This window comes from Bidens hawaiensis, unplaced genomic scaffold, assembly GCF_021521415.1.
Source record: "Bidens hawaiensis isolate Kalapana, Puna unplaced genomic scaffold, B.hawaiensis_p1.1 tig00009196_1, whole genome shotgun sequence".
NCBI classification, from domain to species: domain Eukaryota; kingdom Viridiplantae; phylum Streptophyta; class Magnoliopsida; order Asterales; family Asteraceae; genus Bidens; species Bidens hawaiensis.
This window is the reverse complement of record NW_027491680.1, coordinates 16,311-88,399: the sequence shown is the minus strand read 5'-3', so window position 1 is coordinate 88,399 and position 72,089 is coordinate 16,311. Positions and strand designations below refer to the sequence as shown.

At 38.4% G+C, this 72,089-nt stretch overlaps 3 protein-coding genes and 2 pseudogenes across 5 annotated transcripts; 1 reads left to right on the top strand and 4 right to left on the bottom strand.

The window, feature by feature from the left end:
* Window positions 1-23,930: 23,930 nt before the first annotated feature.
* LOC143531656 (7-deoxyloganetic acid glucosyl transferase-like) lies at window positions 23,931-25,891 on the top strand. 2 transcript variants are annotated; one of them, XM_077026905.1, is made up of 3 exons: window positions 23,931-24,469; window positions 24,551-25,488; window positions 25,659-25,891. In XM_077026905.1, exons 1-3 carry the CDS (start codon window positions 23,959-23,961, stop codon window positions 25,863-25,865), a joined length of 1,656 nt encoding a protein of 551 aa, XP_076883020.1. In that variant the 5' UTR covers window positions 23,931-23,958; the 3' UTR covers window positions 25,866-25,891. The 2 variants fall into 2 exon arrangements, with proteins under 2 accessions (XP_076883020.1, XP_076883021.1); XM_077026906.1 differs by having other exon boundaries at window positions 24,554-25,488; window positions 25,659-25,888.
* Window positions 25,892-26,777: 886 nt separating this feature from the next.
* On the bottom strand, window positions 26,778-28,501 carry LOC143531657 (UDP-glycosyltransferase 76G1-like; annotated as a pseudogene). The gene is made up of 2 exons (XR_013135056.1): window positions 27,815-28,501; window positions 26,778-27,697 (listed from the first exon to the last, which is right to left on the bottom strand). The product of XR_013135056.1 is annotated as a UDP-glycosyltransferase 76G1-like (transcript).
* A 5,756-nt stretch (window positions 28,502-34,257) lies between these two features.
* On the bottom strand, window positions 34,258-36,696 carry LOC143531658 (UDP-glycosyltransferase 76G1-like). The gene is made up of 2 exons (XM_077026907.1): window positions 36,156-36,696; window positions 34,258-35,210 (listed from the first exon to the last, which is right to left on the bottom strand). Exons 1-2 carry the CDS (start codon window positions 36,346-36,348, stop codon window positions 34,336-34,338), a joined length of 1,068 nt encoding a protein of 355 aa, XP_076883022.1. The 5' UTR covers window positions 36,349-36,696; the 3' UTR covers window positions 34,258-34,335.
* Window positions 36,697-37,833: 1,137 nt separating this feature from the next.
* On the bottom strand, window positions 37,834-39,240 carry LOC143531654 (UDP-glycosyltransferase 76B1 pseudogene; annotated as a pseudogene).
* A 5,580-nt stretch (window positions 39,241-44,820) lies between these two features.
* Window positions 44,821-46,611, bottom strand: LOC143531655 (UDP-glycosyltransferase 76G1-like). The gene is made up of 2 exons (XM_077026904.1): window positions 45,955-46,611; window positions 44,821-45,695 (listed from the first exon to the last, which is right to left on the bottom strand). Exons 1-2 carry the CDS (start codon window positions 46,445-46,447, stop codon window positions 44,821-44,823), a joined length of 1,368 nt encoding a protein of 455 aa, XP_076883019.1. The 5' UTR covers window positions 46,448-46,611.
* Window positions 46,612-72,089: the final 25,478 nt, after the last annotated feature.

Here is a 72,089-nt window from a genome sequence, read left to right as displayed (position 1 = left end):
AGAATCCCAAACACCCCCCCTTAATATTGGCGAATAAGCTTAATTGCTTTTGATTTTGGCGAATAACACGTAACCAATGCTATTTGCCATTGATAGTGACGAATAAGCCTAAATATTATTTTATATCGACGAATAAGGGCTAGTTTAACAAATAATTTTTTAGTCGTATGTTACTAGCGACACTTCGAACACTCTAAAGAGAAAATAAATGCATGACGGTTTAAGTGAAGATGTGTGCACCAAGACAATGATAACATTGCTAGGGTCGGTGTGCATGTTTGTCTGATGATGGAAATATTGGTTAAAGATAAGCCCTTGTCGATTCAAAACAATGCTGAAGAGGCGTGTGCTAAGTACCGACGTCGGATGGGTAACGAATTATATAGATGGCATGTTGTTCATGATCGAGTTTTGTGTTAGTCTTAATCGCCAACTATTGATATTTACCGTGTTTTATCCTGCCATGTTTAGATTTTGTTCTACTAAGTATTCGGGTATTTAACTATGCCATGTTTAGATGTTGTTATACTAAATTTTGGGAAACCTTTTAAGTTAATTATGTATGTTAAAAAAATAATTTAACACACGACTAAAAGTTTGTTTAAAGAATAAACTAGCCTTTATTCGCCAATATAAAATGATACGAGGTTTATTCGCCACCATTAATGACAAATTGCATTGGATACATCTTATCTGTCACTATCAAATAAGAGTTTCTGATTTGACATTACTCTTACGTTCTCTAACACACCCAAACCCAAATTACTTATTTGCCAATACTAAAAAGTAAAAACTATTACCCTACTTACGATTGAAAAATAAAGTCAGCCCCAAAAATGATTAGAAATTTCAAATAAACCCTATTTTTTTTAAGAAAATTCCCTTTTATCATACTTAAACCGTATGTAACCAAATGAAACCATTATTCTCAAAGCAAAATTAACCATTATTATCAAAAGCAAAATTAGAAACAAATTGAGGAAAAACAACTTTAAGAATGAACATGGTAAATAAAAGCAATTGTTAAAAACATTATATTCCTGATAATTGAACAAATGAATCTAGGATTTTCTTTAAAGTTCATGGCCCGCAAAACTTGTTCGAAAAGAAAGCTCGGATCCAAACGAGCCAGCTTAGCTCAGCTCGTTAGCTCGACCAGTTTGAATTAAATCCTAAGTTATAACATATAATAATAATTATAGCATAGCAAAATAAGTGAAGGATTAATCTTGAATTGGTAATAAAGTTAAGGGTTTATTTAATTATGTTTTAATTTAGGTATTTGAATTATAATAGGTTTAGGAAAGGTTTGTCTTGGAGAGGAAGATGGGTTGTCTTGGATAAGAAGTTTAGTAGGTCTATAAATAGGGTCTAGTTTATTATTATTATTAGTGAGTTGAGAGAGAGTTAAGAGAGAGTTAGGAGTCTCATCTCCATGTTAGTTTGATAAGTTTGTGAAGTTCGTTTGGTATGTTCGTTTGATTATATGTAAAGAGTCGTGGGTTGTCACCCAATATCGTGTGTTCGTTTATTTGATAAGTTCGTTTTATTCGATTGTTTGATCCGCCTGAGCCAACAATTGGTATCAGAACTTAGGCTCGTTGAACACACGGTTCTTCCACCGAAACGTTTCGCAAAGGTTCGGTTATCCCGTTCGAAGATTGAAGAGGGTTAGAGTTTGGTTTGTTGGTGGTTACTGGTTATAGTCGCCCAGAAGCCGGAAATATTTTTAGAAGCCAAGTTTGGTGTAATATCATAATTCCTTTTTCGACAGTTATTTTTGGAAGATTGTCGTTCGAAAAGGTTTATATAAAGTATTTTGCAAAACTTTATTTTCCTCCACGCACCTCAAAAAGTCAAAACAATTATTTTTTTGTGAATCTTTACGAACCTAACGAATAAAGAACAGAAGTATTTATTTATTATTTTTGTTTTGTTTATTGGGTTGTTGAGGAAAATTAGCAGGCAGCCACAAACCTCTTTTGAGGTGTTATTGTTAATCGATAAACGAGAAGGAATGTTAAACAACTTGGTTACTTGCTTGGGTCAAAAGTGACCGCTTGTTATAAATCAGAAGAAAGAGGTGACGGTAAGATTGTATCAAGTTCAAGAAACTGAGACCAAGATGAAGGAATCAGTTTCATAAGATTGTTTTTGGTAAGTAGGAAATCAAGATTCTTGATGAAATAAGAAAAGGAAAGTTTGTTGTGTTTGGTTATTTATTAGAGATTGGTTTCGGGATCGGGAATCAATTCCAACTGAAATAACAAACCGGAGAAGAAAGTAAAGATAGGAAAGAAACGATGATGATTGGAGGACTTCCAGCAATGACGAAATCGAACTACAAAGTATGGTCGACCAAGATGGAGGGATTTTTGAAAGAGTATGGCTTTTGGGATGTTATTGAACCTACAGTCGGCGTAGCTGTAGATGAAAGGAAGATGTATACAACGTTAGGGTGCATATGTCAAACCCTACCGGAAGACATCTTGATACAAGTTGGCATACTCATGAATGCTAAGGAAGCAATACGTGTTTTGAAGATTCAATTTCTTGGAATTGATTATGTACGAAAAGAAGACGATGAAAAAGCAGCTCAAGAAGCCGCTGAGAAAGAAAGATTGGATAAGATCGTTGAGAAGGAAAGACTGAATGCTATTGTTCAAGAAGAACAAGCACGTAAGAAAGATGCTTTGGAAGCTACAGAGATAGAAGAAGCTTCGCAAGCTGTTTTGAGAAGTGAAGGTAAAGAAATGTTGAATGAAGAAAAAGAAAGAATTTATTCAGAAGAAGAAGAGAAGACGGAGAATTTTAAGGTATGTTTTTATGACTCAAACAACCTTGAAGATGAGAAAATTGATAAGATAAGTGAGCAGAAAGGAAGCAAGAAATCTGCTAGTGATGATGATGAGAGAAAGGTTATGGAATTGAATGAAAGGAATGGTGCAGCTAACAAGTCTGTATATTTAGAAGTGTGTGTGAAAGTCAACAATCGAGCATTTGTTGATGAAAAGTCAGAACCGAATAAAAGGTTGATAAGAATTGTTAGAATGGAAGGCCTAGTAGGGTCTGATAAAGAAGGAATGAATAGCCCATCTGCAAGTTTTGATGAGCAAATAAAGAAAAGAAAAGTGAGAAAGAAGAACGTGGAGAATAAAGTGGTATGTGAGATCAATGTGGATGGTTTGAACGACGAGCGTGAAGAACTTGTTAAACAAGTTTGTTACAAACAACTGAAAAGGTTAAAGATGAATCAATGATTAAAAGTGAAGGGTTGAGAGTGTTATGCGGGATTCAAGACCTTGGTGGTACAAATTCAAGATTAAGGGGGTGAATAAATGATTAATCTTGAATTGGTAATAAAGTTAAGGGTTTATTTAATTATGTTTTAATTTAGGTATTTGAATTATAATAGGTTTAGGAAATGTTTGTCTTGGAGAGGAATTTGAGGTTGTCTTGGATAAAAAGTTTAGTAGGTCTATAAATAGGGTCTAATTTATTAGTTTTATTAGTGAGTTGAGAGAGAGTTAAGAGAGAGTTAGGAGTCTCATCTCCATGTTCGTTTGATAAGTTCGTGAAGTTCGTTTGGTATGTTCGTTTGATTATATGTAAAGAGTCGTGGGTTGTCACCCAATATCGCGTTTTCGTTTATTTGATAAGTTCGTTTGATTCGATTGTTTGATCCGCTTAGGCCAACAATAAGAAAATAAAAATAATACATATATTATACCACTAGATCTTTAAAACACTGTAAAAATCAAAAATAAAATATACAATGTTATAAATTCTCTAGTTTAAATAATTTTATGTAAAATAATGTTAAAAAATATATTAAAAAGTAATGAGCTCAGCTCAAGCTTTAAACTAGCCGAGCTCAAGCTTGAATTTTTAGGTCGATAAAGTAAACGAGCCGTGCTCGCGCCAGCTCGTTTAAGTTCGAGTTTGAGCACAAACAGAAGTAAATTACAGCCCTAGCTGTTGAATCGGCAAATAGACTATGTTGAGTTTATAACATTACATGTTTTATTTTTTCGAACACAAACAGAAGTAAATCAAAGCAAAAGCCAAAAACATAACTAAAACATATGAAAAACAGATTTAATGTTGAGTTTAAGACTTGTGGACTCACCCATGTTTCAGAGTTAAAGATCCACGGCCGCCGACTATCAGGTGTGGCCTTCGATTTGCCGTCCAACATCTGACGTGGCTAGCGGCGCCGCGGTGAACACCGCCCCAGGCGTGTTGGTGCCGCCCGGCGGTAAACTTCTCGTGCAATAGATAGGTGTTAATGTGTTATGTGTAGAGAGAGAGAGTGAGGTGGGTGAGGGGGGGGGGGGGGGGGGGGGGTTGTTGATGGAGAAGATGAGGGTGTTTGGATAAGATGTTAAGATTTGTGGTGTTTGGTAAAATTTGGGGTGGTGGTTTGTTTTTATATGATTAAATATTTAGTACTATTTTATGTTTTATATTAGTTATATTAATATATATTAAAATCTAATGTTGGTATTTTTAGATGCTTACTTTAAATGGCATTTTATAAATGACTCTAAAAAATCTTAGTTGATAATTAGTTGTAATAAAGCTTGGTAGCTTAAGTAAAAGAAAAAAAGTGTAAACGGTTGTTATTGGGTTTGTTTTTTTTGTTTTGCTTTTGTTTTTTTCATTTTCTTTTCTAGTTTGTACGAATAGTTCATATGAAAGTGAAACTTAATATAACTAAGACTAGTATATCACCAAAGACTTTTCTTTTAAAGTGTTATAAGTTTTAACATGAATTTAAACATAAAGTTGTTAACACTAAATAGTAGCATAATAATAATAATTTAACTTATGTTTTTTATTTTACAAGCAGTTTACTCTTTACTTATTTTACTAGCGATTTTACTCTTCACTTAATTAGTTGCAATGACAATTGGGTGATGTAGCAAATGTGATTTAATAACAAATTAGAGGTTAGGTGTTTAAAACTAGACACATGTAAATAATATTTTCCTGTTAAAAATAAAATAAAATTTGGTAACTTAAGACTACTTTCATGGCAAAGCATCATTGGTTTGTCATACTATTTTGAATAAAAAAACAATATTAAAAACCCTTGAAACAATGGCAAACTAGTTTGCTAAAACAAACTAGTTTGCAATCCATATTGGTGTCACATGTCACCATATGAGTTTTATGTCTAATATTGAGTTTTGCTAATAACTTTTAATAATTATGTTTTTAATAAAAATCTAGAAACATAGTATTGTTCAGTTTTTTTTAGTGTACATTTATAAATTTTATTAAAAAATGAGTTATTTCAAAAAAAATATTTTTTAATAAAAAGTTAACATTACTTAAGCAAATACGCATGATTAATATAGTTTTTTTTAATATAAATCTATTATTTTTTATATTTCTAGCCATTTAGAGAAATAATTGTAATTTATATTTATTGAATAAAATATAATAAAGGTTCTGTTGCTAATGAATGTGAAAAGTTAGAATTTAATTGAATTGGATAAGTGGAATAGAGATAAATTAATTTTATAATAAAAATTGAGTTTGGTTAGTTTGTAAATGGGATTAGTCTAGGTAAAAGAAGAAAAATGTAAAAGCTTCTTTCAAGATTCCCTTATTATTTTCAGTTTGTACGAATAGCTCAGGTGAAAGCGAAAGTTAACAACTTAACATGTCTATAGTGTAGGTCTAAGAGTAGTCAATATCATCAAATATGAAGAAGTAGTCAATATCACCAAAGTATTTTCATTTAGAATGTTTTAACTTGAATTCTAAATATAATTTTTTAACTCTAAATAGTATATTATAATAATAAGTTAACTTATGTATTTTATTTTTGAGAAAATTCTCAATATAGGCGTTTATGAATACGTTTTTCAAGTTTTATGTGTCATTTCTAACAAATTCCCAAAATATGTATTATAAACTAGTCGTGACGAATAGTTTATGATTACCCACGAGTAGTTTGTATAACCAATTAAAACTTGCCACGTGTCTATAAACTAACCGTAACGACCAGTTTCACTAATCATCTACTCGTAAAGATTAAATAAGTTTAAAGCCTCGAAATCAACGCCCACGAGTAAATAAGATATCATTTAGTCGCGACGAGCAGATTCTAAAACCTTAAGAGTCACGAGTAGTTTATCAAACTAACCACGACGATGAGTTTGATTACCAAATGCATCTAACTGGTTTGTTTTACAACACACTAACCGGAATGGTTAGTTTGTTTGGTCAACTAGTCGTTACGAGTAGATATTGGTCAACGACTACTTTACTTCATTATACGAGTATTTTATAGGTAATTAACTCGTCTCGATAAGTTTACATGGTAAACATTACGCATACGAGTAGTTCATATGTAGTTAACTCTTCGTGTCTAGTTCATACGAGTAGTTCATACGAGTAGTTCATATGTAGATAACATGGATCATCATAATCATCCATGTTATCATCCTTGCAACAAACAATGAAGCTATTCAAGATCAAGATGCAAGGCTAAACCACTTGTGACCACTTCAGGTGTAGGGTTTTGTGTAATTGACTATGATTAGATTCTTCATACTTAATTGATTATGAACTTGATTGAGTTTTCTTATTTAATCTTGTTTACTTTGCCAATTGATATTTAAACAGTTTGTGTTCTTGATTATTGAATTTTGCATCACTTTTCTGGTTGGGTTCATCAACATTTAGGACCAGGTTCTTGTGTCATTTGTGACATCTGCCCTGATCCGACCCGACCCAGGTACCCGTTTCTCTGATCCGATCTCTTTCTTTTATGATTTAATATTTATTTATACTTATATTTTACTTTTAATAATAATATATATATATTTTCCTTTCCGTCCCTCTCCTTCTCTCTTTCCGCCTTCTTTTCCCTCTTGTCGCCGTCCCGCCCTTACGCCTTGTTTCCCTCTTTTTCTTCTAACTCTTTGCTTGTCCTTTGTTCCTTCCCGCCTAAGGTTGTCTGCGCAGCTCCACACGCCAGACCCCTTACAAGGAATCCTGCGTGAAGACTACCTGTTTCAGCGATTCGCGAGACGAACTCTTCTCGCAGCGCGCTAAGGATTTGTAATTCTTCTCGCAGCGCGCTAAGAATCGTAGTTCTTCCCTCGACGCGCGAAGAATTATAGTTCTTCCCGCGGCGCGCTAGGAATTCTAGTTCCTCCCGCGGCGCGCTAAGGAATGTGATTCTTCCCGCGACGCGCTTAGAAATGTAGTTCTTCCCGCGACGCGTTAAGGTTGTTTCTGTCTGCCTTCGCGCTCGCGCTCTCTTGACCTTCTGTGTCTGCCTTCGCGCCTAAGCCTTCTCGCGCTTAACCCTTTGAGTTTTCTTCTGTTTAATCTAGCCGTTGCTGTTGTGTTGTCTTATCTTTTGAGCTGTTGACCTAATCTGCTTTATGTCTGAAAAGTTGCTTTCGGCGCAGCATGCGCACCAACCCCATTGGTTGGCAGATAAAGTGACTGACATTATCTTTTGAGATCTGCTTTTGCCATGCTTGACCAGTACCTTTATCTGACCTGCCCATGCCTTTTTACTGTTCGCTGTCAGCTTTATCTTGCCCTCTGCAGCTGCCATATCTTTTGATATCTTTACTTTTCAGAACTTTTTACCGTTGATATCTTTTCTTTTACTTTTTGAAATCTTTTCCCCTTTTTCTAGGGTTTATGTCTCCTAGGGTTTTCCTATAAATAATAATAATATTTTCATAACACATCACACACAAACACTTAATCTCTCTTATTATCTCTTCCTCCCTTTTTGCTCTCTGCCGTTGTCCTCCTGCCGTCTCCTCTCTTGCCTCCGTCTTCCTCCCTGTTCTTCCCTGCTTTTCCGGTAATATATATATATTATATAATAATTTACTTATTAATTATGCTAACTTATTATCTAGACTTAAAACAGATCATTAAAACAATAATCTTAATTATAGGTTAACTTTGCTTGTTTAAGAGTTGATTCTTGCATATCTTTCACCGCATCGTTTATCAAGTGAGTTATCTCGTATCTAATCCCTTTTTATTTTAAATGCTTTGGGATGTTCATGTGTTCATACAAAACTTGAGTCTTAAACTGTTTATGAACTTTAGTCGCGCAGTATCCCATGTGTTGAGGACGTAGACTTGGCTGTTTATTTGTATGTGTGGATCATTAACCGTATTGACGGTCTATTCCGCAGTTTTCATGGTACCATTAGATGAACACGGGAGAACTATCGTTTATGATTTTCTCTTTTGTATACACATGCACAGTTAGTCTTGTTTGTGAGCTCAATTGTGAGCACTGGCAGTCTTGTCTCTTAGAGTTGGTCCCGATCAGATTACACCCTTGTTGAAAACCAGACATACACATGTTGCGCGCAGATTTATTGTTATCTATGTATTGTATTAAACTTGATTTCTCACCAACACGCAAGTGTTTGACGTTTATTTTAACACATGTTCAGGTTTGCAGTAGCTGTTTTGGAGCTTGTGGACACGTAGGACGTTTTTACTTTTGGACCTAGAATTAAAATGTATCAAGACAAGTTAATGTTGTTTGAATGTTATAATTTATAATATATTGATTTATGTTTGATTTATGTTCTTTATTTTCCCCGCTGCGCGTGCGCGATAAAATGTGTATTAATAAATATTGACACCAATAGTGTCACGAGTAATGAAACAATATGTGGCGCCCCGATGTATAATCCGCCTTTGGTCGGGGTGTTACAGATTGGTATCAGAGCTCGTTGACTTTAGGATAGGTGGTTAGACGTAACGGCCTAGAATACCTAAGAGTCCCTTCTCGCGCATGAGAGAAATCTCATGTTTGCGCGCTTATTGTTAATTACTCGTTATTTATGAATATGCTCGCGCTTGCGCAGTATATGATTTTATTTCGCGATATTTCGACTTTTGCTGAATTTCGATTTTTATTGATTTTTTCTTGCATATTCGTTTGCTGGGTTTGAAAATCCGAAAAGTCATGGTGATACATGAATAGTTGATTTTCAATTTCCATTTACGATTATGTTCTGAGGTTGGAGACTTGAAAAGTCATGGTGATACATGAATTGTCAACCTCCCATACTCATTTTCTTGTATATTTTATATTGAAGATTGAAAAGTCATGGTGATACATGAATCGTCATTCTCCAATACTTGTTTGCTCGTATATTTTAAATTGGGAATTCGGAAAGTCATGGTGATACATGAATTGTCGATTCTTGATTCGAATTTGTTACCTTTATTAAGTCTGCATTTAGGGTCATTTATTTTACTTTAACTTTGGACAGTAACTGACTCCGTGAAACCAAGCTTTTCGAGGTTATACTTTGCGCTAAAACCAAGATATTAACTAAAATTAAAATTTTTATAGAATGCCTCCGCTATCTCGCCGATTTCAGAGAAGAGAAGCCTCGCGCATGCGTAGACAGCAACGTTCCCAGGAAATGGCCGCCGCAATAGCCCAAGCTTTGAGCCAAAACAATACCAACACCACCAGTTATAACATTAAGTCCTTTAATGCGGGTAACCCTCCGAAGTTCACAGGTCTTGAAGGAGCCACCGTGATGCTCCAATGGCTTGAGAAGATTGAAAACACTTTCCTCCATACCCGATGCCCCTCAGAAAGACGAACCCTATATGCTTCCAGTGTCCTGGAATCCAGAGCGCTTACATGGTGGAATGGAGTAGCTCATGCGCGTGGCGCAGAGGCTGCTTCTAGCATGACATGGGAGGAATTCAAGGAAATTCTTACGCGAGAATTCTGCCCTCCCAACGAAGTTAAGCGCCTGGAGGAAGAATTCTGGAACTTGAAGCAATACAGCGGTGAAGCGCGCGAGTACGCGACGCGCTTCCACGAGCTAAGCTTACTGGTCCCTCACCTTGTTACCCCTTCACGCCGAGCAATCGAGAAATTCCTTGGGGGTCTCCCCATGGAAATTCAAGATTCTGTATGGGCCAGAAACCCAGTTACCCTCTCTGACGCCATTGAGTTGGCCGCTGTGCTCAGCGACAACCATGTCAGAGCAGGAACCCTGTTCCTGCGGGGAACTGAGAAGACCAAAACCACCAAAACTGCCCCTGAACCCGCAGAAACCAAACCTGAACCCTCAAACCGTAACAACCTCAAGCGCAGGCGCAAGGCCTATGCGCTTACCAACCCGCCCATTGTCCAGCAACCCGCATACCAACCCCCAGTTTACGCGCCTAACCCTCTGTCAGCCTACCCAACTCCCCCTGTAGTTCACAACTATGCCCTAACCAATCCAGCACTCCCTGCCCCGCCTCCTAAGAAACCTTACACAGGAAACCATCCCTTTTGCCCAACCTGTAGATTTCACCACCCAACCCAAACCCCGTGTCGACTTTGTAACCGATGTGGCCGTACTGGTCACACTGCTGAGAACTGTAGAGTCCTTCTCGCCAATCCAATTGCGCCAACACCACCAGTCTACCCGCAGAACCCACAATCAACCTACCAAAACCCACGACCCAGATCGTGCTTTAACTGCGGTGATCCCAGTCATTTCCGGAACGCGTGCCCGAGACTGCAAGTGCAAATCACACAAGCGAATCCGGTGAACCAGATTTCGAACCAAGTGACGCGTGGACGAGCTTTTAACATAACCGCGCACCAAGCGCAAGCGAATAATGACGTAGTTAATGGTACATTTTTACTTAACGGATTTTATGCTTCTGTACTTTTTGATACTGGCGCCGATCGAAGTTTTATCTCTCGCGCTTTTGAGCAGAAGCTTGCGCGACCGCGCAGCGATTTAAAAGAAGATTTTTCAGTTGAATTGGCTAACGGTGAAACTGTTTTAATTAACTCGGTGATTAAAGATTGTACGCTTAATCTTAACGAAAACGATTTTCTGATCGACCTCATCCCTATGCCTCTTGGAAGCTTTGATGTTATTATTGGTATGGACTGGCTCTCGAAGAATCGCGCCGAAGTTAATTGCGCCAAGAAGTTGATTCGCATTCCTCGAGAAAATGGTGACCTTCACATCTACGGCGAAAAACCCTCCAGTGGTCTTAAACTTATGTCTTGCGCCGAAGCCCAAAGACTCTTGCGGAAGAAGTGTATTGCATTTCTAGCCCATGTGGTTAATCCTGCTGAAGAAAGGAAGCTTCGCGATATCCCTGTTGTGCGTGATTTCCCTGAAGTTTTTCCTGATGATCTTCCTGGTATCCCTCCCGCTCGTGAAGTCGAGTTTCGTATTGATCTTGTCCCTGGCGCTTCCCCCGTGGCTAAATCTCCTTATCGTCTTGCACCCGCTGAGATGCAAGAATTGGCAAGCCAACTTCAAGAGTTGACTGCTAAAGGATTCATTCGCCCTAGCTCTTCGCCCTGGGGTGCTCCGGTGTTGTTCGTTAAAAAGAAAGATGGTTCGTTTCGCATGTGTATCGATTACCGCGAGTTGAACAAACTCACCATTAAGAACCGGTATCCCTTACCGCGTATTGACGACCTCTTCGATCAACTCCAAGGTGCCTCTTGTTTTTCCAAGATCGATCTCCGCTCTGGCTATCACCAGTTGCGCATCCGCGATGAAGATGTTCCCAAGACTGCTTTTCGAACTCGTTATGGCCATTTTGAATTCTTGGTCATGTCCTTCGGTCTAACCAACGCACCCGCCGTTTTCATGGATCTTATGAATCGGGTGTGTAGGCCTTTCTTGGATAAATTCGTGATCGTGTTTATCGATGATGTTCTGGTGTATTCTAAGACCAAGGCCGAGCACGAGCAACATCTTCGGTTGGTGTTGCAAAAGCTCCGAACCGAGCAGCTCTATGCTAAGCTTTCCAAGTGTGAATTTTGGTCGGATGAAGTACAGTTTCTTGGCCATGTTGTTAACAAGATGGGTATTCATGTTGACCCATCCAAAATTGAAGCAATCAAGAACTGGATTACGCCATCCTCTCCTTCTGAGATCCGTTCCTTTCTGGGCTTAGCTGGTTATTACCGGCGCTTCATTTCGAACTTCTCGAAGATCGCTTTGCCTTTAACAGCTCTGACGCACAAAGGTAAACCGTATATTTGGGGCTCGAAGCAAGAAGAAGCCTTTCTAACGCTCAAGCGTTTGTTGTGTGAAGCTCCTGTTCTTGCACTACCTGAGGGTAATGATGATTTTGTCGTGTACTGCGATGCCTCCAACCAAGGTCTCGGTTGTGTTCTTATGCAACGAGGCAAGGTTATCGCTTACGCATCGAGGCAACTCAAGGTTCACGAGAAGAATTATACAACTCACGACCTCGAACTTGGTGCAGTTGTTTTTGCCTTAAAGATCTGGAGACACTACCTTTATGGTACTAAGTGTATCCTTTACACCGACCATAAAAGCCTTCAGCATATCTTTGATCAGAAGGAACTTAACATGAGGCAACGCCGATGGAACGAACTCATCAGCGATTACGATTGTGAGATCCGGTATCATCCTGGTAAGGCTAATGTGGTAGCCGATGCGCTCAGCCGAAAACCCTGCCAGCTTAACTGTATTTTGCCGCGCACGCAGCTTCACTTCGCGCCGATCCAAAGCAACCTTGAATCGCGCATTCGTGACGCGCAGCGCGCATCCATCAGTAATGGTAACCTTCGCGCCGAGTTAGCGTGTGGCGCGGAAGCACTCTTTGTCCCTAATCTGAGTGGAATTCTCTGCTATCTCAATCGCATCTGGATCCCTTGTGATGAGAATCTTCGCGCTGATATCCTGAGTGAAGCGCACAAATCTCGGTATTCTATTCATCCCGGCGCTGATAAGATGTACAAGGATTTGCGCATAACTTATTGGTGGCCCGGTATGAAAAAGGATATTGCTGTGTTCGTAGCTAAGTGCCTGACTTGTTCTAAAGTTAAAGCTGAACACCAGCGCCCATCTGGTTTGCTCGAACAACCAGAAATTCCTACGTGGAAATGGGAAGGTATAGCGATGGACTTTATTACCAAGTTACCTTTGACAGCAAGCAAACATGATAGCATTTGGGTAATAGTGGATCGATTGACTAAGTCTGCTCATTTTCTGCCCATTCGTGAAAACTACCGTGTTGAGCAGCTCGCGCAGCTTTATGTCAAGGAAATCGTCTGCCGCCATGGTACTCCTTTGAGCATCATATCCGATCGCGATGGCCGTTTTATATCTCGCTTTTGGAAATCTCTCCAATCTGCGCTAGGAACTCGCTTGGACATGAGTACTGCATATCATCCTCAGACTGACGGTCAGTCTGAGCGAACTATTCAAACTCTTGAGGATATGCTCCGATCTTGTGTTCTTGATTTTGGAGGTAATTGGGATTCACACCTGCCTTTGATTGAGTTCTCTTATAATAACAGCTATCATTCCAGTATCGGTATGGCCCCATTTGAAGCACTTTACGGTCGTAAGTGCCGCTCCCCGATCTGTTGGAGCGAAGTGGGTGAAACTCAAATCACAGGACCCGAACTTGTTCAAGAGACAACCGATAAAATCGCCAAGATCCGTGATCATCTGCTGACTGCCCGAAGCCGACAGAAGAGTTACGCAGATCGTAGGCGAAAGCCTCTCGAATTTCAAGTTGGTGATCTTGTTCTCCTCAAGGTGTCGCCTTGGAAAGGTGTTGTCCGCTTTGGGAAGAAGGGTAAGCTTGCTCCTCGTTATGTTGGTCCATTCAAGATTCTCGCGCGTGTGGGAAAAGTTGCCTACAGACTTGACCTGCCGCCCGCGCTCAGTAATGTGCATCCAACGTTCCATGTATCCAATCTCAAGAAGTGTTTAGCTGACGAGAACCTTCACATTCCACTTGATGAAGTTCAAATTGATGAATCTATGCATTTCGTTGAGAAGCCTGTTGAGATTATGGATCGCGAGGTTAAGCAAACCAAGCGCAGTCGTATCCCTATCGTGAAAGTTCGTTGGGAGTCCAAGCGCGGAGCCGAGTTTACATGGGAAAGGGAAGATCAAATGAAGATCAAGTACCCGCACCTGTTCTCTGCGCAACCTACTTCGAGATAAATTTCGGGACGAAATTTCTTAAAGTAGGGGAGACTGTGACATCTGCCCTGATCCGACCCGACCCAGGTACCCGTTTCTCTGATCCGATCTCTTTCTTTTATGATTTAATATTTATTTATACTTATATTTTACTTTTAATAATAATATATATATATTTTCCTTTCCGTCCCTCTCCTTCTCTCTTTCCGCCTTCTTTTCCCTCTTGTCGCCGTCCCGCCCTTACGCCTTGTTTCCCTCTTTTTCTTCTAACTCTTTGCTTGTCCTTTGTTCCTTCCCGCCTAAGGTTGTCTGCGCAGCTCCACACGCCAGACCCCTTACAAGGAATCCTGCGTGAAGACTACCTGTTTCAGCGATTCGCGAGACGAACTCTTCTCGCAGCGCGCTAAGGATTTGTAATTCTTCTCGCAGCGCGCTAAGAATCGTAGTTCTTCCCTCGACGCGCGAAGAATTATAGTTCTTCCCGCGGCGCGCTAGGAATTCTAGTTCCTCCCGCGGCGCGCTAAGGAATGTGATTCTTCCCGCGACGCGCTTAGAAATGTAGTTCTTCCCGCGACGCGTTAAGGTTGTTTCTGTCTGCCTTCGCGCTCGCGCTCTCTTGACCTTCTGTGTCTGCCTTCGCGCCTAAGCCTTCTCGCGCTTAACCCTTTGAGTTTTCTTCTGTTTAATCTAGCCGTTGCTGTTGTGTTGTCTTATCTTTTGAGCTGTTGACCTAATCTGCTTTATGTCTGAAAAGTTGCTTTCGGCGCAGCATGCGCACCAACCCCATTGGTTGGCAGATAAAGTGACTGACATTATCTTTTGAGATCTGCTTTTGCCATGCTTGACCAGTACCTTTATCTGACCTGCCCATGCCTTTTTACTGTTCGCTGTCAGCTTTATCTTGCCCTCTGCAGCTGCCATATCTTTTGATATCTTTACTTTTCAGAACTTTTTACCGTTGATATCTTTTCTTTTACTTTTTGAAATCTTTTCCCCTTTTTCTAGGGTTTATGTCTCCTAGGGTTTTCCTATAAATAATAATAATATTTTCATAACACATCACACACAAACACTTAATCTCTCTTATTATCTCTTCCTCCCTTTTTGCTCTCTGCCGTTGTCCTCCTGCCGTCTCCTCTCTTGCCTCCGTCTTCCTCCCTGTTCTTCCCTGCTTTTCCGGTAATATATATATATTATATAATAATTTACTTATTAATTATGCTAACTTATTATCTAGACTTAAAACAGATCATTAAAACAATAATCTTAATTATAGGTTAACTTTGCTTGTTTAAGAGTTGATTCTTGCATATCTTTCACCGCATCGTTTATCAAGTGAGTTATCTCGTATCTAATCCCTTTTTATTTTAAATGCTTTGGGATGTTCATGTGTTCATACAAAACTTGAGTCTTAAACTGTTTATGAACTTTAGTCGCGCAGTATCCCATGTGTTGAGGACGTAGACTTGGCTGTTTATTTGTATGTGTGGATCATTAACAGTATTGACGGTCTATTCCGCAGTTTTCATGGTACCATTAGATGAACACGGGAGAACTATCGTTTATGATTTTCTCTTTTGTATACACATGCACAGTTAGTCTTGTTTGTGAGCTCAATTGTGAGCACTGGCAGTCTTGTCTCTTAGAGTTGGTCCCGATCAGATTACACCCTTGTTGAAAACCAGACATACACATGTTGCGCGCAGATTTATTGTTATCTATGTATTGTATTAAACTTGATTTCTCACCAACACGCAAGTGTTTGACGTTTATTTTAACACATGTTCAGGTTTGCAGTAGCTGTTTTGGAGCTTGTGGACACGTAGGACGTTTTTACTTTTGGACCTAGAATTAAAATGTATCAAGACAAGTTAATGTTGTTTGAATGTTATAATTTATAATATATTGATTTATGTTTGATTTATGTTCTTTATTTTCCCCGCTGCGCGTGCGCGATAAAATGTGTATTAATAAATATTGACACCAATAGTGTCACGAGTAATGAAACAATATGTGGCGCCCCGATGTATAATCCGCCTTTGGTCGGGGTGTTACATCATTGAACTAATAACCGCTAGTCATTGCAACTTAATTGATTTTCATAATATAAAACTGGTAACTGGGTAGACTGGGTTCAGTTGTGTCAACAATTCGGTTAGGGTATCGTTTGTCATCACAATCCAACTATTAGGTCTAGTAATTACTGCACAATCAATTTATCTGAATCTGTGATTAGTTGGTCATCACATTACCTAAACCTGAAGTGATTCACCTTTTTCATAATTGTTTACAGTCTACTTAAAGTAATCGTGTTTTATTAAATCATCTTTCAAACCGCTTGACATCATTTGTCCACCTTAATATAATAATTATTAGTTATGAACTTTACTTGCACTTTCCACTGATTCTCTGTGGAGACGACCTTACTTACCCGTACTAGTTATAGGTATTTAAGCATTATAAATACTTGTTTTTTGATTAGAGCACGACATCTACATCAAAATGGCGCCGTTGTCGGGGAATCAACGCGCAAAGTGCTAGTTTAGCTTAGTTTTTAATTTTTGTTTTTAATTGTTTCTTCGTTGATTTTACGCGGGGTGTTAGTGTTTGTGTCTGTGCAGGTAACTTCACAAGTTGATGCAGACGAGATATTCCCGAGAAAGAGCCGCTCCAATTTGATCCCGAAATAGAGAAAACAGCAAGACGAAACCGAGCAGCTCATTCACTTCTATTACTGACATTGTTACTCTTCATTCACTTCTATTAGTTTGTTTGTTTATATTAGTTTAAAAAGTATCTCCTTATAAGTTTAACATTAGCTAAAAGAACTATAGTTTTTCGCTAACGGATGTAAGTATATATTATGATTATGACCGTTTAATTAAAGTTTTCTAGTTCTTTCACTGATTTAAAAGTCTAACCCGTGCATATCTTTAAGCGGATATTTTGGTACCCGTTTAATATTATGGTATACACTGGTATTGTTGTTTATAGGTTTTATTTTTGGTTTTGGTATTATAGTTTATTAAATTTCATTAGTGTAATGGTACATGTACCAATTTGGTATCTGTTGTGTATCGGCACCCGACCGATTCAACTTATTTGTTACCCGTATCGGTACCAATTCCAAGTTTGGTATATATTTGAAAAAAAAACAAATTAAAGTGGTACCAAAGCGGGTATCATTCTGATACTTGTACCATAAAATTTGGTACGATACTCGATAAGCCAATTTTACTTTTACTGATTTTTGATATTGGTACAGTACCGATCTCATCTCCACCCATGAATTGCTAATCTGGAAGTTTTGAGACCAATGAATTGCTAAACTGGAAGTTCGCATTTGTTAGTATTCTATCTTTTGTAGAAAAATATGGAACACATTTTTCTACCAGTGTTTCAATGTCCATGTGAGTTTGATATCCAATCACTATTGGAGAAAACCGGGTATTAGGGTTGTTTATGAGTCGAGCTAGGGTGGTTTCGAGCCCGGGTTTGAAATTAAACGAGACAGTTCGGCTAGGCTTGGGCTCGATTTTGAAGTTAAACGAGCCAACGAGCCGAGCCATGCCATGAGTCAAGCCATGGCCGATTTTGGCTCGGTTTCAAAAATTATCCAACTTAGCCCAGATTGTTTTAAATCAAGTTTTTATGACTAGCTTTATTCGAGTTTTTATCGAGCGAGCCACAAACTTTTTTTAACCGCTCTATCGGATTTCAACATGTATTACTTTACAATTAATGTCAATCCTGCTAGAATTTAGTATATAATAATTATTGAATATTGAATTTCGTGGAATTGTTTTTGGCTAATATTACCGTGTTGGGATTTTTCTGAAACAATTGATAGTTACTTATGAAACATTTGATAGTTGAAAAGTGACAATTTCAAACTAAACCCAATTTAATCAACTGAACCAAATTAACAACTTCATTTATGGGTTGCTTTGAACCCAAAACCGTATAATCATATCTGTTTTCGGTTCGGCTGTTGATTATGCAAGTCTTTAATTTGGTTAACCCGAATTAGAGGTGCACAAAATACTCGGTTGTAGACCTGACCAAGATTCAGTTCCTACTTGACCCGGACTCGCAGGTCATGGGTCTCACCAAACCCAGATAACCCTTAAACGAGTTATAACATCTTATTTACTTATGGAATAATTCCTTAATAATGAAAAATATTTCGCGGGTCATGGGACTCACCAAACCCGGATAGTCCTTAAATAAGTTATAACATCTCATTTATTTGTGAAATAATCCCTCAGTCATCAAAAAATCCATTAACAGATAATAACATTTCATTTTTTGTGAAACTCTTTCATCATCAGTCCCTAATTTTATTTCTCTACCCTACTTATTCTCTGCCGCCGGTCTATCTTCTCCACTGCCAGTTAAGTTTCGATTACCACCCACCATCGTCAATCTCCCTTCTCATTGATCAACCACCATCATCACATACATCAACCGCCTATTTTTCATAAGAGAAATATTTGTCTATGTTTGTTCGTTTAAGAAATCAACATGTTCGTGTTTTTTTATGTTTGTTCGTTAAAAATATATTAAAAAAACATGCACATCTCAATTGAAAGAATCAAAACGTTAAAAATATAATATATGTTGCAAACCATTATATACTTATTAAATTAAAACATAACTATGTTAAAAAATAAAACAAACTCCCTTAACATGGGAGCTTAAACCAGTGTCATATATAGGGGATGAGTAGAGAAAACTGAATAACCAAACTAACTGAGTAATCTATGGTTCGTTTTTTTTTCATGCGTCTAATAACATTTACTTTTTACAAACCTTTTTTGGTTTTATAATATTTTTGATATCGTACCATAGTTTTCATTATAAGAAAAACACATACGCATAAAGAAAATGGATCGAAGATCCTGTTTATGAACCACACTTGTAATTTCGTATAAATACATAAACGACAACACGTCTAGTAAATTTGTATTCATTTTAAAAGGAACCTGGCGAGACTACTAAGGGCACCTTAAATATGGGGAATGGTAAGGTTTGAAATTACAACGCAACCTTAAAACAAGAACGAGACCATTTGAGCATGGCATTAGTACCCATTATCAATTTTTATTTTGATAAAAATCCATCATTTTTCACTCTCAACCAACTTTTAATTTTATCTTTATGTTTTCAGTTTTTATATTTAAAAGTATTAATTCATCTTCACAACCCACGTTTACTTTAACATTTATGTTTTTATTTAAGATGTGTTTTTCAAAAGTGTTTTATGCGCAAGAAGATATGTAAGACGATAAGAAAACATCATAGCCTAGTTTAGTTATCATTTAGGTTTAAGTATGTTTTTAGGTGTGTTTTTTAAAAATGTTGTATGAAGAGCCAACCTCGGAACCAGGCCGGCAGGCCCCAAGGTGGTCCATGACCCATTAAGTGAAAAAAGCTGATGAAAGCCCAAGAGGAAAACCCAAAAGCAAGGATAATGACAAGATGACCAGACAAGGAGTGGTCAAATCAGGGGAGTCTCATGGTCACTGTTCCTTGACTAGGTGAGAGGCTCAAGACAAGTATGTCTCCTGAGCCTAGTCAATGTTTGAATGATAAAAGACTGAAAGATGAGGACACGACAAGGGAAGAAACCAGACCAAAAGAATTACTCATATAGGATATTTAACATATAAAAAATGTAAAAGGGACTACCTCCTCCCTTAGACCATCCTCTATGGTGAGGGGCTTCGAAGCTCCTCCCCAATGCCACGTCAGCGCCACGTGGGCACTGGGGCTTCAAAGCCCCACCCCAAAGATGCCCCTCTATGGTACGGGGGTTTCGAGCCCACTCCACGCACTCCACAGGTGTGCGAAGGGTTGTTCCTCGGCGGATGTTCCATCGCGGAACATACACTTCATTGGAATCCAACACTGCAAAAAACAAAAAGCAGTTAGGAAAAGATGATAAAAAAAAAAAAAAAAATAGGCCAAAAGAACCCTACGCACCTGTAGGGTCAATAACAGGCCGATAGCCGCCAAACCCATCACCTGAACCCAAGGGAAATCCGTCCAAGAGGTCAGGTAGATGGGAAGGAGGCAGAGGTTGGCGAGAAGCCCCATGCATACCTGAAGGATCGGCCGTCGTTGCCGATGACGGAGGAGGCATGGTAAAGGCCGCCGCGGCCGCCGCTGCGGAATCCGCAGCAAAAGTAACCGCCGGCTCAGTGAAAGATGCGGTAAAAATGGCACTGACAGCCGGCGGTGATGTCATCACAGCTGGAACAGTTGGCTCAATGGATTGAGCAACTGAACCAGCGGAAGCAGGCGCAGCCGCCTGGGTCGTCGCCTCAGGTAGGCTGACCAAGCCTACCGTCATGGGCGGGGGGGGGGGGGTACTCTTCCCTGCTCCACCCTGGAATGCGTCAACATCCACGCCTGCACAAAGAAGATAAGTATTAAAGATGGAAAACTATGAAGTTAAATAAAGTTTGTACTTACGGGTTTTCTTGAGCCTGAAAGTGCGGACAGGCGGGGATGAACCCGATGGAGCCGGCCTCTTTGCACCGTTCACCGTCGTCATCCGGGGCTCTCCGGAGGTGACAGTCGTCACAGCCTCCGGAGCAGTGGTCTTCTCACCACCGGGGTTCCCCGCCACCTCCTCGCTCTCGGCCTCTGAGTCAGACCGAGGCACCGGATCGGCAGTGGAGGCCACCTTCTCCTTCCCCTTCCCGCCGGCGGCCTTCTTCTTCCGCACCAACGGAGGACCATCTGCGGATTCCTCATCAGAACATAAGATTAGAGGAATTCCAGCAGAGGTTTCAACATTGAGGGGTCGAGGGTTGAATAGCGCCTTACCTGGCCGCCTGGCGCTAAGGATCTCGTGGCCTAGCGGGTAGACCTCCACGAACCGATCCGCCGTTTGTTCTAGGATGGGCAACTCGTTCTCATCTAGAGCACGAGTACCCATCCGAGCGGGACTGTCAGCCTCCCGCGGATACAGGAGCGACTGCAAGTCGTTCCCCTCTGAAATAAACAGGAAAGAAGTTAGAAGAGATTCTAAATCAACAAAAAGAAACAGAGCATACCATAAGGAACAGAGTTCAAACCGTATTCGAGGACGATCGGGATCTTTCGCGCATCCGCATCCTTCCACACCCGGCTCATCCCGAGCATCACCATCCCGGACTCCGCAAACCGGTAAACCGGAGATTGGACTCGGGATATCTTCGAGAACCATTCCGCCTCCTGGTAGTTGGAGGCGTGAAGGCTTGGGAGAGCTTGCCCATTCTTAAATTTCATGGCAAGGGGGATGGCGCGAGCAGAGAGGTAGAAGAACTCCCTCTTCCACGAACGAAGACTGCGCTCGGTTGCGCAAATCTTCAAACCCTTGATTCGGGTTATCAGCGTATACCACCCCTGGATGCACCTCCAAGAGTAGAAGGTCATCAGGCGGTCGACGAAGGGCTCAATGCCCAGAATCCGGCACACCCACTCGAAGTGGCGAATCTTCGCGATCGCCATCGGGTGCACCTCGGTCAGGTGCACACCGTGCCTCTCCAGGACACGGTATACAAACTTTGTCAATGGAAACCTAAGATTCCCATAAACAAAGAATGCAGCATATACCCCGATCTTGCCTCTGGGGGCATCATACACCGTCTGATGGGGTTCAGGAAACTCAGGCTCGAGAGACTCGAGCATGAACTTCCTGACGATGTACTGATACAGATCGACAGGCAGAGCACACTGGCACTCGCCAGCAGTACTCTTGTCATCGGCGAACACCCCAGCCTCCTGGGCTGTAGCTTCGAGATCGTGAGAAGACATCTTGCAGATGAAAGAAGAAAACGATTTCGAGAGAATGCTCGACTGAAAAGTTGAGTATTCGCCGGAAATCGTTTTGAAGATGAAAAGTGAAAGTGTGGATTACAAAGAACCCTCTCCCCCTTTATATACTAATCGCAATTAATGCGATGAATTTAATGCGGAAGAGAGAGAAATCGAAGGTGCAATGAAACTATGACACGTGGCCGAAAGCAAGCTGGCAACAGCTGTTGAAAGGACGCCTACCATTAATTTCGCGGCCACGCGCCCGAAAAATCGCGCCCACGCGCCTGAAAAAGCGTCTGGAATGACCATGTACTGTCACGTCACCATAACTTCCTGCACGTCCTGACACAGTCAGAAGAAACCGTCGCACGACGTTTCAGAGGTTTGGACTGTTCTTATCCTTTCACCAACTCTTCGAATTTCAAAAAAAAAAAAAAAAAATTCAAAAAGATTCAAAAATAAGCGGGAGAATACCCCTTACCTTGGCAACCAAGTAACTGTAAGACAGGTGCGGGTACAGTGTTAAGGCAAAACCTTTCACATACTTAGCACCTGCAGGGAATTGAAGCCAAGAATACCTCGGCAACCAAGTAACTATAAGACGGGTGCGGGTACAGTGTTAAGGCAAAACCCTTCACATACTTAGCACCCGCAGGGAATTGACGCCAGGAATACCTTGGAAGTAAAGTAACCGTAAGACGAGTGCGGGTACAGTGTTAAGGCAAAACCCTTCACATACCTAGCGCCCCGCAGGGAATTGAAACCAAGAAGGATCTTCTGGGCAATGCTTGCGGAAACGGGAATAACATACCCGCATAGCGGGAACGTCGAGAACTACATTGTTTGAAGCTCCAAGATGGAATTGGTGGTTTTAACATAATTGATCACTATGTTCAAAACTACCAAAACCTCATGGAGAATCCACACAAGTGGGACTCAACGCTCCTGACTTGCGAGGAGGTTACAGACCTACCCGCATCATACCCAAAGATCAAGCAGGAAAGTCGGGAATTTCTGCAAGTGACAAGGACTTCCGCGGGAAGAATCCCCATGGAAAACCTTAAAATTAAACCCTTTTCAAAACCCTTTGCTTAAGTCCAAAAGTTCACCTCACTTTATTAAACATTCATGAGAAGAACATTGGACTGGGGGGACTTGAAGATGTAGGTCCCAGCAGAGCCCAGTTGGACCCGCAAGACTCACCTTGAAGAGAGACGTCTGCGCAGAAACCAACTGGATCCGCAGGACCCACCATGCTCAGAGACGTGACGTCCTTACGCGCAGTACGCAAGCTGTTCCCGCAGGAAATGCCTCCCAATGGTGAAGTACTCTGCCTGTTCCCGCAGCTGCGGATACAAGCCATCAGGGAAGGCCACCCGCGCAGCAAGGCTACACGCACAAGGCACTTAGCTCTCAATAATTCAGTTGTCACCTGAAAGAATGAGCAAAGCCGGGAACAATCCCGCACAGAGGCGGGAGGGGGAATACTCCCGCCCAAATAAGCCAGTCCGTACGGTCGGGAAGATCTTCTGTACTGTACCTGACGAGGTATGGGCAAAAGATCTGACCAAAGATACGACAGCTCATTGACAACAGTATGGCGAGCAGCATGCTCTTGTACTGTATGTCACTATTAGCCGCTGCCTACTCACCAACTCCTGTCATACCACGTGCATAGCCGGCAGTTGGTGGAAAAGGAATAGTACACAGTAGGCCTGGTCACTGTCAGCCGCTGCCTACCCACCAACTACCAGCATAGCACGTGCGTAGGCCACAGTTGGTAGAACAGGAATACTATTCAGCCGGCTACACCTTCTTGGAAACCTACCTTCGGCTATAAATACCCCAAATGGTATGATTATCTCATCTTATCATCTTATCATCATATACTATCTCGTATTACATATTATACCTGATATCTGCTCCAGCAATCTTTTAATATACATTTATATTCAAGAGCAATCTAGTCTGATTCTCAAGCCGGAGGGTGGTCACAAGGAGGAACCCCCCCTTCTCAGTGACGAGCTCACGGTGTCTGTTTTGTAGGTTATCAGAAGAACCATCTTTGCCGGGTCTAACCCCTCGTGGGAAACATATATCTAACCCTCAGGTTATCCGTAATCTGCCCGGGGTCCGATTAGTGTTTCTTCAGTGACTTGTGGCATTAACTGAAACAGTTTGAGATATGGATCAACAAACACTCCCACCTCATGTATTAATATTCCCATTACCATTACAAGGCCCTGTTAACTCCATGTTTAAGCTAGCCGAGCTTCTATGCTTATCGGGCCTCGACGTCACATTCCTAGTCACTGACCATATCCACACCCGACTCCTCAAATATTCGAACATCCAATCCCGCTTTGATGCTTACCCTGGCTTCCATGTAGAAACCATATCTGATGGTCTTCCAGAAGACCACCCTCGGTCCGGTGCTCAGCTTATGGACATGTTTGACTCTTTGAAAGTCAAAACCAAGATCTTTCTTAAAGAGTTGTTGACATCCGGGAAACTGAATTCGGAATCACGACGACCTGTAACGTGTATGATTTCGGATGGGATTATGGGGTATACTTGTGATGTTGCTAATGATGTGGGATTACCTATTATTTATGTCCGTACGATCAGTGCTTGTTGCCTTTGGGTTTTCTTTTGTCTTCCGAAGCTTATTGAATCGGGTGAACTACCGTTTTCAGGTTCGTTATTAGTTATCGCTTATCAAACTTATTTAATTTCCTAAACAAAATTATATATTTATTTGGTTAATTACTTTCCAGTAGATGATGATTTGGATACACCAATAAAGAGTATACCGGGTATGGAAGGCTTCTTTAGGCGGCGTGATCTTCCAATGTTTTGTCGTTCGGGTGATTTATCAGACCCAAACTTGAACCTGTACCTACCTGAAATAACAGAAAACCCACGAGCCCATGGGCTTATACTTAACACGTTTGATGACTTAGAAGGCCCGATACTGGCCCAAATACGCGCATACTGTCCAAATCTGTACACAATCGGCCCGCTTCACTCGCATCTTAAGTACAGGCTAGCGGGCCATTCAACATCATCACAGCCTTCTTCAAACAGTTTGTGGAAAGAAGATATGAGTTGCATTACGTGGTTGGACTCGCAACCACCGAAGTCGGTTATTTACGTTAGTTTTGGAAGTCTTGCTGTAATGACAAAGGAGCAATACATGGAGTTTTGGTATGGGTTGGTGAATAGTGGGTCCCGTTTCTTGTGGGTCATACGGCCCGAATCGATTACCAGTGATGGTTCTGAGGTCCCGTTGGAACTGGCTAAAGGGACCGAGGAGAGAGGTTATATAGTCGAGTGGGCTCCACAGGAGGAGGTCTTGGCTCATGGAGCGGTGGGTGGGTTTTTAACACACAGTGGGTGGAACTCGACTCTCGAGTGTGTGATTGAAGGTGTGCCAATGATTTGTTGGCCATATTTTTTGGACCAACAAGTGAATAGTAGGTTTGTGGCGGAAGTATGGAAGTTGGGGTTGGATATGAAGGATACTTGTGACCGAGTGATTGTCGAGAAGACGGTGAGAGAGTTGATGGATACTAGGAAAGACGAGTTTAGGAAATCGGCTGATGACATGGCAAAATCTGCAAAAGACTGCTTGATGGAAGGTGGATCCTCTTATAATAACTTGGAGCGTCTAGTTAACGACATTAAAGCTATGAAAACACACGATCGTCTTATGGTATGACTTTAGCCTTGTGTTAAATGAAGCTTGTATGCAACATGACATTTCAATCTTTATTTTAGTTTTGTAACCGAATCTAAACCTTGTAACGCTTACAGATGTTACTATTAATAAAAATCTGAACCATTGTTTTTGTGCCACATGTTTTACATATTATATGCATATAGTGCAGAGAGCATAACAAAAGTGAAAACCAGCGGCGGCGGTTGCCCTCTCTACCTCCACGGGTCCACAAAAGAGGTCCAGGATTCCAGTCTCCTCTCGGTTCATATCAAAAGAGGTCCTGGATTCCAGTCTCCTCCCGGTTTGTCTCGTTATCCAACATAACTCCTACATTCCAAACATCTGTTACGTATCTTGCATTAATCCGTTGATCATAAGAACAGGTTAGCGCGCAGATCAAACACTCTTCTTTGTGAATGATAATAAGTGACTGAATCAGATGCTGATATCCCATTGAGTTGACATATTATTCGCTAGTATTTTGGTTTGTAAATAGTTACATATCTTGTTGTGATATTAGATACAAACACACTTTTCGACGTTTACAGATAGAACCGGGATCATATACGAAACACTCTTAACATGAGAATCCATTGAAGTCCACTGAATTTCCAACTATGTAGTTAATATCGGCGATATATCGGTGGGATATTGGTGATATATTTGTTATTGGTCCCCAAACAAAATATCGGTTCAAGTATCGGCTAGGAGTAAAAAATTTGTGGTGTTTGTATTAATTGACTTATTTGACAGTTTTTAAATTTCAATGCCCTATTCGGTTTTCGTTATAAATTGTTATTTTCAACCTTTTGAATACAGAGACTTACCTTAAGCAGAATCATAAAAGTCCATCATAATTAGTTCTATAATCTATATTGATCATCACAAAGGTTGATCAAGAGAACGCATTAGCCTAAGTTGTGTTAGTGAGACAACGAGCTATTGGATTCAAGCAATAGGCATAGCTTATATGATATCGTTTAACCGATATTAAAAATTTGGGTTGTTACAGTATGATTGTTTATAGTACAGAGTTTGAGTTAAATTCATTGTTGGTGTTATTACAATCAGTTCGAGTTTTCATCATTATAATAAACTAATGTTCAACCAAGGATTCAGTACAACATCAAGCTTTTATCATTCAGAAATACCAAATACATAAGCACAAATTAAGAACGAAATCACTTGTATTTTTTATATACTTGAAATTAAATTCCACTAGAGATACAATTCTTTCATTCACTACAACTCTCTAGTTACATGAACATAATCATTTATTGTATTTTTGCTATTGGAAATATGGAGCTGCATGTCTGATTTTTTCAAAATCAGAACGATGAAATATAATCGACCAAGTTGTTTAATGACTGAGACGAAGAGCCACCTTCTTCAAGTGAGAGGTTTAACTTCTCCTTAAGACAACTTATTCTCTCACGCATTTCCTCTCCTTCTTTGTCCATCATTACTCGTTTAATCGCCTTCTCAATTCCCACACTTTCAAACCCATCCTCCAACAAAACACCAATCTTCCAAACTTCACTCACATGTCTTGCATTTATTGGTTGGTCACCAAAACACGGAGAACAAATCATGGGAACTTCTTCGCATATACTCTCCATTGTTGAATTCCATCCACTGTGAGTCCAAAAACAACCCGTCGCAGGATGAGCTAGTACTTCTTGTTGGGGAGACCATTTCACTATCCGCCCCCTATCTCCCATTCTTTCTAAGAACTTTTCAGGTAATGCCTCGAGCCATTCTGAACCAATGACGATTCCAGGTCGGACCACCCACAAAAATGGTAAACCGATATTATCCAACCCATGTGCCACCTCTTGAAATTCTGACTCGGTTATATGTGCAACACTTCCAAAGCTAACATATATTACTGACTTGGGAGGTTGTTTGTCTAGTCATGAGAGAATAGTCCGGTCTTGCTCAATCAAACTGCTTGAAGACGCTGGGAAATATTTATGGAATGGACCTAAAGTGAAGCTTGGAACCGGAAAATCTTGGGAGATAGTTTCTAGAGCAGATTCTTCGAGTTCTTTGAAGGTGTTCCATATTATTCCTGATGATGCTTTCATCTGATTAAGCATGTTGGTGAGAAAGTCTCCCATGCTTTGTGGGTAGTTTGACATCTTTACAATGTCTTTGATTCTCAGAAGTGGATATTGTGGTACAGATGCTTCATAATCTGAGTCTGGAAACAATGATCTAACATTTAGAGTGTATCATATAATGTATGTTTTAATTTTAGTATGTAAAATAAAACTAAATTTGGAAGCAACAGTTACATATGCAACGAAATATGACCAACCTTCTTTTGTCAAGTAAAACCAATCTTTTATAGAACTAAAGGGTAAAGCGTCGTAAGCAAGACCGCAACCGAGACTGCTTGTCCTAAGCACTATCCGAGGTAGCTTCAGATCATCAGCAACCGCCTGCGTGAAGTAGAAACCCCCATCCGCAATCAAACAAGCAACTCTTTCTTCACCGGGTTCTGCCAACATCGCAGCCAGACAATCTCTAAAAGGATCCACACAACTTTAATTTAGATACTCCACAAAATAAGCACCGTTTCGGTTTGTAGGCAACTGGTGAGCGATCTCCAAAAACCGGTCCTTGATGGGTTTGAAGGTGAAGTGAGGATAGTTGGAAGGGTTAGGAGAGTTGTATTCGGCGTGTATAATGGTGATCTTGAAACCGCGGGCGTGTAGAATGTTTGCTAACTGAAGCATGGGATTGATATGACCCTGGAAAGGTAGCGGAAACAATATTATTCTCCGAAATTTGTTAACGCTTCTCGGGGTCTCCATGCTCAGTAAGACTCAAAGAGCAAAGATTAATGAATTGTTTTTTGCTAGAATGGTTTGCATTCAGTATTATTATTAGCTCCCTTCTTTGACCAATTAAAAGTCCTTAGTTGTATACAAATTGAATTTGATAACTGACTTAATCTTCAACATTGGTGTTCTTTTTAACAACAAAAATCAAAATAGTCATTTAACTATCTTGCAAAAAAATTAACCAATTACACGTATCCAAAATTAAACACCCAAGTTGGCTATGTGTTCCAGTCTAGATAGGCACGTAAACGAACCAACAGGGGGGCTCGTGAGATAGCGAAAACAAGTCAAGGCTTTAGGCACACACTTAATTAAGGCCCCCCAAGTTCAAAAAAAAATTATATGTAGATTTATTATAATGGGTAAAGTAAACTCAAAGTAATGTATTAGTGTGGTGGTAGGCTTGATTGTTACTAAAGTATATTTTATGACTTCAAAACTTGTAATAAACAATTTTTTTCCTTAACAATTGTCATGAAAAGGCCACAAAATCTTGTTTTGATTTAGGCCTCCACATTCGTTGAGCGAGCCGGCCCTGCGAACCAAACATAGCTTTAGAACCGTTCATGAACCATTAGGCGAAAAGTTCGTTTATTTAATGAACAGGTGAGTATGAACAAAAAGTTTTGTTCAATTAGTTAAACAGAACGGACATGAAATGCTTCTTCACATTACTTTTTATTAGTTCGTTTTTTTACATTCGTTGTCATATTCTTTTTACATTTTTGGCTCATCACAACACTAAATATAATTTTAATAACTTTTTAGGGCCAACAAATGCTTCTTCACATTAATTTTAATTTGTTCTAGCTTAATTATTCTACCTCGTTCAGATATGTGCTTCCGTTTAAATTCGTCAACCATACCCTCAATGAATGAATGAAGTCAGTTATTGTTGATTCAGTTGAGAGAGAGAGAGATTGATTAGAGAATGAAGTAAGTGAATCTTATTATTTTGTTACTGAATACAAACTAATCATTCGCTTATATATACTAACCGACTAACCAACTAACAGAAATAAACTTTACCTACTTATGTACACGTGGCTAAGTCAATAATAGTCAACTAAGATTTTTGATCTTATACATATTGACACATGGGGTCCATATAAAACTGCTACCTACAATGGGTTTAAGTACTTTCTTATAAATGTAGATGACTTTAGTAGGACAACATGGACTCACTTATTGTCTCACAATAGTAATGCTTTTAACATACTTCAAGGGTTCTTAATTATGGTTGAAACCCAATTTGGAACTAAAGTCAAGAGCATTAGATCTGATAATGCTTTTGAACTTGGATCTGGGATTACACAAGCAGAATTTTTTAAGTCCAAAGGTATTTTCCACCAAACCATATGTGTTGGGGTTTCACAACAAAATGGCATCGTGGAACGAAAACATAAACATCTCCTAGAAATAGCTAGAGCATTATTCTTTCAATCAAAATTACCAATCCAATTTTGGGGTGACTGTATTCTCACAGCTACTCATTTAATCAACCTATTTCCTACTACAGTTCTTAAAAATAAATCTCCTTATGAAATTCTTTTTAATAAATCTCCTTCTTATGATCATTTGAGAAGTTTTGGATGCTTATGTTATGCATCTACTTTAAAATCTGGTCGTGACAAGTTTCAACCAAGAGCAAATCCATGTATCTTTATTGGTTATCCAATGGGAAAGAAAGGATACAAGTTATATAACTTGAACTCCCATTCTGTTTTCACTTCCAGGGATGTTGTTCTTAGAACACATTTTCCCTTCTGTTCATAACTCAAAAAATTCACATATTTTTAATGCTTCTGATTCGTTTTCTCAGTTGTTTCAAGATTTTGATTTCACTCCATTCCATCTTTAGACAGTTCTTATTCTCATCATGATTTATCCTCTCATTCTAATCCTCCCGAACCTTCTTCTCATTCTGTTCCTTCTGAATCTTCTATCCGCAGATCATCAAGAACCATTAATCCACCTTCATATTTACAAGATTATGTGTGTAATCATACTTCATCTACTCTAGATAGTGATGATTTTTTACATTGTTGTTTCCACACCATTACTAATAATTGTTCTTTTCCTAATAACACGCATTCCACTTCATTGTCTGATCAAAATAAGAACCTTCTACACTCTATTAATAATGTGTCTGAGCCTTCATCTTTTAAAGAAGCTGCACAACATCCTGCTTGGATAGCAGCTATGCAGAAGGAATTTGATGCCCTTGCTGCAAATAAAACTTGGACAATTATACCCCTGCCTGTTGGTAAAAAGGCTATTAAGTCTAAATGGGTGTATAAAGTGAAGTATCATGCAAATGGAACTGTTGAACGGTGTAAAGCTAGGTTGGTGGTTCGTGGTGACACACAACAAGCTGGAATTGATTATAATGAAACATTTTCACCTGTTGTGAAAATGACTACTATTAGTAGTTTAATTGCTGTAGCTACTAAAAAGTCTTGGCCTTTATATCAACTTGATGTTGATAATGCTTTTTTGCATGGTGATTTGGATGAGGACATTTATATGTGTCCTCCACAAGGTATGGAGTTACCTTCCAATTATGTTTTGAAGCTGCAAAAATCATTATATGGCTTGAAACAAGCTTCTAGACAATGGTATGGCAAGTTATCTCAAGCTTTAAAATCCAAGGGATATGTGAGGTCTCCAAATGATTACTCTTTGTTTTCAAAGGAAATGGGATCTTCCGTTGTCTATGCAGCAGTTTATGTTGATGATATTTTGTTAACAGGAAACAATTCTAAAGAAATTGATGCTCTAAAAGCCTTCTAACACTCTACTTTTCGTATCAAAGATCTTGGATCTTTGAACTATTTCCTGGGCATTGAAGTGTTAAAAGAACCCAATGGAGTTATAATGTCACAAAGAAAGTTTGCCAATGATTTGCTAAAAGAATTTAGTTCTTTTGAGATACATGCTAATCCTTGTCCGTTGCCTCCTAATTGCCAACTTAAAACTAAAGAAGGTTCACCTCTGCTGGATCCCATGCGATATCGTCGGTTGGTAGGCAAATTAAACTACCTTGCTCATACTCGGCCAGATTTAGCTTTTGCTGTTCAGTTCTTAAGTCAGTTTATGCAAGATCCTTGTCTCCCTCATTGGAATGCAGCTTTACACACTCTTGGTTATGTTAAACAAACTGTTTCTCAGGGGTTGTTCTTTAATAACAATCCTAGTCTTGACCTACTAGCCTATTGTGATTCAGATTGGGCTGCATGTCCTAATACTCGAAGATCAGTTAGTGGTTACTATATTACTTTGGGTGGAAGTCCGATTTCATGGAAATCTAAAAAACAACCTACAGTTTCTCTTAGTTCTGCTGAAGCAGAATATCGTTCTCTTAGACGAGTCACAGCTGAGCTTGCATGGTTAACTCGTTTGTTATCTGAGTTTTCGGTTTCGAACATTACTCCAATCCCACTTAAATGTGACAGTCAAGCAGCAATATATATTGCTAAAAACCCTGTATTCCACGAACGTACAAAACATATTGAGCTTGATTGTCGTTTTGTTCGGGAGAAATTACAAGAAGGGTTAATTAATTTGCTTCATACCCGGACTGCTGATCAGCTTGCAGATCTTTTCACAAAGAGTTTATCATCTTCACAACATTCTGTTTTGTTGTCCAAGTTGGGGATTTCCACATCTCCAACTGAGGGGGGATGTTGACTATTATTGACTTAGCCACGTGTACATAAGTAGGTAAAGTTTATTTCTGTCAGTTGGTTAGTCGGTTAGTATATATAAGCGAATGATTAGTTTGTATTCAGTAACAAAATAATAAGATTCACTTACTTCATTCTCTAATCAATCTCTCTCTCTCTCTCTCAACTGAATCAACAGTTATATATGTTAGTTTTAGAAGCCTTGTTGTATTGACAAGGATAAACACATGGAGTTTTGGTATAAGCTGGCGAAAAACGGGCACAGTTTCTTGTGAGTCATATGACCTGACTTAACTAATAATAATCCATATGAGGTTGTAGGAATTGCCAAAAGGGATGGTGGAGAGAGAATATTTATTCAGGTGGGCGTCACAAGAGGAGGTCTTAACTCACCGAGTGGATGAAACTCGACTCTAGAGAGTGTGATTGAAGGAGTGTTAATGATCGGTTGGCCTTATTTTTTAGACCAACAAGTGAATAGTCGGAGATCGGCGGTTGCCATGGCGAGATTTGCAAAAGATTGCTTAATGGAAGGTGGATTGTCTTATTGTAATTTAGAGCGTCTTATTGTAATTTAGACCAACAAGTGAATAGTCGGAGATCCGCGGTTGATTTTAGCCTTGTGTTAATTGAGGCTTGCATGAAACATGACATTTCAATCTTTATTTTAGTTTTGTAAGTGAATTTGAACTTAGTAATTACGGATATATTTGTTAATAAGGCAGCTTGATTGTGGAGCTAGTTAAAGTTGTTAGTTAAAGCGTCACGTCACTGCCAGATAGACATTGGAGTTTTAACTAACAATCCGGCCCCATCGTGTTGTGGTTTAACTAACAATAACTAGCGTTAACATTATATTATTTTTTTATTTCTATTTTTTAAAATTACACAGCACCATAAAATGTAAATCAAAATACAAAACTAGTTAAATTACCATATTAAAATTAAACAAAAGTACTAGCATTAACATTATATTATGTTCATTTATGTTTATGAACTATTCGTTTAGAAGTTAAGCAAACGAACATAATCGAAAGTTTTGAGATGTTCGATTAAGTGTTCGTATTCGTTTGGTTCGTTTACAAGCCTAAATTTATGTGACCTTGTCTGTGTTGTTTGGTGACACTTGAAAGTTTTGAGATGGTCCTATATATTGCTTCACATGTATTACCATCAAGTTTATATATAATTATATAAACAACTGAATCAAATGCTGATATCTCATTGAATATATAATTTATTGATTCCAGGACGAGTGATCCAGGACCTCAATTTATTAAATACATATAGTAATTTATATATATATAAGTGACTGAATCAAATGCTGATATCCAATTGACTTGACAGTTTGACATATTATTCACTATTATTTTGGTTCGCAAAATAGTTACATATTGTGTTGTGATATTAGATACAAACACACTAGCTTTTAGACGTTTACATATAGAACCAGGACCATATACGAAATGCCCTTAACATGAGAATCCAATGAAGTCCACTGAATTCCAACTATGCAGAAATATCGGCGATATATTGGTGGGATATTGGTGATATTTCGGTTATCATTCTCCAAGCAAAATATTGGCCAGGAGTCAAAAATTGATATTTAACTAATAACTAAAATATTGTGGAGTTTATATTAATTAACTCAAATGACATTTTTTAAATGTCAATGCCCTATTCGGTTTTCGTTTCAAAAATTGTTATTTTCAACCTTTTAAAATTCAGAGTGTTAACTTACTATGTAGAATCATAAAACTTTCGTAATTAGTTCTATATTGATCATCACAAAGGTTGATCAAGAGAACGTATTAGCCTAAGTTGCGTTAGGGAGACAAGGAACTATTGGATTTAAGCAACATGCATAGCTTATTTGATACCGTTATCCTTTTAAAGTCGCTTAACAAGAGTAACCCTCAGCTAAGAGGGGGTTTACCTCTATTCTAGCTATATTAAAATTTTGGGTTGTTACAGAATGTTTTTGATACAAAGTTCGAGTTAACTTCATTCTTAGTGAACCAAGGATTTATGTGCAGAATCAAACTTTTATTAATCAAACCAAGGATTTATGTGCAACATCATCTTTATTAAGCGAACGAAGGATTTATGTGCAAGTGCAACATCAAACTTTTATCACGACTAGAAACAACAAAATACAGAATTACAAATTAAGAACGAAATTACTTATAATTTTATTATATTTGAAATTAAATTCAATGAATTGGAGATACAATTCTTACATAGATAATCATTTATTGTGTTTTTGTTCTAGGAAATATGGAGCTGTGTGACTGACTCTCTCAAAGTCAGAACGATGAAATATAATCGACCAAGTTGTTTAATGATTGAGACGAAGAGCCAGCTTCTTCGAGTGAGAGGTTTAACTTCTCCTTAAGATAACTTATTCTCTCACGCATTTCCTCTCCTTCTTTGTCCATCATTACTCGTTTAATCGCCTTCTCGATTCCCACCCTTTCAAAACCATCCTCCAACAAAACACCAATCTTCCAAACGTCACTCACATGTCTTGCATTTATTGGCTGGTCACCAAAACACGGAGAGCAAATCATAGAAACTTCTTCACATATGCTCTCCATTGTTGAATTCCATCCACTGTGAGTCCAAAAACAACCCGTTGCAGGATGAGCTAGTACTTCTTGTTGGGGAGACCATTTCACTATCCGCCCCCTATCTCCCATTCTTTCTAAGAACTTTTCAGGTAATGCCTCGAGCCATTCTGAACCAATGACGATTCCAGGTCGAACGGCCCACAAAAATGGTAAACCGATATTAGCCAACCCATGTGCCACCTCTTGAAATTCTGACTCGGTTATATGTGCAACACTTCCAAAGCTAACATATATTACTGACTTGGGAGGTTGTTTGTCTAGCCACGATAGAATAGTCCGGTCTTGCTCAATCAAACTGCTTGAAGACGCTAGAAAATATTTATGGAATGGACCTAGAGTGAAGCTTGGAACCGGAATATCTTGGGAGATAGTTTCTAGAGCAGATTCTTCGAGTTCTTTGAAGGTGTTCCATATGATTCCTGATGATGCTTTCATCTGATTAAGCATGTTGGTGATAAAGTCTCCCATGCTTTGTGGGTAGTTTGAGATCTTTACAATGTCTTTGATTCTCAAAAGTGGATATTGTGGTACAGATGCTTCATAATCTGAGTCTGGAAACATCGATCTAACATTTAGAGTGTATCATATAATGTATGTTTTAATTTTAGCAAGTCAACTAGGATAATAAAAAAGTAGTAACGTTCGAAAAAAAGAATAGGTTGGATATATTGCATGTCACCACATGTTTATTTACATGTTAGCAAACCTTTATGTTGAAGAAAACTAGCAATATTTCTTAATGAAATGTTGTCGTTTTCGTAAATAACATTTAGATTAATGGAAAATTGTAGGATCATACGGTAAGAAATGCATTTGTATACGGGACTCATTTTGTACATGATGAATTATAGTATCGTAATAACCTGTTAATTTCCGCCAATAATTAATCACAATTTTCTTTACAACTTAACTCGTTTAAATGTTTGTAGTCTAGCTAGCGGTATCAAGATGTACAACAAAATATTCTTTCTTAAATGGCGGTGGACATAGTTACGTGGTCGACAATATTAATATAGATCTAGAATTAGGCTTAGAATGTGTATGAGTTAGACATTTAATAAATTTATTGTGATATTACTAAACTTTTCAAAGGTGGGATGCTTTTACATGTTTAGGGTATCATTATAATTGACTCAAATTGACAATTTTACAGTATTTTGTAGATGTAGCTAAATTAGTCCTTAATATAACTTAGTAAACTACTAAAATGAACCATAAGCAACTCTTTTTTTATCTGAATCAACCAAGAAACTGAATAGGTCTAATTTGAGTTGCTACAACATAAGTAGTCATGTATCAAACAAAACGTCTGTTATAAATTAAATAATAACATCATACTCCGTATAAGTTATATGAAGGATTACGCTCAAAAATAAAATAAAAAACAAAAAAAATCCTTCACTTAATATTTTTAAAAATAGTGCATATTTAGTATGTAAAATAAAACTAAATTTAGAAACAACTGTTACATATGTAACGAAATATGACCAACGTACCTTCTTTTGTCAAGTAAAACCAATCTTTTTTAGAGTTAAAGGGTAAAGCGACGTAAGCAAGACCGCAACCAAGACTGCTTGTCCTAAGCACTATCCGAGGTAGCTTCAGATCATCTGCCACCGCCTGCGTGAAGTAGAAACCCGCATCCGAGATCAAACAAGCAACTCTTTCTTCACCGGGTTCTGCCAACATCGCAGCCAGACAATCTCTAAAAGGATCTACACAGCTTTTATTTATATACTCGACATAATAAGCACCGTTTCAGTTTGTAGGCAACTGGTGAGCGATCTCCAAAAACCGGTCCTTGATGGGTTTGAAGGTGAAGTGAGGATAGTTGGAAGGGTTAGGAGAGTTGTATTCGGCGTGTATAATGGTGATCTTGAAACCGCGGGCGTGTAGAATGTTTGCTAACTGAAGCATGGGATTGATATGACCCTGAAAAGGTAGCGGAAACAATATTATTCTCCGAAGATTGGTTACGCTTCTCTGGGTCTCCATGCTTAGCAAGACTCAAAGGTGAGGTGAATGAAGATTAATGATATTTTGCTAGACTAGTTTGCATTTTATAGTATTAAGTCCCTTCTTTGACCATTGACAGCATATGAAAGTCCTTAAATGTATAAATTGAATTTGATAAGTGACTTAATCTTCAACAAATTGAATTTGATAACTGAGTACTATTGAAAATCACAAGAATGGTCATTTGACTACCTTGCAAAAAAATTAACCAATTACAAGCTAGTGTCCAAAAACTCCCAAGTCTTGGAAACGAATCGAACGACGAACGTTTATTGAACCGTTCATGAATTATTCAGTGGGATGTTCATTTATATAAGAAACAAAAGAGTATATATGATCAAAAAAGTTTGTTCATTTTTAGTTAAATGAACGAACACAATAATGCTTGTTTTTGTTCATTCATTAAAGTTTGTTTTTGTAAGTTTGTTAATATATTCATTAAATTACTATCTTTTTTATAAACTTTTTAGAGCCAACACATTCTTCTTCTCATTAGTTTTAGCTCAGTTTTTCTCGTTCACCTATGTTTAGTTTTGTACGTACATTTATGCTCGTTAATCGTTCATTTATAATCTTTATGAACGAAGTCGGTTATTTACGTTAGTTTTGGAAGTCTTGTAATGACAAAGGATCAGTACATGGAGTTTTGGTATGGGCCGGTGAAAAGCGGTTACTAATATTCCATCTGAGGTCCTGTTGGAATTGTCAAAAGGGATCGAGGAGACAGAGTATTTAGTTGAGACGGCGCCACAAGAGGTGGTCTTGGCTCACCGAGCTGTCGATGGCTTTTTAACGCAAAGTGGGTGGAACTCGCCGATCATAAAGTATGATTGATCGATTGATTGAAGGTGTGCCATGGTCAGTTGGCCCTATGTTGTAGACCAACAAGTAAATAGTAGAAGTTGCATCTAGATATGAATGAAAGGTATAACTACCTTTTGCAGGTCAATTAAATGCGAAGTATGATATCCATTTTTATAATAATGTACATAGGCACCTTGGATGTATAATACGTGTCACGCTTTTTTCTTAGTTACATTACATGAGAATTCATTTGTGTAATCAAGCCTAACACCATTGTAAATAACCTTTTTGAATTTGTAATACGTATATGTTTCCGGCTACATGCGTGAAATTATTTGCCACTGGTTTATTCTGAACAATAAAAACATGAACGATAGGAATACCTACATACTAGAAAGAGAGGATATAGTCAACTAATTTCTCTAGTGATCGGTATGCAGATCCACCTTTTTGTAGAGATTTCTTCACCTTCTCTTGAAGTGATTTAGCTCTTAGTCTCAGCTCATTACCTTCTTTTTCCACAATTACTCTTTTTATCGCGATTCTGGTCTCCTATCGGTTCATCTTACTATCCAACATCACTCCTGTTTTCCAAACATCTGTCATGTAACATGCATTAATCGGTTGGTCATAGGAACAAGGCGAGCAGATCATAGGAACAAGGCGAGCAGATCATAGGAACACCTTCACAAATACTCTCCAGAGTCGAGTTCCATCCATTATGAGTCCAAAAACACCCCACGGCTTGATGAGCTAGTACTTCTTGTTGCGGGGCCCACTTGACAATACACCCTCTCTCACCTACTTCCTCCTTGAACCCTTTTGGTAATGACTCGAGCCATTGAGACCCATTAACCGAACCAGGCCGAACGACCCGCAGGAACCGCTGCTTACTATTTGCTAACCCCAAGCCATTTCAGTAAACTCAGCTTCACCCATCTGAGCAATACTCCCAAAACTCAAGTACACCACCGAGCTAGCCGGTTGGCGGTCCAACCACGAAATCGAGCTTTTATCTTGTTGTAATAAACTGCTAGACGATGCGGGGAAATACGTATGAAACGGACCGATGGGGAAACTCGGGATCTTAAAATCTTGGGACAAGGCTAAAAATGCTGGCTCTTCTAGCTCTTTGAAAGTGTTGAATATGATCCCGGAAGCCACCTTTGTTTCGTTAATCATGTTGCATATCAACTCCTTGTTCCCCTTTTCGGACCCGTCTTTCTTAATATTTTCTATATCGTTTTCCGTCATCAACACAAGCTCTTCTTTAAGTGCCGATTTGAAGTAACTAGTCTCACCAAGAACAAAAGCTGCATAAACCGGGATGCAAGATAGACTACTTGTTCTTAACGCAATTCGTTTAAGTTTCAAACTGTCCGCCACCGGCTGAGTGAAATGCCATAATGCATCTGAGATCAAGCATGTCACGGGCTCACGGTCTAGCAACTTAGCCATGCAGACCGTGAACGGTTCGATGCAACTTTTGTTTATGAAGTTGATGACATAATTACTAGTTCCCAGAGTTAACACCTCTTCTTTGGATTTAAACATCAACCCACCGGGGATTGACTCGAAGGTGAATTGCGGGTAGTTGGATTGATTCGGAGGGTTTAAATCGGTGTGAATGATGGTAATCTTGAAGCCTTTGGTATAGAGAATGTTTGCTAATTGAACATGGGGTTTATGTGACCTTGAAATGGTAATGGAAAGAGCACAAGCCTGCGGTTGCACGGTTGCTGCTGGTTCATGATTGTTCATGGCTATGATCTTGGTTAGCTTTACATATGTTTGCCTTATTTATAAGCATTTAAGTTAAACAACCACGTGTGTGTACTGTTCGATCTCTTAGAAGTTAGATGTACCTAAATAGTGATTGACATTTAATGTGATGAATTTTATGCATAAAAGAAGCAAATTTATTTTGATTTTAATCGGCATCAAATCATCCACATGTTTAGAAATGACAAATTACAAGAATAAATTAGGCTGCAACGTACCGGTGGCGCGGGTTCGACTAGTGAGTAAGCGTTTTGGTTTATGAACCCGTGAATGTGGGTGTTTGGAGCACCCTCGGGTACCCTTTCGGGTAGGGGTGTCTAAAAAAATCCGAATTCATATCCGAAATATCCGAAAATCCGAATGCGAATTCGAAATAGTGAAATCAACTATCCGAAAGGTTCAGATATATATCCGACTTTAAAAACCCTACATTCGGGTACACTAAGTACCGATGATCCAAACACCACTATCAATTCGATCTCGAGAGAGAGAGAGAGAGAGAATTTGTTGGAGATTAATATTTTACATTAAAAAAAATAGGATATTCTTCATAACCTCTATACACCTTCATAATTACTTTAATCTTGAAGTATAATCTCTCATCGATCCATTTTATTCTTCAATCTATCGTCATTCTCCATACATCCTAACACACTGAAGACACTCTATTTTAGATGCGTCTTTCTATCTAAAATGAATTGCGACATATCTTATTAGCTGTTTACTTATCACTTTATTATAATCTGTTTGATTTTAATTAAATAAAACTCTTGTTTAGTTAACATAAAAAAACGGGATCATGCAATTATCTTCACGTTTAGAATTCTAGATATTCTAGATTTATATTTTATATAAATACACAAAGTTTCCAAGAAAAAAACGAAGTATCTTTTTACGGCGTATTTGGTGTCATTGTGGTGTTTATGGAAGGCTTGAAATGAGACGTTGTTTTGTCGACTCGGCGATAACGGTGGATGGGGTGGTGGGAAACGTAAGAGCTTTTAGTTACCTTTGGGTTAGAATTACATCGGGTGGGCACGTATTTGTTTTGAGAGAATTGATGTAGATTTAAAGTGTTCGGGTTAGATTGTATTTATGGTGCGAGTCGTGGTCTAGTATCTTGCTAGGTCTGATTCGTTTATATTTGTTTTTTAATAAATGAAAATTAACTATATATTAATTAGGAACTTTTCTTTGTGAGTGTGTTTTACTATTCATTTTTGGAACAACTTTGAAAGCTTTTAGTACAACTATCTTATACAAGCAGGAGTATATACTTTATCAAATCTCTAAATTAGCCTCTAAAGTTTCTATATATTACAAAATTAGCCCCTAAAGTTTGTCAATAATATATTTTAAAAATCATTTTAGTTAAAAATAAATAAGTATTTGTAGATGAACTTTGAAGTTTATAAATTCATACTTTATGTCTCAAACGTATCTAACAAAAAAAAATTAAAATTGAATTTCATGTTATCACGTGTATAACTATTTAAGTTTGAGGTTTTATATTTTATACGTTTAAAGTCTTAATTGCTTTATCTATTTTAGAAAAATAGTTATTTTTTTAGGGCCCAAAATAGATAATCAACCACAAATAATGATAACACACACTACAAAGGCCGAGTTAAAGCGGGTGCGCATTTTAACACATTTACGTTCGTTCTTAGTATGGTTTAACAACTTTCTGTAAACCGCGTGTTTTACTACCTAGAAGTAGACGCAGTGTGTTTTAACATTTTTACGTCTTTTTTTTTGTACGATTTAATGGCCGGTTACAATGAGCGAGTTTTATTACAATGATCCAATGGATAGAAGTATTGACCCAGCGCAACGCGCGGGTCACCTATACTGGTTGTCATTAAATGGTGGGTGGGTAGCTTAGGGTATGAAACATGTGCCCTTTTAGAATCCAGCCGAAGCAAATGCTGATATACAATTTAATATTTGGTTTATTGATTCAAGACAAGCGGGTAGTCAATTTGCTTACGTATATTTACAACAGACAAGAATAAATGGTGTGTTCACTATTAGCATTGGATCACATATGGTTCTAGAAAATGAAGACTTTATTGTAGCGAAATTTTTTTAAAAAGGTATTTTAAAAAACCAAATTTATGTTTTAGATAAAATTAAAAAACTAATCGTTCGAGTAGTTCGTGCAATGAAACAAGTAGTTTATAGAACCACTAAAGATATGCGTTGTGTCGACGATAAATTAACCAAAACAAGCACGTTCCATACTCGTTCAATCGCCACGAGCAAAGAAGATGTATGTATCTTAATAACTCCCACGACTAATGCGTAAATGTTTTCATCACGACGAGTAGATCTTTAATATTCGGAAGGACAAGTAATTTACAAACCAACTGAACCGATTGGTTGACTCACGAAATGCATCATCCCGGTTAGTTTTACAAAAGATAGAACTTGTTCATTATATCGGGATACACTCGTCTTCCGATCTTGGGAAAATCCTCACTTAAGGCCAACACCCATGAACACTCGGCTGACTCATGAATTCAGTTTGAATTCCTATAAGTTACATGATGCTATAACCCAATTGATAAAGATTTTTCAACACATGTTTTAACAATAAACACTCATGAATTCAGTTTGAATTATGCGAGACTTCTCACTTCATATATATAATTTTTTAATTGTGCTATTTAATTTAAATTTTCAATTAATGTGATTATTAATTTTGTATCTTTAATTTAAAATTATAAATGTAGCCATTCTAAAAAAAACTTTTAACCATTGAAACAATGATTAGTTATATCTAAAGAAATTTGGAGTCCTGTAACTTATATTTTTTCTAAAAAGTTATAAAACCAAATTCTTTGATTTTTGGAAACTATATAATTTCATTTTTTTTATTTCATAAACATTTATTACATAATCAATTTCAACAAAACAAATCTTATGTTACTCTACTAATAAAACAAAGTGTTGATGCTTAGGTGTCAAGCCTACATTCATAATGTCTCATCTCATTCATCCTAACTATCCATTAGTCAAAAACCATTTTATCAATTGGGTTATAGCATCGTTAGATGGATTTTATTAACTCATTATCAATTGGTGTCAAACCCGGACCCGACGGGAATACCCGAAACCCGACATGATTGGGACGGGTATTACCCGTCCCATTAGGGTTTGGGATTAGTTTTGAAATTTTTCGCGGGTCTGAGACGGGTTTGGGATTTATAAAATACCCGTTTACCCGGCCTGATTACCCGATAACATTGACCCATTTACCCGATTATATACCCGACATAATTTTTTGTATATATTTGATATACATATATAAATACATATGTTTAACATAGTAATATTAAAAGTAGTATTTTTGATTTTTTGTTAACCGGTGCGATGGTGTCGTTCAACTAATTGACTAAAATATATAGTAACATTAAAAAAGAGTATACTCTATTATATTTATTATATATATATATATTAAAATAATTTGACAATTCACTTTCCGATCAAATTCATATTAACTAATTGATTTATTTGTTACAGTAGCTAACATAACATGCCCACTTTTTTGCTAGTATTTTTGTTTTTTTTTTATGGTAGAACTGTATATTTTTTTAATTAAATGTATCATGAAACTAGAAGAATTACTATATCGTTTTGGTTGATTTGGATTAATTTACGGTGATCAATTTTTGTAATTGATTATTTATATATATTGTCAAAGCCCGATAGAAACCCGATTGGTTTTATGTCGGGTGTGCCCAACGGGTATTTTTAATAAACTAGCGGGTACGCCCGAAACCCGCGGGTATGCCCGATACCCGACGGGTAATTACTCGATAAAAACCCGACGGGTTTGGGGCGGGTCTGGGACGGGTTTTTATAATCGGGTTCGGGTATGGGAATACCTAGACCCGTCCCAGACCCGACCTATTGTCATCCCTAATTTAAAGGTGCATAAATGTCACGTTTATAATCACCATTCAAGAAGAATTGATGCTAAATATAATCAATTATTGGGTTGGTTGTGGTTTTTCAACATTGCGTAAAGTATATATTTAGGTGTGCATATATGTAATCTAATGACATTATACTATAGATTATTGTCTATATGCACATTGATCATCATCTTTTAAACATTGTTACACGAAAAATTGCATTAAGCTCATATTATCCACAATGTGTAGTACACATGCATAGTGAAACATGAAGAATATACATTTCATAAGTCGCGAAACGTGAAAAATTTATAATTCATAAATCGTTTACTTTGTCTAATACATTAATTTACAAGGTAAATGAAACCTTAAAATGGTGTTTACAAAATTGAAAATACTTATTTGTATACAAAATTTGTATCACATGTTGCGCTTAATGTGAAGACACCTTTTGCACATGCAATCCTATTAACAAATTGTGTTTGTCGCATTTCGGACTATAATTATATCACATGTTTCGCTCTGTTTGACATGAGGCAATCATTGAATACGTATGGATCATTTTAAAAAATGGTGACTTTGGTTCATTCAAAACAACTTCAATAAAAACTAATATAGCCTCAAAGGCTTGTGTAGGCACTTGTATTTATAGCAACTCGGTTTATTATCATCAACGAATCTTTTAGATTTATTATATGGTATGTTAAGCTACACGCAATTTCAATCATGAAAAGTATTTTAAGAATCACAATTAAAATATCATACCTGATTTTTTAATTTATTTTTACCTTTCATTTTGTTTATTTTTTTAAAATAACAGAACTTATTTATTTTTATCACTTTACAAATCCCGTGTAATACACGGATTCAAAAGCTAGTCTAATTATATACCAGCATGACACGTGACGAGGTTTTGGAGTCATGTATGAAAATGCAATTTAAAAATACATACATATACATATATACGTACGGATAAACGTATGAAGATATGAATGTATGTGTGCATGTATGTAATTAAAGGAATGTCACATGTAATTTTAGAAGATTCAACAAGTACATTTGGCAACGAAAACACATCAAATGACCTAAACCTTTATGTTAATTAATATCTAATTGATTAAGTCACTTTTTTTTCTAGAACGATAACTTTGTTTTTTGTGTTTAGATCACCGCACTCTCCAATTTGGAGAGCCTATTCGCCCAACTCTGGCAAGATTATGTTGAACTTATCGGGTCCACACTGGCTTCAGAGTTTGGCTTGGGCGTTCCCCCGAGAAACCATACCGTCAGCTGTCATTTGACAATCCTTGTGCACACAAGAGCAAAACTCTCTAGCGTAACACATGGTGGGACGAAAACCCAGGTGGGCTCGGAATCCAAGCTGACAACTTCGTAAGACCTAGCTCAAATATTTTACAGTCAATATCCACCAAAGTGACACAAATGATGATTGAACTTGGGTCTCCACTGAAAACACCAAGTCTTCCTATCACTAAGCCAAAAGTGAAGGATTGATTAATCTAAAATCTAAAATATTTGAATAATAACATTTATTATAATCTTATAAATTACCTAAATTCGAAAGTAAAAACGAAAATTCATAAATATATCGAATTTAGTGCAACTTATCTTTTACAAATTATAACGATGATATATAACTGACTAAGTTGTTTAATGATCGACAAGAAGAGCCACCTTCAATGACGGAGATGTTTACCTTCTCCTTAAGATAACCTATTCTTTCACGCATTTCTTCTCCTTCTTTATCCTTCATCACTCGTTTGATCGCCTTCTCGATTCCCAGCCTTTCGAACCCGTCCTCCAACAACACGCCAATCTTCCATACATCACTCACATATCTTGCGTTTATTGGTTGGTCGGCAAAACATGGGGAACAAATCATGGGAACTCCTTCGCATATGCTCTCTAATGTTGAATTCCATCCATTATGAGTCCAAAAACACCCTGTTGCAGGATGAGCTAGGACTTCTTGTTGAGGAGACCATTTTACTATCCGACCCCTATCACCCATTCTTTCAAGGAATTCTCCGGGCAATGACTCAAGCCATTTTGAACCAACAACCATCCCCGGTCGAACCACCCACAAAAACGGTAAACTAATATTAGCCAACCCATGTGCCACCTCTTGAAATTCTGACTTAGTTATACATGCGGCACTTCCAAAACTAACATACACTACTGACTTGGGAAGTTGTTTGTCTAGCCATGAGAGAATGGTTCGGTCTTGTTCGATCAAGCTGCTCGAAGATGCTGGGAAATATTTATGGAAAGGGCCTATAGTGAAGCTTGGAACTTGAAAATCTTGGGAGATAGTTTCTAGAGCAGATTCTTCTAGTTCTTTGAATGTATTCCATATTATCCCTGATGATGCCTTCATCTGATTAAGCATGTTGGTGACTATTGCCTCCATACCTTGTGGGTTGGTTGTGATCTTCACAATGTCTTTGAATTTTAAAAGTGGATATTCTAGCACTGATGCTTCATAATCTGAATCTGGAAACATTAACCCAACATTTATGAAACTGTATATGTGTAAACATTATCACATTTATAGGTCTATAAACTGAAGACACCTAGAAGATATTACTAGCTAGGATGTAAACATTACTACATTTTTGCAAGTTTGTCATATAAGATGGATATTGACGCAAATAAATCTTCTAGTTTAATATTTAAAAAATAGTGGACATCGACTTTTATATGTAAATTCTATAAAAGTGATGATTCAAGGGGAAATTAAGATTTTACCGACCTTGTTTTGTAAGCTTGAAGCAAGCCTCTTTAGAATAAAAGGGTAAAACGTCATATGCAAGGGTGCAACCGATACTGCCTGTCCGGAGAGCGATCCGAGGAAGTTTCAGCTCATCTGCCACTGCTTGCGCAAAGTAGAAACCCGCATCCGTGATTACACAAGCAACCCTTTCTTCATTAGGTTCCGCCAACAACTTAGCCAGACAATCCCTAAACGGATCTACACAACTTTTATTTAGGTACTTAAGAAAATAGGTAGGGTCTGGAGTACCATGCAACTTGTCAGCGATCTCGGGAAACCCGTCCTTGATGGGCTTGAAGCTGAAGTGAGGATGGTTAGAATGCTTAGGAGAGTTGTATTCGGTGTGTATAATGGTAATCTTGCAACCGCGGGTGTGGAGAATGTTTGCTAACTGAAGCATGGGACTGATATGACCTTGGAAAGGTAGCGGAAACAATATTATTCTTCGACTAATGCTTCCGTGATTCTCCATGTTCAAAAAGTTCAAAGCCGATCGAAGCAAGAAAAATGATCAAGTTAATGAATTGGTTTTCACATATTAATTATTATGTATTCATTAAATGTTGTGTCCCTTACTGGACCATATATTGGTAACATACTAACATGTGTAGGTGCTTGTATCCAAATTGAATTTGATAACCGAACACATGCATAACATAACTTTAACTAGTTTTATACCCGTCCGGTGGACGGGCTTTTTAATATCATAATTACGTAAATATTTTTCTTATTTACATTATAAAACAAAAACATTTGTGTATAAACAATTAACATAGCACTCAAATAAATCAATAGTTTACAGAGCTAGAAAAAAACATAAAAAAAATCAGAATAAAAAAATCTGTAATTGTATCAAGTAATAAAAGATTGCTGTTTCCAGATTTGTTGATGTGTTAGTGCTCCTTAACTATGTTTTTAATGTTCAATCTTAAGATAACATAAATTCAAACCCGTGCCAAGAGGTTCAAAGTCAAAATAATGTATCGGTTAACAGGGTAAAAACATGTTCGCATTAAAATGGGCCAATTAAAAGAAGTATTAGTTTGGTTCCGGTAAAATAAAAAAAGGTTTGCATCAACCAAACTGATTCGTTTATTATAAATACCCGTTTTAACACAAACTCATTTTTTTCATAACTGTTATGATTATGACCCATTGACTAATTTGAGATGGCCCTAATAAACTCATAAATAGGTTCGGGTCAAAATAGATTCGGATGAAAATGGGTCAGTATAAAAGAAAATAACCAAAATCATTAAAAAAAACTAATGATCAGAATTGTGTTGCCTAAAAGTTATGCCATAATTATTAATCCCAGCAAGAAAGGCTGTATTATAAATGGAACATTCACCATGTTGATGCTAGCAGAAGGTCAAAAACTCAAAATTGAAACATTAATATGCTAATAGCAATCAAACATCATGAATACATGCAAACTGACCTTTAAAATTTAAAACCTTTTGATAACAACCTTGAAATTTGGAATTAAAATTGCAAAACTGCCTCGATTCTCACATTCCCAAGAACACACATGAGTAAGTCATTCCAATGCTGCAAACACAGCTTATTGTTATATTTAACTTCTACTAAAGCAAATATAGTGTCTTCAATTCGCATTAAATGACAACCTAAAATCAAATAAGTGATACATAGTTTACCTTTTTTCGAGCACTGGTCATTTAGTACAACATTGTAGGGGCGAGAAAAAAACTGGTATTCCCACTGAAAATCCGACCCTAAATTACCCACATTCCGGACTGACCCTGTTGTTTGCATGTTGTTCTTCGGTCCTTAATTCCTGGAATAATTGTTCCCAGGTCGAGTTTGGGTATATGAAAACCTACAGTAAACCGAGCCCGGTGAATGTTAACATAATAAAATGCGAAATGGGCCTAAAAGCCTTATAAAAATACGACTACTATAACATTTTACTTGAAATTAACCATGAGAATAAAAAGTTTCTTGAATTTGTTTCTAGTTTGAAATGAAAAATTAACGTTAATATGAATTATAGTAAAACTCAAGTTATATGAATTGGTTAAAATGCATACAGTAGGCAGAGTAATTGAGTAATTAACAGTAGGCAGAACAATTAACCATGGCATTAGCCCTTAAAGACCATATAATTAAATGTGATGATTTGAAACTAAAGATAGAATTAAGAAGATGAAAGGTGAACCTTTGACAGCTTCGATGACAGATCCATGTTCCATTCCCATTGTGCTACCTGCAAGCTAAGCAATCCTGGAGTGATTTTACTGGATCTGTTTGAAGTGTATCTGTAGCAGTTGCAGCTATTACTTGCTTCTGTCCACGAAAACACACTTGGTGGATAGATTTTGAAAAAAAAAAAAAAACGTTGCATAATGCCAAGTCTAATTTTGTGACACAAATAAATCAGATATTATAGTTGGCTTAAGTTTTGTAACAGATGCACACACTGACTGTAAGTGCAAGAAACGATGCTACTATCTCGATCGAAGTGTTATGCATCACCAGCAGATTTCCCAATCAAAGTGTTAATGCCTAGAAATACAACTAATATCATAAGACTACAAAAAAGATAATTAAGGGAAAAATGATCCCATGTAATATTCTTTGGAACTAAATTCACATCAAACTTTCACCTGAAAATTTACAAAAATTCTTCGCCTAAAAAGTTTTGCCTAAAAGAACTCAATATTAAGCTATCACCTGTAAATTTCACAAAAATTATGAAAAAAAACCCTCCTAAAGATGAGAAAGGGACATCGTCACCAAATATTTGGTGTTGGCGATGGCTAACCGAAATCGTGATCGCCACTTTCGTTAAAAGGAGCGGGGTGGTTCCTGTACAAGAAGATATAATATAAATTGAGAAGCAAAAGTGAAAACGCAATTTGAAATAACCCAAATATTAAGCCTAGAACCCAGTTTCGCATAATAATTGGCATTACTTGTTCCTTAGCCATGAGAGAAAAAGGTTGAGTTGGAGAGAAGATGAACGGCAGATACAACTTCAAGCAATATAGGGGTGTTACAGACGACGTGGGGAGTGCAAAAACCGTCCCTAACCGCTGCTTCTAGAAGATTTTGAGGGACTTTGGAGGGCCTAGATTTGTTCTCAGGATGATCAAACGGTGGAAATTAAACATAGATGCAGTTATTATCATGGGGAACAATATATTATCCTACTATACTATTAAAATAAATTAGATTGTCTTCACATGCCCCTTCTCTATTGGTCCATTACCTTTATTTCCAAATATATCTTACACTTCTCTAATTTTCTTAACAATTAAATAAATTAAAATGAAATTAAATTACTAATAATTAATGTAAACATTTATCTTTAAGTTTCAAAACCAGCTTTTCAATATTCAATTGTTTCAACTTCAATACCCGGTTTCCTTGATATTCAATTCCTTTTAACCTAATCACCCAAATCTCTCTTTCAATCGGCCATTATTTTACATCTATCCCATGATGATTTCATTAGATCCTGCAAATATAATCGACACCGGAGTTTGGCTAAATAAGCGTGATCGACGATAAGATCGGTAGTTAGAACTTAGGAGAGTAAATAAAGTTGGTTTTAATGTTAACAGGTCTTATGATTTGATCATTTTGATTATATTTTAAATAATACATATTGAAGATACCAAACATGACAATTTATTAATTATGCATCTATTTATGTTTAATAGTTATTATATGTTATATGAACATTAAGATTAACAAATACTATAATACCAACATTAAAGTTGTTATTTTAAATTTCAATTATTTGTATCTACGTATAAAAATAGACCTAAGTTTGAATAGTTTTTAAAAATTTAGACACTCATTTAGCTTGATATATTTGGAAACAACCAAATATTACTTATTAAATTAGAACTTTTATTATATAGACAGTAACTGACTAAATTTTGGTTTGACATTTCTTATTTTATGTATAAAATTCAAAATAGACAATTATTTTTAAAACTTGTCTTGTGTTATGCCTTTAATCTCGCAATCTTTCCCTTTCTTTTACAAATGATTTTAATACAATTATAGTTGTTTGATATTGCAATTAAAAACTTTTAAATACATCATATTTTTGTTTATGTGTTCTAAAATACCCATCTATCCCATGTCTCACTATCGATTAATTGTATATATTTGGGTCTAAGACTCACATCTTCCACATCGTATCAAGGTATGTTTTCAGTATCGTTTCATTAATATATAAAATTTTGAAAAAAGGAAGGGACTGTAACGAACTCTATTGAACGTTGGATTTGAATAACAGGCAAACAATGTTAAGCACATATGTGTATTCATGCGTAACATATATGGCAAAATGAACGGTCAGGTTTTCCTTTCATATTTTATATTGTTTTTTTCCTTCTGATTTTAGAAGGAGAGGTCAGGGATATATCAGTCATAGCACGTGCCAAGTTGAAGACGATATTTGCCTAAGGAAGGTAAAATATGGCATTATCTACACCATATTCGACTTTTTGTTTAGACTGGTTCAGGATACGGTGATTTTAAAGTTCAATATTTTATTTTGTTTTTTTTACTGGTTTTAGATAGGAGAGGACAATGATATATCAGTCACGACACGAGTCAAGTTGAAGATGATATTTGCCAAGAGGAAGGTAAAATATGACATTCTCTACATCATAATCTATTTTTTGTTGGTTCATAATACTAATACTCTGATTTTATCATTTTAACAATAAATATTTAATTCAACGGGTTTTTCTTTCGTATCTTATTTTATTTTGTTTTCTGGTTTTAGATAGGAGAGAACAAGGATATATCAATCATAGCATATTGGCATGCGTCAAGTTGAAGAAGATATTAGCCAAGAAGAATGTAAAATATGACATTCTCTACACCATAATCTACTTTGTGTTAGACGAGTTCATGATATTACGAATTTAAATATTTAAGATATTTAAAGTATATAAAATAATTAGCTAATCTTCTAATTTAGAAAGAGAAGAAATGGCAAAGAAAATATATATGTGTGTTGAAAGTAGAATGGTCAAAGAATGATGGGCATGTTGTCCATAAGGGCGGGAATGTTGACCCTTAAAAGTTCGGTGTTAAATTGGCCCGTCTGGAAGTTCGAACCTTTATCGTTACTTTTGGTAACTCTAGAAATTTGGTCGTTTGGATCTTTCATTTCAATAATATGGTTGGTTTAGTTAATGGAACGTTTAGATTTAAAACATAATTTGTTAGAGATGTAAGGTTTTTATCTATTTCATAATAAAGTCGATAGGGATGTTTGATCTTTGAGATGTAGTAATTGATATGGTTGTTTCTTTAATTAAATAATAATAACCTGATTAATGTTTTTTTTAATCTTTGCATATTTTGTTCAAAATGTTAATGCAGGGGTTGATATGTTGTTTTAATACAGTTACGATCTAAAATAGGTTGAGTAACTATCCAAATGCAGGTACATTTTGGCACGGGTTGGATTGACCTATAATGGTTTTTGTCCAACACTTAATAAAAGTTTTTATGCACTTAGCGTTATTTATGTCCACATAAGTTAAAGGATATAATATCGATTTCACATAGATACATCGGTTTAGTTTGGACAACCGAGAAGTACAAAAGGTGAATTGAATTATGGGTCTCGAAGATAAAGCTTAGAGTTAAAATTAAATGGTTGGTTTATGTATTCAGTGTTATGTGTCGATTTGAATTAATAATAAAAGAGTTGAAGTATATTATTTTATATCCACGTGTTTTGTTGTATATTTGGTTTAATCCAATTTATTATTCGGATAGAAATCTTATCATTAATTTATATACTTTTTTACCTTTTTGTTGGGTCAATAAAATTGATAAAAAAAAACTAGAATCTTCTCAACCTCCTCAATAATAGTTAAGTATGGAACTTGAGCAAATTTAGGCACTTCGAGCAAAGTTTTCACTATCCCGAGCAAATTATATTATGTGAGTAAGGTTATCTTCTTGAAGTTTTCTAAGTGCCAAGCTTCGAGCAAGCTACACTTCGTCAAGCAAGGTTGGTATTCTATCGAGTACAGTTTTCACACAAGCAAACACTTGATTGTCTGAGCATAAACCAAGTTTACAAGCAAGCTTGGTGGGTCAAGCAAAGATAAAATAAATGAAGATCTCAAGTTTGCCTGTGAGAAGTGGATTTATTCTAAGTATTTCTCCAAGCAAAGTTCAATCTCGAGCAAGTTATAGTACCAGAGTATACTTTGATTGCTCCAATAACCCTTAGTGAAGATTGAAGAGATCAAGAAGAACAAGTTAAACAGAAGACAGTTTCACGTTATAGTTTGTTTTGCAATTACCATTAGCAAAAGTAAAAGCCAGTCTCCCACAAGGTTGAGATATACATGAGAGACCCGGTTTTTTCACATGGTCAACTGTATGTAGCTTGATTAAAAGTGAAGAGTAAATATGGTGTTAAAATGCTTATTTTAGACAACAAGGTATAACTACAAACAAAACAACAAATATGTTTTATAAGAAAACTTTTAATATTTTATGAACTTTATGTTTTTAAGTTTTTCAGTTATGTTTGTAAGCATCGTACTATAAAACTTACTTTTTCGTAAATTTATGTTTTTAATAGCTTTGTTTCCATATGAATATGAATTGAAATTAAAAATTATATTGCCATATCAAAAAACTTATTCAAAAATCTGTTTTCCTTTCAAATTGTATATGTGTGTACTTCAAAATTTCTATATTTTCACCCTTGTCGTACACGGGTCAATAACCTAGTATAATTATATTATTATATAGTCATTATCTATTTTTATGGTATTTTAGTAGATTTCATTGATTGGTTAAAAAACCGTTTTTGATGATGTAAATTTTGTTTTTTTTTTCTTCTTTAGTAATTGCCAATGTGGATTTTATAAAGTTAATAAAAAAAACATCGATCAGGCCCCACCTTTACTGTTGGCTCTCAGTTTCTTGAATGCATGTAGTTAGTAGTTAATATGTGCCGGAGATATGGGTGCACATCTGCGAGTCCTTGAATTTATAAAATTTATATTTATATAAACTTGTAAAGGTTTGTAAAGTTATAAATATATAAAACTAAATTAATAAAAAAATACTTATACATAACAATAGGTTTAAGAGAGGCAGTTTAGATAAATGGCTAATAGGATAAAGGGTTGTGTTTGCACCACATGATTTCAAATGTATGCGGAGTATGATTGATATGTTTTGCACGAATGAATATATGAGTCATGTTCGGGTTAAAAATTCAACACATTAACTCCTAAATCCGTCAGCCGACAACAAGGTGAAGAGGGTTTTGGTATTTAACTTATTGTATCACTTAATTACACAATGTAAATTTTTATATATTTAGATGATTTTACGCACTAGTAAAGAAAAAAAAGAAGAAGAAAAACATCAAGTTCATCGAAACAATAGACATGGATTCAATATGAAAGTGAAAATGGGGGTTTTCTATCTCACGTTCAACGGTGTTGTTCCGTGGCGACCATCAAGAGAATATCCATGGATTCTGATCTAAAAAAGATGGTTAAATCCGATCTAGATTCAAGATTCGATTATGGAAAAGATTCACTCATTGTAGTTGATTCAGATTAGAAAATATTATTGTTATATATATAAACCACGAGGCCGTGCGTAGTGGGCGCTTTCCCCACCCATGACGCCCCCAAATCCGGGCACTCCCACTCCCGGGGCGCCTCCCACCAAGCGTCATGTGGGGAAGTTTGGTGGTTGATTTATTTGTTTTAATAAAAATAATAATAGGGTAATAATTGAGAGAAGCATTATCCACTAAACTTCTTTTGTGTGTAATGCAATGCTTTAAAATTATATATTATATGGCCAGAGAAGAGTGAGATTTAATCATGGCCCTAGAAAGTATGAGATTTAATCTAGGCCGTAGAAGTCAATTAAGTGGCGGTTTTCAGGGCAGTTACCCTAGACGCTCCAGCGGTTCCTTCCCCTTCTTTCTCTCCCCACATCGCCTCCTTATTTATTGGTTTATATGTAGATATTTGTTGATCTTCACTTTGATTTCAACTTTAATTTTGCAGGATCGTGTTGAGTTGACGTATCATGCTCAATCAAGTCAACTAAATTGGTGAAGTTTGGATTCTCGCAAAGGTCGCCGTCAACAACATCCTCCGTGACTAGTGATTCACCGAAAGATGGGTTTTGTGAAAGAAGAAAGAGTTGAAGAAATGGCATACAAGTAAGTTTAATTTGAATTCTAATGTGTTTTAATTTGCAACGAAACTCTTTATCAACTTCATATTTGATATTTTTGTTTAGATTTTTAACTTGAACTGATTTGGGTTGTAAGACATACTGGAATTAACTTTACTAGGAGGCATGTACATTGTATTGTCATTTTTATTTTATTATATGTTACTTTCAATGAATGCTTAGGTTTAGGGAACACAAAAACCATTTGAGCCGTTTTTAAAATATTTTTTTTACTTTGTTACTTATTATTTGACTTACTGTTAATTATCGAATTGTTGGGCACATATAAATGTCTAATGTTTAGGGAACATGAGTTACTATTGATCGAATTTGTTTAAATGATGATAAAGGCTAGCAATTCTCTAAAGCTTCTCTGTTTATAACCTATGTTTTTTAAATTTCGTCAAAATGAAAACTTTCCAATGTGGGTTCATAAAGGTGGTTCACGGACAATGCCAAAGGTTCCCACCAGTTCTTATTACAACCTGCCAGCAGCAGGCCAATGGATTCAGGCAAGGCGAGCAGCCTTCCTTAACTACCTGGAACAACGTGGGTCCCATGGGCAACTGGACTGCAGCCACAACAGTTATGGCAAAACGAGTAATAATGGTTGATAATTTGCTTGGTGTTCCAATAACTTTTGTGTGAGGAAATCACCTTTCATTGTGTGTGTGGATGCCTATGTTGATGAAGCAGTTGATCTGGCACATGTTCTTCTGTTCTGTAATTAGGTTTATTTAAAAACGTCCTAAATTTGTATAATATCATAGATTTACACTTTCATGATTTAAAAATGACGTTTGTTTTGTAATGCCAGTATTGGTGTGCTGGATCGCATACATTTGTACATGAAAGCGCTCGTGATGAGTTTCAAGAGAAAACAAAGGCCCGCGCTTTAAAACATTTAAGCATTCATGATCACATACATTTTTCGAAACGGGGCTGTGTAAAAAAATTTAAGTTTTTTTGGGTATGGTTGGGTGGGGTTGAGCTAAAACAATTTTTGTTTAGATAATTTAACCTTCTGTAAGTAGTTAGTGTGAAGCATATGAATACTTAACAGTCGTAATGGGCTCGGGTCAAAACATTTTTTTTTCTTTTGCTTATAGTTTGGGTGGTACCTAAATATTGTTTCAAAATTTTAAACTAACCAGAAAATATTATTATAGGACCAGATCTGATCCATTATTATCTTCCTTTAATTACATATCATCATTGAAGGAAAATCATGCACCGTCAAACCAGGACCCTCCCCCTCCCTGATACAAACAGCTCTGATAAAGAACTGTGGACAATGGGTCAATCTGCAACTTTCGGGCAATGTGCTGATTTCCCCACTGGGCGGTTCTGTAACGCCTTTAATGTAGCAAGCTTCTTGATATGTTTCAGTCAGAGTTGTTTCTAGGTTAATTATAAGTATTATTGATTGATTCGATTAGTGTTTGCATATATGAGTTGTTATGTGTGATTTTGCAGCGGAGAAAGCCGGACTACCACGAGTTTGCGCATCATTTTAATACTCTTAAAGCACAAGTTGTTGAAGTGGATTCTTCTCTTAGGTATTGGCCCTAAGTTATTTATCTCAAATTAAGTCAGGTTTTTTCTTAAACTAAGATGACACCGGGTAGAGATGGCAGAAATTGGTGGTTGGCCGGGTAAAAAAGGTAGTTATATAGTGTGTTGGGTTCGTAGGCCTTGTTGGCCCGGTTTATTATATGAAGTCAAAAGAGGAGACGGGTGTGGGCGGTCGGGCCCAAGCCCGGCCCGGTTTAGATTTCTTGCATAATAATTTACTAACCCTAGTTCAGTCTCTATATAAACAACATTATGTACTTGTAATATTTGTCACTCAATAAAGATATACCTAGTTGCCACCCGTGGACGTAGGTCAGTTTAGACCGAACCACGTTAAATCCTCGTGTTCGTTTATTGCTTTCGTGTCGTGTTCGGTTTCGTGTGTGCGTTTAATCCTAACAAGTGGTATCTAGAGCTTAGGTTCGGATCACACGAAGAACACGGGAACCCATCGAGTCGCCGCCAAACCTCCCGCCGCCGCCACCCCACTACGCTAGGGTTCCGCCGTCGTCCGAATCTTGCCGCTAGTAACAGATGTAGGTTCCTGGACGGATCGTACACGGGATATCGCTAACAACGCAGGTGCGGAATCCCTGCGCAGGTAGTTACGAGTGTAGAGATAGAATCACACGAGCAATAAATCAACCACGTTATATTGATAACCGAACACGTGACTCACGGTCACTATTACAGAAAATAACACGTAACACCAATATGAAACACACTGAAACAAACCCTAAACGACCAACACTCAAACTGTTTCAGCGAAACAGTTTTATACACGACAACTTCGCCATTGGCGAAGTTGTCCATAACTTCGCTGATTCAACAAGTTCGCCATAGCGAACTTGTTGACAACTTCGCGTATTACAAAACAATCATAAACAAAACATAATTACATTACAGACTCGATTACAAATGCTAGACTATGAACTACTGACACACATGTACCAACAGACTCCCCCTTGGCAGTAGCTTCATATCTTGATCTTCAAATCTTGAGTCTTGTAATCTTCACCTCTACGCGTGCGCCCCTTCTCTCACACATACCGACACTACCCCTTGATATTTCCTAGCTTGATCCTTCCAAGCAGGAATGTAGAAGATCTTCTTCTCGTTGAGCACTTTCAAATCAGCCTGCGACAGATTAACAAGATGCATCGGGTCGTACACCCGAAGTACTTCTTGTTCATCCTCATCTTCCATTACCGCCTCAGCTGTCTCACAATCCACGTACCACCATTTTAAATCTTTTAGGACGTTCTTGGGCATAACTTTCATCGGTACTTCTTTCAAATGACGGACTGGTTTATACTTCATAACCATCCATGGTTTGCCGTCAGCCCTCATTCCACGATCTTTGTCTTCTATCAACTTTCCTTTTTGAGGCTTTAGCAGTTCAAACTTTTTGTCTTTAATGGCTTCTTTCCATACGATCTTCTCAATGATTCTTGCCATATCATCATTGCTTCTATTGATCAGCCCCAATCTCGCTAAATCTTTCACCTCACATTCTGGTAAGGAATTCAGAGATCTCAACAATCTCTTAAAGTACTGAATGCCGTCGTACCGTTTGATCACAAATAGTTTCAGCTCTTTGTCGTACAACCAGCATATGATTCCCTTCTTTGACTCTGCATAGCCCTTTATATTATAAGTCTTTCTGAACATCGTTGGCACTGCAGGCTTCTTGGTTTTAACAAACCACTGAGCACAGCCTTCTTTCCAGTTCGGCTGCTCCTCCCATACTGTATCTTCTATCACGCTCTCATCCCCCAATTCTGATCTCTCAACAGCTGGAATCTCATGTTCCACTGAATCATCCACAATCTCACCTTCTTCTAATACATCTTCCACATTAATCTGTTCTCCAATCCTCTCAATCTCATCCATAGGCAACACGTCGTCATCATCCATCAACTCATCGTCCTCCTCCTCATCCAACTCCTTCAAAGCATCGATAACGTCTTCAACATCAGCGTCGTCATCCACAACTACAACCTCATCACCAGCTGCATTTGTAGACTCCCCCTCAGTTGTGGAAGCCCCAAGAGCCTGAGAGGTTCTTGGCAGCTCATCACCTGCACCGGAAGGTGCATTGGGATCATCGTCATGATCTTCTCGTCTTTTCGTTCTCAACTCATCGCCCCTACAAGTATTCTCCCCCTGAGATGCCAAGTAATCCTTGAAGGCATCTATTATTCTTCCATGTTCAACCAGGAGGGCAGCTTGTAGTCGATTGGATTCCACTAGGCGGTCAATAGTCTTTGACTGTTCAGTAACAATCCGCTCTAGCGAAAGAATCCTCTCGGTATCTGAAGTAGGCGTTGGAGTTGGCGGGACATCAGCAGAAGTGACCGCAGGTGGTACACTTGGTAACACTGCAGTAGAAGTGATTGTCGACTCCACAAATCGTGCAACTACCACCGGTGGATTAAGCGGTTGGGGTGGTAGGGACACAATTGCTGGGGCCGACGTCTCGACCGCTGTAACCTGTGCTGTAGTAGTAATAAGAGACATACCAGACAAGGCAGGTGGAGCAAAACGTACTAGTCTTGAAGATTCTCCAGCTCCCGAACCTATACCTCTCTGTTCTCTTCTTGAACGTCTAAGCACAATCTGCACTGCCTCCTCTTCATCAACTTCTTCCTCATCCTCGTTTTCCGTTCTCGGTCTCTTTCCCGTAGTCCGTTCCCGAGACACCATAAGTCTTCTTGCCTCAGCAAACGTCTCGTCTAGATCAGAGTCAGCTACCGAAGTAGCTGCTCTGGTAACATCCATAAGTTGAGGACCCGAGACATCCATATCAAACACACCATGTACGCCAAAGGCAGCATTAAGATCAACGTCTTCAGCAGTAGACACAGCATGAGATACAGTAGCTGGCACAGCAGCAGAGGCAACAGTAGAAACCACAGGCGCAGCTGATACAGCATGAGGTGCCGCCGCCTGATGTGGTTGGGGGTCTCTGAACTCGTCCCCTCCTGCAGGAACATACTCCGGGTTGATGAGATACCCGAAAAGTGGAGTATGCCTGGGACGCCGCTCAGGATTGCTACGAGTGCTCGACGTCCTGCACTGAGCAAAGATACGTTTTGTTACGCACTCAACGTATCTGATAGGGCGTCTTTGCGGTATAGACGGAGCGACATGATTAATAATCATTTGTAGAAACCGAGGATACATAATAAAACGCTCGCGCGCCGTCGCCCGTCTCTGACGATCAATCTCGTAAAAGATTAGCTGACTAAAAGAATATCTGCGGTTGTAAGTCAGCGCAATCATGGCCTATTGCATCGTCGCACCCATCCCGTCTGTTCCTGCCTTTCTGCCGGACATGCATACTATTAACACATGCATCAGAAAGCGCCATTGATCCAGCAGAAAGCCTTTCCTCCTCTGCGAGTCCCCCAGCGGACCCGAATAACCCATCCTCAAGTAAGCTCCGTCACGGAAAGGAGCTACGAACTCCGTTGGGTCGTCTCTCGTTTCATCACCGAACTGCAGAGCCAACCGTATGTCTTCCGAGGAAAACTGTATGTCTTGACCATTGACAGTTGCTCGCATCACTGGAGGCTCAGGTCTGCAATCATAATACACCGTCTGCCAGAAATCGTCAATGTTAGGCAGAGATATGGGTAGTGTATTAGTGATCGCGTGAAAAACTCGTGATCGTTGGAGAAATGTGATAATCTCCCTATAGTCTTCAACGCCTCGTGCGTCTGGATCCAAAGTGATGTATTGGTTATGGGCTGGAAAGAATTGTCGTTGCTCATCACCATCATCACCACCAGCACCTCCAACAGCAGCCATATCTGCACCAAACAAAACAAGTTAGACAGTGTGTAAGCAGCTCACAAGTTCGCTAAGTACCACGAGCGAAGTTGTGATGTACACAGAACAGGCGAATTTAAAGGTGAGGAGAAGTTGGGAACAACTTCGCTTCATCTGTAAGTTCGTCTGAAATCTTATAAAAAATTTGAAATAGGCGAAGTTGTGTTCAAGGCGAAGTTATGGATAACTTCGCCATAGGCGAAATTAAGCTTCAAGCGAAGTTGTGGATAACTTCGCTGAAAGCGAACTTAAGCCACTGGCGAAGTTGAGAATAACTTCGCGTAAACCTTAACTTCGCCTGAATCTGAAACGGCGACTGTTCAGATTCAAACAAGTTTTATCCGACGTTTCGGACCGATTTAAGGATATAACAATGAAGTCCAACATATTTCAATGGTGTTAGGACGAAAAGGTCGTCCATGAACACGTAACGTGAGGTCGAAAAACTTGGTTTCGAAGGTTCGACGACCCGAGGTCTCGAACCGGGTAAAACTATACCGAACGAGTAAGTTTGTGAATGATATTGACAACACATACCGATAATGAGCACAAGAAACTGAAATCAAGGATCGAAAACGGAATGAAAACACGATATCGGATAATATGGATTTGATATTATGTTCGCCGGAAAAATTTGCAATATATGTTACTGCTTCCATTTGAAAGTCCTTATATAGGGCTGAGTTGGTTCAGGCGAAGTTACGCTTAACTTCGCCTAGGCGAAGTTAAGCACAACTTCGCCAAATTCAACAACTTCGCCCGTATTTTCAAAATCAGCCCTTTAAGTTTGAATAATCTTGCACTTAACATTAGAAGTTTCCAAAAAGAGTTAAACAAAAATGATCATGTCCAAGTAACCAGTTTTACAATAACACAACTTATAAAAAATTTTAACGAAATAAGGGATCAAATTTCAGTCTAGTCAGGGACCACTACGTTTTAGAAAAGATCCCAACAGGAATCATACTAACTATGTGACTGTCACTTGGATCCGTGTTTAGCTGTATTATGACATAGAGAAACAGGTTGCAAGCATGTAAATAACTTAAATGGTTTTCATTGTTTCTGTGATACGGATTAAGGTTCAGTTAAGCTCAAAATTTTAAGTTGGCAACAACTCAGAGATAATGATGTCTTCTATCTATTCTCAAAGCGTATTTGGCTATACCCAAGTCACCCCGAGTTGACTTCGACCCATAATGTCTGATTATCTTGTATATACACGATGTCTGCCTCCCGTTTTCTTCTAACTCCAGACTTGAGAAGTCTTGATTGTTACTATGTCTCATAAGTATTTAAAAATATACACGTATATATATATATATATATATATATATATATATATATATTTTTTTTTTTTTATCGACTTCGGAGTACTAAACCACTGCAAGTCCCGAATCTGGATCACTGCAGTATCTTGAAATGCTTTCTTCACAGGAATCAGAACACTCACGGGCTCGTGTATGACTGGGTAGTCGCTTTTCTGCCTATCCTTCGAAAAGATATGTATGAAGACATACAAAACTCTTAAGGAGTTTCCACGTAAATTCGAGTAAATTTAAGTTAGTATCACATACACTTTTACGCACCATAAAAATTTACCATGACATACAATGACTGTTCTAAAGCCTTTTAAGCCTAATAACTTCACTAGTTAAGCACACACAATCAGTATATATATCATTTTCCAAGGTTGGATCAATTTTCTGTTAAACACAGCAAAGAACTTCTTACGAAGTAGTAGACTTGAAAAGTAATTTCATTTCCCATATAAAAAAAATTTGATTTCAATCGCCCCGATCACGTCAAAGTCGTCAGGTAAACGGCTATCCTGAAGATCCAATGGATCAACTGGACCGACCACATACAAGTATGTGTCCTTCTTACTAAGAATGACCGACTAATTTTCAGCAACTGAAAGAACACACGTCATAGCTGCCCCGGTTACTTTCAGTCTTCCGGTTAATGGCTATCCTTATTTTCTAAGTCGAAAAACGAGGACCAAAACATATCCGAGGATATGTCCATCAAACTGAGGTAACCGACTCATTTTAAGCAAAAATGACCCTTGTTTTTTTTTTTTTTTTTTTTTTTCAAAACAAAGACATGGTTACTCGGGATTGATCATCCCGTTTAGCTCAATTAGGTTTTGAAATCTGGATTTATCAAACGCTTTTGTAAACAAGTCAGCAAAATTTTCAAGTGTATCAACTTTTTCGATCTTTATCAGTTTCTTCTCAGCACAATCCCGTATGAAGTGATGACGAATGTCAATATGCTTAGTTTTACTGTGCTTCACGGGATTGTTAATTACTGAGATGGCGGCAGTGTTATCAATTAAAATATGAGTAAGTAAGAAATTCAGACCATAGTCGCGCAATTGTTGCTGAATCCACAAAACCTGAGAGCAGCAGTTGGATGCTGCCATGTATTCAGCTTCGCATGTTGAAATTGCAACTGATGTCTGTTTCTTGCACTGCCAGGAAACTAATCTTCCTCCAAGAAACTGACAGCCTCCTGTTGTTGACTTCCGACTCTGATTACATCCACCATAATCAGAATCTGTATATGCCACCAGTTCAACGTCTCCTCCCTTTGGGTACCACAACCCTAGTTTCGGCTTGCCCTTAAGATACCGCAAAATCCTCTTCACACCTTTCATGTGAGATTCCTTTGGGTTTGCCTGAAAACGAGCACAAAGACAAACAGAAAACATTATATCGGGCCTAGAAGCAGTTAAATACATTAATGAACCTATTATCGCCCGATACAGAGTAGGGTCCACATCTGCGTCACCATCTGATTCAGCGCCCAATTTGTGATTGACGCAGATTGGGGTGTCATATGGAGAACTGTCCTCCATCTTGAATCTCTTCAGCACATCATGAACATACTTTGTTTGATGAATGAACATCCCATCCTTCTTCTGATCAACCTGCAATCCTAGAAAGAAGGTTAGTTCACCCATAGCACTCATCTCGAATCGTTTCTTCATGACAGCTTCAAAATCCTGACACATGGATACTCTTGATGCAGCAAAAATGATATCATCCACGTAGACTTGAACCAGTAGGAAGTCACATCCTTCTCTCTTCACAAACAACGTACTGTCAATCAATCCTCTTTCAAAACCATTTTCCAGCAAGTAGTCTGATAACGTTGAATACCAGGCACGAGGAGCCTGATGTAACCCATATAACGCCTTGCTCAACCTGTATACGTGATCCGGAAAGTCTGGGTCAGGAAAACCCGGAGGTTGCTCAACAAACATAACCTCATCAACTTTCCCGTTAAGAAACGCGCTCTTCACATCCAACTGAAACACCTTCATCTTTTTAGATGCAGCAAACGCCAAAAACAATCTAATCGCTTCTAACCGGGCAACAGGAGCGAACACCTCATTGTAGTCAATACCCTCTTGCTGATTAAAACCTTTTACAACCAGCCTCGCCTTATTTCTCACGATAATCCCCTTTTCATCTCTCTTGCACTTGAACACCCATTTCGTGCCTATAGCATGCACATTCTTTGGTTTTTCAACCAAAGTCCAAACTTCCATTTTTTCGAACTGAGCCAACTCTTCTTGCATGGCTTCGACCCACGAGCTGTCCTTTAAAGCCATTTGATAATTCTTCGGTTCAACTTGGCTTATGAAGCCAGAGTACAAACATTCGTTCATGATACCTGTATCTTTAATGCTTGTATAAACACAGGTGTGCTCATTCAAGCTACTTCTGGTTTGTACACTAGAGGACACATCACCTATAACATTCTCCAATGGGTGATCTTTGTGAATTCTCGTGGTCGGAACAGCACCGACATGCAAATTGTCTTCCAAGTTTGAAGAGATCTCATCTATGGTAGTTTCAGGCTGAGAGTGAAAAGGATTAATAAACTCATCTTCAGTTGAGGCCGCAGGGGTATCGATAGGGTTTGATGTGGAAGGCTGAGATTTTTCTGTCATCTGATGTTGCACTACCTCCTCTTCCTCATCAAATATCATCTTCGTCACTGCTCTTTCGTCTTCTTCAGAAATTTCCAAAGTAGGTACGTTAAACGACTTAAAAAGTTTAACATAGTCAAACAGCTCAGCAGGTCCATTGCTTGGTTTTGGCGGTTGGTAACTAGTAATGTCGGTGTTACAAACCACCTCCACCTTGCAAGTTGTCGTATTGAAGACCCGTCTGTTGGGAGTCCCAACAACATAACCGACTAGGATTCCCTCATCAGCTACTTCACCAAATTTCGAATTAGTCTTCAAAATCGAACAAGGAGACCCAAAAGGTTCAAGACCGCACAAGTTGGGCTTCCTTCCGTGCATAAGCTCGTAACAAGTTTTTCCAAGTCTCTTAACGGTTAACACCCGATTCAGAACATAGCAGGCTGTAGCAACTGCTTCAGCCCAGAACATCACAGGAAGCTTTGAGTCTGCCAGCATAGTTCTGGCTCCTTCAATCAACGTTCGGTTCTTCCTTTCAGCTACTCCGTTCTGTTGTGGAGTATACGGAGCGCTGTATTGATGCTCAATACCCTTCTGAAGACAAAAGATTTCCATCTCAAAGTTCTTGAACTCTGTCCCATTGTCGCTTCTGATAAATTTAACTGATTTACTCATGACGTTCTCGACTTTTGTAATTAGATTCTTCACCATCTGAGTCGTCTCGTCTTTCGTTTTCAGAAAATATACCCACGAGTATCGCGAGTAATCATCAGTTATCACCAAGCAGTAAGAAGTACCGCCTAGACTTTGTACATTCACCGGACCGAAGAGATCCATATGAAGTAGTTCTAGAGTACCAGCAATTGAGTTGATCGTCTTGATGAGATGGCTTTTCTTGTGTTGTTTTCTCTTCTTGCACGCTATGCATTTATCTTCAAAGTTGAAACTCTTTAAGGGAACGCCCATCACAAGCCCATTTTTGACAATGAAGTTCATCTTACGAAGATGAATATGTCCCATTCTCCTGTGCCATAATTCTGATTCTGATTCGCTTGCCTTTGTCATTAAACAGGATTCTCCGGTGGCCATTTCAGTAGACCTCATATCCATCACGTATGTATTCGTTTCACGTGGAGCTTTCATTACTATCCATTCTTCAGGTATATGAAAACCAGGCTTCAATACGATCGCTTCATTCTTCGTGAAATGGACAGTGTAATCTTTATCACAAATCTGCGACACACTCAGCAGATTGTGCTTTAATTCCTCCACAAAGTTTACATTTTCAAGTGTCATTCTCCCATTCGACACAGTTCCTCTACCGGTAATCCTTCCACCGCTTTCACCAGCAAAACTAACTCTAGCTCCCTGAACAGGTTTTAAGTCTTGCAACAAGTGTTTGTTGCCTGTCATGTGCCTGGAACAGCCGCTATCTACAATCCAAAGATTGTTGGCAGCCCTGTTCAACTGTTCCTGCACAATAAAACAAAGAGTTAGAATCTTGGGACCCAAGACCAATTGGTCTTGGATCGATACGTCCCGTACCCTGGCTTTCTCAAGTTAGCGTCAGGATAATTTCTGTAAGTCCTGTTAGGGAATCTCCCTGCAGATTGCGTGTAATGTCTTCCAAACCTTTGAGAAATGAAAGTGTTATATCTTGTGGTTTGGTTGTAAAACTGAGGTTTGTTTTTATGAAAACTTGAATTCGTTACATTTTGGCATTTTTTAAAGTTTTCATTTTTATCAGTAGCAAAATGACGCTTATACTCAGTTTTATTTGGCTTCACATCTCTAAATCTCGGTTTCAAAGGGCAATCTGCAACTAGATGTCCTAACTTGTTACATCTAAAGCAACATCGTCTCTCAATTTTCTTGTCAAATGTTGGCTTAGATGTAGAGGCAGTGTTACCATCCGTTTGTCTCACATAAGGTGGGACGTACGGATTGAGTGGAGAACTCTTTTTAGAAACTTTATTTTTATCTCCATCGGTGGGTAACCCTACCTTCTCTTTTGTCTGATCAGATTCGGACAACTTATCCGAATCCGATGAGACTGGACTTGAAACAGAAATATTTACACTAGAAACAGACGAACTCGTTTCGCCACAGCTAACACTTGATTCTACCCTTGAAATCTTAATTGGAGTTGTCTGATTAACCTCGAAATCAACAGATTTCTGAACACTCGGATTATATGTATAATTGTGGTTAAAGGGTGGTGGAACTTCGTGATATCCGATTCCTCCCCTCTTTGCAGAGGTACCTGGATCACTCACGAGGTGATCAAGGATGGCCGAGGAATTCCTGAACTGCTCAAGTTTGCGGTTCAGTTCCACCACCTTTACCTGGTGGTCAGCAATCTGTTTATCCCGATCAGCAATCACTTTAGTTTTTTCCTCCAAAACTTCATAACTAAGATCAATTATTTCAATTTTCTCAGCAAGTTTAATTTTTAAGCTTTGAACGTCTTTTTCACATGCTTTTATTTTAATTTTATAACTCGTTTCTCTTGCTTTCGTAAAATGGTGATCTTCTTTAATAGTTTTAAAGTCAGCATCTAAATGGACATACTGATCAGTTATCGTTTTAAGTTGCTCAGACAAATTCTCACAACTAGTACAAATAGTTTTAGGACTTACCTCGGTGCGATTATCTTTGTCATTTGCCATGAAAGCGGTTTCTTCTTCATTTGCTTTCTCAATTTCTTCAACCTTCTCACATTCTTCAGCTTCAGACTCAGCCATGTTTGCTTGCTCACCAGAACCACTTGAGCGTTGATTCCAGTTGTACTCTCCTTCCTCTCTGGTCAACATGGCATTTATCTCTCTGTTAACTCCTGAGTGTTGTGTAGGTCGACCTTGTCCTCGTTCAACCCTCTCATTTCTGCATTCCTTGGCAAAGTGCCCGTACTGTTGACAATTATAGCACCTTACCTTGGACTTGTCGAACCCGGGCCTACCACCAACAAACTTTCTTCCAGTTTTGTGCATAAACCGTTTAACACGTCTCACAATCATTGCCATTTGCCATTGCAAATCCATCTCCTCCAGATCATCAGCATCGATCTGGTCGTAGTCCTCATCCAGAACAGCAGGGTCCACAATCTTCCCCTGGATGTAGTTTTCATAGGAAGCAATAAATGATGCATAGACTGCAAACTGCTCTTCAGCAGATTTTACACTCATAGGCATCTTGGAATAATTATTGCTTGAGGCATGTGCAGAAAAACCACTTGAGGACGCTTGAGGCTTTGAAGTACTAGATCCTCCAGCAACGAAACATACATCACCATTCATGTTAACAGAAACATTTCCTTCATGAGGTGAGTCAGGACCTGACTCCCCTTTCGAGTAAAAAGCAGCAGATTCAGGCCTTGAACTTGAGCCTGAGTTAACCTTAGCACCATACATACCAGGGTCTTGTATCTGATCTGTTGGTGTTTCCTTTCGAACCATATTAAGCTCATAAGTTCTGAGCTTGTTTACTGCTGTTTCTAGATCATAGGTTGGAAAGTCTCTGTCTTCCCTCATAAGGACGGTGTACATTTCCCACTTCGGTGGGAGAGCATCGAGAAGCTTTTCAACGATCTCTTCTTCTCGGTAAGCAATTGAATAATTGCTGAGCTCTGTCATTAGATGATAGTATCTGGTGATAATATCATCCAGTGATTCGTTCTTCAAAAATTTGAAGACGGAGAACTGGGTCTTCAAAAGTTTTACCTTCGATGCACGGATACCCACATTCCCCTCGAATCTATTTTCAAGAGCATCCCAAAGCTCTCTTGCAGAAGTGTACTTTCGGAACGTATGGAGAACCTCTTGAGGAAGTGCCATTGTTATCGCAGCATGGGCCTTGCTTTCGGCCTCGTACATTTTCTTTTCTTCGTCCTCCATTTTGCTGTACTTCTTAACCACATCGCGACCTTCGTATTGCGCAGTTGGAGGGATATATCCATCCTGGATGCACACCCACATTTTGGCATCCTGGTATTTGATGTATTGGATGAATCTGTCCTTCCATGCCACGAAGTCAGTTCCTTTCATCAGCCTCGGGGCCTTAGTGGCAGACCCCGCTTCTACTTCCATCTTGACCAAATCGGAGATGTTGATCGACGACATCCTTGCAAAAACCTGAAAAACCTGGAAAAAACAAAAAAATATTAAAACAGCTCAGTAGGCGAAGTTAAGAATAACTTCGCTTGAAGGTTAACTTCGCTGAAAAGAGAACTTCGCTGAGATCTTAAATTCGCTTGAATTTGGCGAAGTTAAAAATAACTTCGCTTAGCTCTGGTGAACTTATGAGTTGAGCGAACTTGGGTATGAAGCGAAGTTGCGGATAACTTCGCTAAGGCGAACTTATGAAGTGAGCGAAGTTGTGGTTAACTTCGCTAATCCTTATATCTTCGCCAAAAACCCTAATTCCAGCGACGGCAACTTCGCCTGAAGAAAGGTAACTTCGCCCGATGAACGGTAACTTCGCCCGATGAACAGGGAAGTTTGTTCAGATCTGTTTTCGTCAATCCAGCAGCTCCCGATCAATGCAAAGGCTTGAAAATGACTGTCAAGCACTAGCAAAACTCAATCCCAACAAAAACACGTCCCGCGAATAGGTCAAACGAGACGTTTTCTACACCCGCGTGAAATCCCGAACCTCACAATCGAGCCGATTGGCTTTGATACCAATTGTAGGTTCCTGGACGGATCGTACACGGGATATCGCTAACAACGCAGGTGCGTAATCCCTGCGCAGGTAGTTACGAGTGTAGAGATAGAATCACACGAGCAATAAATCAACCACGTTATATTGATAACCGAACACGTGACTCACGGTCACTATTACAGAAAATAACACGTAACACCAATATGAAACACACTGAAACAAACCCTAAACGACCAACACTCAAACTGTTTCAGCGAAACAGTTTTATACACGACAACTTCGCCATTGGCGAAGTTGTCCATAACTTCGCTGATTCAACAAGTTCGCCATAGCGAACTTGTTGACAACTTCGCGTATTACAAAACAATCATAAACAAAACATAATTACATTACATACTCGATTACAAATGCTAGACTATGAACTACTGACACACATGTACCAACAACAGACACGGCAGCCTCGCCGGTTATCTAGCGGGAAACTTTTGTTTGCATTTTTTCGGCAGGAGACTTGATTTAATTTGTGAGTGTGGGTTTGAGAGAGAGAGAGAGGCAAAATTTAGATATTATTGGTTGCCTTTTGTTTGGATAAAGGCGGCGTGACTAGGGGGTTCTGACCAAGATTAGGTTGTTTGTTGGACTATTGAATTTTCTTTGGCCAGAAATATTGAGGTTTTTTTTTGGGGGTGTTTGCGTGAGAACAAAGTGGTACTACCACAAAAATTATTATTTGAGAGTTTCTTGTGTTTTCATATTAATTGGTGTCCTCACGTGAAAAAAAAAAGGAAAAGTCAATCACAAGCAACCAGCAAGCAAAGTTCGATTCAGTTTGCGGGCCGATCTCCTAGTTGCAAAGTATGAGCCAAGAACAATTATATCAAGATCCTATTTTCTTTGAAGAACAGTTTTAAGTCAGAAGACGCGTTAAAGAAACGGAGAACCAGTGCCAACCGCGTTTGTCAGGTTTTATCGTTTCGGTTAAAGTTTCTGTTTTCTAATTTACAGTTCGTTATTCCGCTGCACGTTTAAAATAGGTTGATTTTTTAACAGAGTTCAGTAGAACAGTCGTTAAGTCCAGGTTCGTGTTGCTGTGTATGTCTCTGTTTTTTATCCAGTTTTTCGTTTTAGTCATTGTTATGGCAGAAGACGGAAAGGTTTCGATACAGAAGTTTGACGGACAGAAGTTCGGTTGGTGGAAGATGCAGATTGAGGCACTACTTTGTCAGAAAGACTTGGATGTAGTGTTTGAGGATGAAAAACCAGAAAAGTTGTCAGAAGCAGATTGGAAGAAGTTAGACAAGAAAGCTAGGGCTTGTATTACTCTGTCGTTGTCGGAAGATGTGGCGTTTAACATCATGAAAGAAACCACAGCACGTGGTATGATGGAGGCGCTATCCAACATGTATGAAAAGCCTTCGGCAGCGAATAAAGTCTATCTTATCCGAGAGCTAGTGACAACAAGAATGAAAGAGGGTGGGTCAGTTACAACTCATATCAATAATCTTAATTCGATCTTGTCCCGCTTAGTGTCAGTTGACATTAAGTTTGATGATGAAGTTCAAGGCCTCTTGTTATTATCCTCTTTGCCCGACAGTTGGTCGCAAACAGTGACTGCAGTTTGTAGTTCGTCTACAAATATTACTTTCGATGGGATTCGAGATCTGATTCTGGGAGAAGATTCAAGACGCAGAAGTTCAGGTGAATCATCAGGCAATATGCTAGTCACAGAAGGTAGAGGTAGGGGAAGAGGAGTCAGTCTAAGACTCGTAAGGATATTGAATGTTGGGGTTGTAAAGAGAAAGGACACTTCAGGAATCAGTGTCCGAGTAGTAAGAAAGAGGTGAACGTTACAGAAGACGACACAGATGACAGGGTCAGTAGTGATGAGGCTTTGGTTTGTAGTGTTGAGAGTAGCGTTGATGCTTGGGTGATGGATTCTGGTGCATCGTTTCATGCCACTCACTGTAGTGAAACGATGAAGAATCTTAAATTTGGGGATTTTGGAAAGGTTCGACTAGCGAATGATGATATTTTAGAGGTTACGGGTATGGGAGACGTTGATTTGATAACTTCAGCCGGTACTTCTTGGACTTTGAAAGACGTGAGGGTTATTCCAAGTTTGAAGAAACGTTTGATTTCAGTTGGGCAGTTGGATGACCAAGGGCACGATGTTAAGTTCGGGAATGGGCAGTGGAAAGTAGTCAAAGGGAATCTCGTGGTTGCTCGTGGCAAGAAAATGGGTTCGTTGTATATGGTCGATATGTCACCGAAAGGAGTGGATCCAGTTTTGGTGAAAGACAAAGTCCGGTTCACAGAATCTCGTGGGCAGAAGAAGGTTCGTTTTGCAAGTAACAAACCCAGAGCCAAAGTGAAGATTCAGGATGAACGAGCTAGGAAGGTTAAATCAGTTGGGGGACATCGTGACAGTGGGAGCACAGGTCGTGTTTCAGTTACAGTTCCAGGTCGACAGTGGATTAAGAAAACCAGTATTCCAGCTGTAAAAGTCTCTCCAATGAATTACTTGCTGAATATGGAGAGTGTTTGTTCTCAGGTTATCTCAGGATCCGGTAGTTCGTTACAGTGGGAGCCGGTAGGGACAGAGAACGGGTCAGGGGCAGTTTCAGCCATGACTGACGTGTTGGAGCTCCGGGGAGCTTCAACGGGCCTTCAGGTTAATTGATGAGAAGGCGGTGGCAACTAGAAGAAGTTTAATGTTCAGATTACAGAAGTACAATCAGGAGTGCAGACGAGAGTACTCAAGGCCTCCGAGTGGGAGATTGTTGGGTTCGTAGGCCTTGTTGGCCCGGTTTATTATATGAAGTCAAAAGAGGAGACGGGTATGGGCGGTCGGGCCCAAGCCCGGCCCGGTTTAGATTTCTTGCATAATAATTTACTAACCCTAGTTCAGTCTCTATATAAACAACATTATGTACTTGTAATATTTGTCACTCAATAAAGATATACCTAGTTGCCACCCGTGGACGTAGGTCAGTTTAGACCGAACCACGTTAAATCCTCGTGTTCGTTTATTGCTTTCGTGTCGTGTTCGGTTTCGTGTGTGCGTTTAATCCTAACATAGTGCAGTTCAAAGCAGGTCGGGGTCAGGTTGTAGTGACCCAAAAATTCTATTTGAGCATTAATTTAAGTCATTTAGGCATTTTTATATGTTTAAGGTGATATATTGACCCGTTCATCCAACCTTTATCCTGTTAGTTAAGTCATTTGTTTTAACCCCGTTAGATATGCATTATAACAAAAAAGACCTATTTATTGGTATTTAGTATTCTATACTAATTGTGACATACGTTTATGGTTTAACTAAAAATGTAAAATTGAACGAGCCATATGCTAGGAAAATAATATTGATAAATTTTCTATTCATGCATATCTTTTAAGGTGGACATAATCGTGTTTTGGGCCCACTCAATCCGCACTTAATATACACATGTTTGAACCGAACTCATTTGACCTGTTACGATTTACACCAACCCACCTAACTTACATGTCTTGACCCCTCTAATAATGTGTAGGGCATGGTTGGTATAGATGACGTGGCTCGTGCTGTGGTGAGTGAACACGGAGAAGAGCTCAACCATTTAAACACGTTCATACAGGAACATACCCAGTGGACAGTGGTTATACAGAAAGAAGGGCATGTTTCGTTTTCAATAATTATGTAGCCATTTTAATTTTGTATAAATATATTCTCTGAACGATTTTCGTGTTTCTTTATCTATTATCAAGTATCGACAATGTTGTCACATGAGATTGAGGATCATAATGAAATTTTAGATGCTTGAAGCTTTTTATCATTTAAAAAAGATTATGAGTTTAGTGGTAGATGTTGGTGAGTTGTTTGCTATCTATATGGGTATTTGTGGGT

Excerpts from the sequence above, each read along its gene's own strand:
- LOC143531656 (XM_077026905.1), top strand. The coding sequence starts at position 23,959 with ATGGATCAACAAACACTCCCACCTCATGTATTAATATTCCCATTACCA. Across the intron at positions 24,470-24,550 it reads GGGTGAACTACCGTTTTCAG|TAGATGATGATTTGGATACA; the intron begins GTTCGTTATTAG and ends ATTACTTTCCAG. Across the intron at positions 25,489-25,658 it reads AAACACACGATCGTCTTATG|TGCAGAGAGCATAACAAAAG; the intron begins GTATGACTTTAG and ends ATATGCATATAG.
- LOC143531658 (XM_077026907.1), bottom strand. The coding sequence starts at position 36,348 with ATGTTGGCAGAACCCGGTGAAGAAAGAGTTGCTTGTTTGATCTCGGAT. Across the intron at positions 35,211-36,155 it reads GTTTTACTTGACAAAAGAAG|ACTCAGATTATGAAGCATCT; the intron begins GTACGTTGGTCA and ends CGATGTTTCCAG.
- LOC143531655 (XM_077026904.1), bottom strand. The coding sequence starts at position 46,447 with ATGGAGAATCACGGAAGCATTAGTCGAAGAATAATATTGTTTCCGCTA. Across the intron at positions 45,696-45,954 it reads CTTCAAGCTTACAAAACAAG|ATTCAGATTATGAAGCATCA; the intron begins GTCGGTAAAATC and ends TAATGTTTCCAG.